Genomic DNA, 72,089 nt, shown 5'->3' with positions numbered 1-72,089 from the left:
GATCAAATGTCTCCTTTGCAATGAGGTGCAGCGTCGGTTACCGCTTATACAACAAAACATTCTGAGACTGAATAATTACATAGGAGTCATTTGGCAATGGTAATTGCTATATGAGGTCTGAAAAGGACGTTTTCGGCGTTCTTGCGAAATATGCACCCACCCTGCCCCCTTATGAGAAAAGAAGGAAGTTCAGAGTCTATAGTATGTACTACAGACAAAAACGCACGTAAGTGCAACTCAAGCAACCCTTTGACCAAATGTTCATTGCTCTCCCATCTGTTGGTTCGCTTTCAAGCCTAATTCCAAGACTATAGCCTTCGAATTAGGCTATGGTAAGCGCTATAGCGCTTACCGCAGACGAATAGGCCTTCAAGGACATGCCTACCATTACATCTCCGATGATTCCCAGTCGCACTGCGGCTACGTAAGGCCAAGTGAAACCAGCAGAATGTTCATAGATTACAGCCTAATATTAATGGATGCGTTTCGGACTGACGTGGAACTAGCCTTAATTTCAAAAAAACAAACAAAAAACAATCCGGTCATTAAAGACCTACCGCCTCTTCGGCTTCCACGCTCCAAAGCAATCTTTCTGCGAAAAACTCCATCTTACCGCTCAAACAGCACTCTGCATCACTCTCATTAAAGCTGGAAAGGCTAGGAGACTGGCGATGACTTTTTGCGCTAGGTTTAATGGTACCATGAAAACGTAAACACAGGCCGCTTATAAATGAAGGAATGACTTTATTCTTTCATAGAGCTGCCGACGAAGCTTTCTTGGTGCACAGGAAACCGAGCTGGTGCGATAGAGCGTATGGGCAGTCACATTAAGACAGGACACAATGTCAGAGCCAATGTTAGCTTTTGTTCACAAGTTTGTCCTGAATAAAAACATTTCGACAGAGATCTGTATGGCTGGGTACTGCCCAGCCAGACAGATGAAGTCTGGAAGCTGAAATGGCTCGAGCAACAACATTCGCGACCAAATGGAAAGAGGAACAGAGGTGAAGGAATTAGAAGTGACGCCGCTTCCACAACCAATACAGCCAGCCCCTGAGAATTAGTTCTTGGACGCGGGTAAATATTATGAATAAAAAAGTAGACACGTCGAAAAACAGAATGGTTTCTTTGCCTTTCGGCTGTGGGACCAGCCTGCGTCAGGTTATTCTGATATATATATATATATGTATGGATAACGGAGAACTTCTTCTGGCTACCGTAATAAAAATTGTGAAAGACTTCGTACTACAATATAGGAAACAAATACTTATTTTACCCTGACAGTTTCGGCTGGAGGACCAGCCTTCTTCAAAGGATGTAAGTGAAATGAAACGGCCATTGCCGAACCCGTTGCACAAGGGCCGCCCACCCAGTTCGGGGGCCAGACAATACTTTCAAAAAAAGAGAGAGAGAAAAAGGAAGCGAGAACTCACGAAGGAAGCAACAGTGACAAAACGAGGGAGGGAAAGAACAGCGGCAAGAGAGGCGGCGGGCTATGCCCGTCTTATCTTCGTACGGTAGATAAGAAGCGGCGTGAGCAAGTGGAAAAGACAAATGCCGCTTCTACACATCACACACGCGGCGTACAAGTTCAGATGGCTCGGCGGTTGGCCCGCGGCGCCGGGCCGTGTACACACATACGACCCGCTCCATCTGTGGGAAGACTCTGGCCACGATACAAAGCTAAATGTGCGCCCCCCCCCCCTCCTTTTCGGAGAAAAAAAAATAAGTGGAGCCGGCTGATACATGTGGTGCCGACTGGGTCTGTTTTCACGCGCTCGATCGTTTCCTTAGCGTCCCGTGCGTCTGGACTAACGTGTGTGTAAATAAATACATTAATTAATTAATTCCCTTTCTGGGCGCTACGATTGGTCACGGAGGCACGTCAATCGCCCAGGGCTCTCGTTGATTCCGTGGGAGAGTGATTTGAATTTGTTTATGAAATATGACTCCCGCTGTTCGCGCTCCCGTGTGTTCTGGAAGCCGGATTGTAGAAGTGTAACACTTATGTGTTCAAAAGAGTGACCAGGCAGATTAATGTGTTTGGAAAACGGCAAATTAGGGAGGCCTTTCACGTGTGCCCTGTGGTTGTTAAAACGTAAACGGAACGCGGTTTCTGTCTGTCCAACATATTCCTGCTTACACACTTCACAGCGAATTTTGTATACCACATTGCACGAGTCGCAATTAAAGTCGTCTTTAATTTTATACTCAAAGTCCGAATAGGAGGCTTCGGCCGCATTTGTGGTCCACAAATACGGCCGATTTGTTTTCAGATTATAGTTTTCAGATTATAGGCCCCTTCAGTTACACGGGAAAAGACGCTTAACTTAAGAAAAATGAATGCATGATGGCCAAAAGTTTCATTAACGTGATCCGCGAAAAGCCGTAGCCTTGCATTACAGATTAAAGATAATCAGACAGTTATTTCGTTTATCCGAATAGTTTCACCTGTTCGATCTCCAGAATATTTGATTTTTTTTTTGATCGGTTGTACACGGTGATGATCGTGACAGGTAGGTTAATTTGAATCAGCAATGTCCGTGTACCAAACGTATGCATCTTCTATAGACATGTCTGAAGCTTTTGTAGTTCGGACGTTCTCGGAAGACAACAGTATGAAAGTAAGGCCGAGGTCAAATGAAAATCCAAACGTGCTATGAATTTAGAAGTGCCGCACAGTGAAAATCAATATATAGTACGGCCACTGGAAAGCCTCGCATATCCTCATGGCTTCAAGATTTTGCCGCGATCTCACGATTTATTATTGTCTCTTGAGCACTGTCAGTGGTTAAGGCAGGCCCATTTCTACCGAATACACCTGGAGGCCCAGCTGCACAGCTCCACAGAAGCGGATCAACCCAAGCGGTTGTTCTGGGAATCCAATCGTTTCGCAAATCAGACAACGAAGTAAAAAAGGCGTTCCGTGCGTGCGTATTACTCTCCCTTAGTCCGTTGTCGTCCTCGCGCCTTGCACTCCAAAATATACTCAACCAACACGCCCAGTTTGCCATTCTTAAAAAAAATAAAGACCACTGACGGGGCGACAAAACTGACGTAATGCGTGATGCCACAAACATGGTCGACTATTCGGTAATAACCTTTGGGAAGAAAAGACCACAAATAAAGCAGATAATGTGCTACAGAAGGACGCAAATACTTCTGAAGGCATCTGACCAAATAAAACGGAAAGGCTTCGAGGCCTATAACGAACGACATGGAACCTCAATCACACGGTCCAATATAAGTGCCCCCGGGGGGCTAAAGGAAACTGCATTTGCCAAAGGGCGCCCAGAAACTGTCTCTTCTCGGGCTTTCGCTTCGATAGTTATGCTGTAAATGGATGAATGCATAAAAATCCCAGTGCAACTGATTCGTGCGATCCGTAAAACCGAGGCACACGTAGGGGATTCAACAACAGAAACGCCACTTCAGCGCTGTGACTTACGTGAACGTGCGCTCCGGGCAATTTCCTGCGATGCAGATATTCCCGCTTCACTTCACGGCCTTTTATCCGGCAACATTGCTGCCTATTCATTTGCATCTTTTGTGCCTGGAGCGACGATCAAATTCCTCTTCCTTCACTGCATCTTCCCGACGGCTACAAAACCAATATCGCCCATGGCGTTCAATATCGTGGATTGTCGGTGCATCTGTATGTCCATATCGGTTCGCTCCCAGGCATCGATATCGCACACCTGCACTTTTGCTTCCGGATTTCGTTGACTCCCGGTGTTCCATGTCGACGTAGATTGTCTTTTTTATTGAAATAAAATAAATAAATAAAGGAGTTGCTTGGCGACGGCTACCCATTTCCACTTGGTTGTTAGGATTTTCTATGTTCCTGTCTGTTCAGCAAAAAATTGTTCTCCTGTTTTCGTCAACACCAATCTCAATGAAGATATTCCTCTGTAAGCTCCGTACTCTGTTGAAACTTATCCGTATCTAGCGTTCTTCCGCAGTGCGCCTTTTATAAAGCGCGACTTCGCCAAGGACATGTTTCAGTAATGTAGAAAGCAGAAAGATTGTTCGAAGGCAAATTCATTGTAGCTACGAAGGCGCCTTCACTTTCCTTAACCCTCTGGTTAGAAACCAATTCGCAGTACAAGCACTTTGATAGAAATTTTTTATTCATTCAGCATGGTCACTACGTCCTCAGTAACTATCGATGCTCTTCTGTGCAATACTTCGAGAGTGGTGCAAAAGCAAAACTGCATCTCAAGAAGCTTCTGGTGTAGACCTAATATGCCTGGTTCGATCACCTCTATATGACAGCCTATTGGTCCGGTGACCGCGGCGGGTATCTATCGGCGGGAAGATGCAACTTGAAGACAGAAAATGTTTTCTGCCCCGTTGCTACGGCAACCGACGCGGTCGCCGGCAACGCCGGCGTCCGCCGCATGTATCTTCTTTCGCTCGCGAAAAATGCCGCATGCGCAACCAACTTCAGTTGTTGGCGTGCAGTAGCCGTGTTCGCTGACTAGGAAATTCAGATTTCCCGCGCATCGCCAGTTGCTACGGGAACGTGTTTTTGTGTTGAAGTTGGATCATTCCGCCGACAGGTATTCGCTGCCATCAGCGGACCGAAGGACGCTCGGCTTTGTTACTTTATCCGGTCGATCGCGTCCCGCGAGTGTGCTCACCTAAAGAGCATATATCTTACACCGTGGCCCTAAAGAGCAGGGAAAAATCTAAGGACTTTACGTGGCCCTATCCGACCGCTCACCAGCCTCTCCCTTCCTATCCTATCCGGCGGCTAGCGTTAGCGCCCGCTTTGCATCCACGGGACAGAGTATCTTTTGTGTGATGCCTCACGAGAGAAGTCAGAGTGGGTAATTATTTGTTCAGTTGTGTTTCAATGCGTGGGTTGGCATCTTGCATACATCATGATTAAAGCGCCTGAATAAACTTAATTCAGGGCAAAATAGAGGAGGCGCTGTACAGTGGCTTTATTCATGATCACTATGTGGGTTGTCACACTGGCGCTCTCAGAGACACGGTGTTTTGAAATGGCACGCTACCACTGGGAACGGGTCACTGCAACGCTGGTGTATGCCCGGGCTTTAAAGTGCGCAACATGAGCGCTTTGAGACGGCGGAGGTATTGCTTCAAGCCACGAAGGAAGAAGCTCGAAGGAACGAATGTGACAGGCGCATGATACAGGAGAAGGACGGCGCGCCTACCGTATCTCCCCGGGAACGCGCTCAGAAGCACATACGACCCATGTAGTCGTAGCCTTTACGTGGCATCACACCACGACAACTAGCTGAACTAAGGCGGACCAACCGTGGCCTCAGAAATACGCACCGACAGCACCCTTTCGGTGCCGATCGCGGAGGCCACGGATCAATGATTCCCATTGAGGAGTGATCGCTTGCACTGGCATTGACGACTATAGGGTAGGTGTTGGAGCGGCAAACAAAAAGGGCCGGAGCAATATGCTGCGATAAATCTAGATATCGTATCAAGAGCAAGAGATGAAAAACTTCGAGAGATAGAAGCAGCAAATTCTCAGTGATATGATATTCAGGAATACCTGGCTTCGAAAGGCTGTCACTGTCTTTCAGCTAAATGACACGTACGAAAAGAGGCCCCTTAATGGATGACTGCTCTGCGGTATTTTTTTAACGCCATAAACGTTTGTTTTTTTGCTGTAGCGATGTGTTTTGGAGGCAAAAGTGATGAGCAGAAGTTGCTCTATGCCTTACTAACACTTGTCCAACTGCCGGTAGATAACTGATGGAACGTCATGTAGTTTTTGCATGCATTGTATGTATGCATTCTAGCTCAATGCCATGGAACTAGCGGGTTTGCTTGGTTGCATGTTAAAGACGATAGTCTTTCTTAGGATATTTCAACGCAGACATTTGGTCTGTCTGTCTGTTTGTCTGTCACACGATTCAGTAACCCGACCATTTAAGCACTTGCCATCTTGAACTGGTAGCTGCGTTCATACATGTGAACATTGTCGATCAAAAAGCAAATATTACGCATATGTGAGGCGCAACATCAATACGTAATTGTTAGGTCGTGTGTCCCTCTGCTAGAAAATACATAGATACGTAATTCTAAAGAGCCTAATGTATCTTAGGCTGCGCATAAAATGTGACGCTATGCACGAAAAAGCCCTCTGCCGACGATATGGTGCTGCCACCTGGCAGTGGCGCTAGGTTCTGCACAAGCTCATGTTTCCCGACGCCACTGCCAGATGGCGTCCATATCTCACGCAGCGCCTCCTCTATTTCATCAATGCCAGCCAGATGCGGCCGTTTCAACATAGTGGAGGTGCTGTCTGAGGCAAGGCAAAAGACAAATGGCCGTTTGATGAAATACAACCCACTCTACAAGATATGCCCATACAACGCAGGGAAAAGACCGACGACCAAATTGCAGCGGAGAACCGCCTGCGTGCCGACGCCCGTCGTCTCAAGCGTGCCCAGGAAACGACTCATGCCAGGACGGAAATGGTACGAGAACAGCATCACAGGTGGCCGCGGATGAGACCAGGGCTCATGTAGTACGGCCGGCAGAAGACTATCGTCTTTCGACGACATTTGCAGCGAAGCACGCAGATACGCGGCGAATTTTTTTTTTCATGTTAAACGGCAAAAAGAACACAAAGAAATGTAAGTCATTCTACGTGCTTTTACATTATGTACTATTGTTACGAATATGAGCTGGAACAGTGAATTCGTGTTTATTCAACAATTAATTGTAATGTACATCTATGAATGTGTCGCATCGGATTGCCAGATATACATTTCCCCTTGGCCATTTAGTGTCATGAATATTTTTGTGCTTGCGAATTTTAGTGTTGCAGCTCCTATTGCTCGCGACTATAAGCACCCGGACATTCCGAAAAGTACAGCCACCTCTGAGCGACCACTGCCCGGCATCGTAGGAGGTAACGTAACCATAAAGATCTTGCGATATTTTACAGAGTCGTTCTGATAACGGCATCGATTACAGTACGAAGATTCGAACGAAAGTGTTGCCGCGCACAGCATCTACGTTCTGCTGTTTTCAAAGGTGCGTTAGAAGGCTGACACATTGTGCAGTGAAAGCGTCAACTTAGACGTGGCAATACCAGATTTATGTATCAATTGGTAGGACTTAGCCATGAAGGCAAAATTCACTGCAAATGGTCTGTCTCTTCCAAAGGTATGTGCTGTGACCGGAAAAAAAGTACGCGTTTTTTTGCGCCTCAGAATCTTGAAGAAGACAAATTCGCTTCTTTTCGAAGGACGTGACACAACGGCTACCGATGACCAACGCGCTCTGACCGCACACTTGCTCCATCGATGTATGACGACTCGCTTGGGCGTTCAGAGTTCGTGGTGTCTGCCGAGGGTCAAAGTTCCTGTAAGTGGCTGCGCAATCAGTCTCTCTTTCAAAACTTTCTCAGGCCAAGCGCCAACGAAGTGCCCGGCTCGCCGTCATTATGTTAGTGGGCACGTCTTAAAGCGGAAGAAAGTTGGATAACGAGCAAATCAATAATGCAGCTTATTGGCCGCTCAATTCCCATAGAACACCTCTTTGAGTTAATTTTACTTCAGTGAGACGGTGCTGGGGGGCTCGTAGGTTAATAGCTTTTAGACGTTATTAAACTGGGCGAAAAGACGAGGACACCAGTAAGAAACACACAGAACACCACGAACGCCACAAATATACAAAACACCAGTACGCTCATACAGAACACCACTGCACTCGTGGTGTTCTGTATGTTCCTCCCTCGAGTCCTCGTCTTTTCGTGCAATTTAATAACGTCTAAAATGAGTTAATTGGTCATGTGCCTGTGCGGCACCCGTCGCGTTGCTGTCTATTTGTCTTTTATAGCTCTCTCCGATGTAGAATCCCCTGGCCCGGACATGATGAGTTTGCCCTACAGCTTTGTTTCTGCGCAAGCAGACATATTCCTTCTGAGTTATCTAAAGAAAAAGAAGAGAGAAGCTCACTACAATCAATTTATAAGGGAAACGTGGCATCGCTACTTGTGCAAGCCTCTGGACTTAAGGGCGAGCTATCAAGAGGAAGTTCTAGAGTTCCCATTAGAAGAAGAGGTCTGTTCATGCAATTCTGCCGAGTGCCTACAAATTCCCCAGACGGTCACCACATGTTCCACGCTGGCTTGCGCGTATTTTGTCTTCCTAATGAGTCCGAAGTTTCTCATTGAAAGTCTGAGCGGCGTAATCAGTTTAATGTCGACATTATCCTCCTCCACTTAACCGAAGAAAGTGCAGCATCTCAAAGGTGTACCCTGAGTACAGCAGGGTCAGTGACAGTTCCCATTCCAAGTCACTGGCCGATTAGTTTCCCTTGGGCGCTGTATTGCTAAAGCCCTTAAAGGGCGCCTCACCAGGCCACATAGCAAATTGTAGTTAGACGCTGGAAGTTCTTGTGTGCCGAATGAAGAGCAGTATGCCGCAAGAATTTTTCAAATCGGTTCATTACGAGCTGAGAAAAACAATCATTTGTAGCGGCGCGAAACCATGATGCGAGGAGGCGAGTTTGAAACCCTTGCCACTCGCCCCGTGTAGCCTTCGCAAGCCAAATCCCTTCCCTGCCCTCTTCACTTGACACATACGCACGAACACGTCATGCGTATGCATGGTCACGTGCGCATGACGTGCCCGAGCCAGCCCGAGCACGCGAGCAGCGTTGCACGGCCGCTACCTTTTTTTTTATGTAGCGGCCGTGGGCGTTTTGTCGGCGTTCTCTGTGGTGTACTGCCTCTTTCTGCGGGACGGGTATGAAAGTTGAGACATTTCTACGGGCACGAGAGTGGCGGTATCATGACCCAGTTCCGCATTAACGTTTACTTGGACGCGGTAGATTAAATGAGAATAATGAGTGCTCGAACACGCCGGAACATTACTTTCGTTTCCAGGGCTGGCGTCTGCTCGATGCGCTAACCGCGGGGACACGAACGCATGGGAAACGGAGGCACATTAGCCCCGCATCTCGCTGAAATTCACGAAAAAAAAATTAAAAAAGACGCACACATTCCCTTTGTGCGTCTCATTATTTCTCTCAAGTTTTATTAATCTATTCAAGCAACAAATTACACAAACTACACATGTGTCAAATAATTATCGCAGTGTCACGTGCTACTGTTGGCGGCGTCAGAGCACAGTCGTCTACGTAGAGGAGCGACGTCACAGCACTACCATCTACGTAGGGCCATTTTCTCATGTACGTCATCCCCTCATTCTCTAAAGCGCGCGCCCGCGAGAGGAAGGGCAAGCAGCGTTCACCTTGAAATTTGACCCATTTCCGCGGCGCGTAGCGTTGCAAGTTTTGGCAGACGTGATCGTGAACGCCTAGTGTATGCATTGCGCTTTTTAGCTCAAAATTGTCAAACCTGGTGAGGGGCCCTTTAATACTTGTCAAAGAAACCGCTGGGAACACATCTTGAAGCGCGTGAATTCAGCAAACAAGCCCTTCAAACTTACGGAAACCCTTTTCTAAGCAGGACGTCCTGATTTTTCCCCAAGAATGAAAAGGCATTCTTATGTAAAAATGCATTCTTGCATAGTGAACTGCTATGCATCGCAAAATATTTCGTATTGTTCCCGTATTATTTCACTTCTCAAAGGTCAGTGAGCTTTGGCTGCTGAGAGGTCACCAGTCTACGAAGATAACACTGACAAAGCTCTCATTTCAATTTGCAATACACTGCAACACCTTAAAACATTGCGAGTCAATTTGCCTGTCTGCAGAGTGTTATAGTGACACCAAAGATACGATATTGTGAAGCTACTCTGTGGCGATGCTTGCACAATGCCTGAAGAACGAAGTCTATCGCTACAAACATTTCCTTCGGGTGTAAATAAAGCGCGTTTTTTTTTATCAACCACTATTTCGTTTGCCTATTCAATGCGCGCAGGCACTCACTGCGCAGTGGCTGGTGATGAGTCGAGCTTGCCGTGATGAGACTCTCTTATGTCCTTCCTCCAAGCAATTGTTGACAGCGGGAACAATAAAATGGGATTCTGCGCAAAGCGAATGTAGATATGGCGAAAAAAAAACTGCTTGCACGCGCATGCCTGCAATGGAAATCGTGCATAAAAATTGGTGTCTATTTTCACGGTAAGCAAAATCGAAAGCGGCACTCAAAATATTTTTGTATAATTTATGACGGAAAAGGAGTCGCCTGCATTCAATCATACACGAAGAAAACACAAAAGAGGTTTTTACTTTTTCAGGAACCATTCTCCTATTTGCGGTTTCCCGCGCAACCTATTTGCAAATTGGACAGATTCCATTCTCGCTCCTTCATGATGTTTATAAGTAGCTTTCTGTAGCGTAGCTCTTTTTTGTTTGGCCTTCGTGTACGCAATCAATATTGCCGCACATTATAATGTTCCTTTTTCTAATACGGCAGTAAGCCAAGCCTAAAAAATTGATGAATGGCCACTTTCAAATGTTTTCATTGATGTGATGATGAAATGTTGCATATAACATGGAGAAATGTGAAACAAGTCTTTCATGTATATAGAGAGCTGCTGTGACATTTTCTTATAGATCACGTGGTAGTGCGACACGCCATTTCTGTAATCACTACGCCACCGTTTACCATGTCATGAAAAATCAAACCTCGAACGCACTGTTTTGCGATACTACGCTGAATCGTTGCCTCGCTGGTATTGTGGAGATAAGCTTTGCACGAAGCTTACCCTACGAGGCAACCGGGAAGGGACGCGACGTAGGAAAGCATTAAAACAAGATGATATTACTATTTTAAACACCTGCGTGACGTAAAATAGAGGATTTTCATGTCTTGCAGATCAAGCGACGGAACGCTTACGCATTGCTCGCCCCTGGTGTATAATAAAGGCGTCGAAGATCTCACACGCGTGGTTTTGGCGATAACGTTTTAAGAGGGTGACATCAGACAGGCTGGAGGTACACCCATTCCGGGCACAATGCGTGGTAAGATTACTTCATACGCCAGTCTTTAATGAATTCGCGTGTTACCGAAGCCTATCGTTGATGTACCTCCCAGTCTGTCCAACGTGCACCCTGCCGCATGAACATGGGTTTTTGTATACATGTGACGCACTCTATGAAATGCTTGGCGTGTTTCCTCGAACATGTTGCCCTGCTTTCCTTTTAGCTAACACGGCGACCCATGGCACCAGCTTCAAAGGCGCTGAAAACACGATACGGACGCCAGCACGTCCAGCCACCTTCTTGACCCGATGCAATACCCCGTGTAGAGCCGAACCGCAATGCAGCAGTCCTTCCCTGCGTACACGGGGTGTCACATCTGGTCAAGAAGGCAGCTGTACGTGCTGGTGTCCGGGCAGTGTTTTCAGCGAAAGAAAGATAGAAAGTTGTACGCCTACGGCGCACCTATTCGGTGAAATTTGGTCAATATGTTTCCACGCAATACGTTTTTCGTGATGATACGTTACCTTTTTTGTCTTGTGCAGGTTCTACAGCTGTAATGTAGATAAATTGCCAACGGTAGAGACAGCAAAAGAGGCACTGCTGCACTGCCGACGCAAAACACCACGCAATGCCTTTGCTACCGTGTTTACCACCGACTACGCCTACTTCATCATTTTTCGAGCTTACTTTTGATAATACGATTTTCGAATGATAAGTTAACTGAGAAGCCGTTGCAGCTCGCCGTAGTTTGTGTGGTGCCACCAGAAAAAAATCACCATGAACCGACTCGCGCTCTCTTCGTCCTCTTCTTCATAGTCGTCTTCATCTTCTGCTTCGTTCCCAAAGCACACGCGCCAATTCCTCCGGCGTGGGATGCAATAACTCTGATGGGTGAGAAAGAAATTGAGTACAGAGGGAGAGAAAGGAAGAAAGAGAGGGCGAGAGAGAAAGAAAGAGAAATAAAGGTCGAGGAAGAGATAAACACTAGGCGGAAAATATTTCTTCGCGAGGCGAGATTCGGATCTGCGTACACACCTTCCGAAGGCGAGCACCTAGACGAGCACAAATACCAAGGGGATGGGAAAGGGAAGTGAGAGAGACGAGGACAGATGTGAGGGTGAGGAGGAGGGAAAAGAGGAGAGGAGAGAGTGACACACACTATGGAAAGAAAAAAGAACGAGAGCAACAGACAGAACAAAAGGCAGAAAGAAAAAGTTGGAGAGAAATAGAGAACCATACAGAGAGCGAGAGAAAGAGTTAGAAAGAGGAAGGGAGCAATACAGAGATAGAAAGAAATGGAACATCTACGGAGGCTCAGTGGGGTCCTCGCGTGGAACAAGCAGAACGATACGTAGTGGTGTTGCCCGAGGCTTACTGTGTAGCGTCTAGCGAAGCAGAGGTACTCGGGTCCCCCGCAACGCAGGCCCATTTCTCGAATGTGGACGCATTCTGAGCTCCACATTCTTTGCGATGTCAAGAAAAGAATCTTATTTTCTTGTTTTTTTGGGGGGGGAGGGGAGTCGAGATTCTACTGTTTTTATAAGCTCTTTATTGTGTTGAAATTTACCCGTGTGTTGTATTCTCCCGGCAGCAGGCCTCCTATGCAGCTCGACGACACCCGAGACATGTTTCAGCAATGCATTAAAATGGTTCGAAGGCAAATGCATCGCAGCTACAACGGTCCATCCAGTTTTCTTGGCAGACTGGTTCACGAATTCGCAGTACGGGTCCTTTAAAGAAAAAAAAATAGGGCATCGTCACTTCTTTCTCTGCAACTATCGATATGCTCTTCTGTGTAGTGTTGCCACAGTGATACGGAGGAAATAACTAGATCACAAAAAGGTTTTGATGTTCGCTCAATATGAGTGTTTCCAACATCTCTCTGTTGAAGCTATTGACAAAATAGACTACAAGAGCGGGTATCGCCTGGCAGCTCCACTCGAGCGCTTGAAAAGACACTTTTTTTTTCATGTTTCCAAACCGTCTTCCGCATTATAGGCTTAACGTTTAGAACTGAAAGAGACAGAATGTCAAAAACGTTCTTATGACGCGAATACTCCCAGGAAGAACGAAATACAGGTGCGTCTTCTTTCTCGGAAGCGACATGGACCGTGTATAGAAGAAACCTCACAACTTAAGACTTTCAAATAGAAAAAAAAAGAAGAACTCGGGACGAATGATTCAATGCTTTATGTACCCATGGATCCTTTGCTGAGCGGAAGATGTCGGCCAATATGTTACTCGGAGAAGGAAATGCAGTGTGTCGCAGCTAACCCTGGGCCAACTACATTTTTTTTTAATTTTTCTAAATAAACCACTTTTTTTAAAAGACCAGCGACATGCGAACATGCGACCGGTGGTGTTTTCTTAGTGCTGGCCTTGTTGGTACTGGTCAGTATTGTTGTCAGCGTGTACTTAATTACTAAAAAAATAGTTCCCTAAATGCATATACACTTGCATTTTTGCCATAATTAGGACGAGTACTTATGCAGCAAATGCGGCGCACCACATACTAAGAGAGTTCCCCGCACATCATTCTCAATTAAAATTTAAAAGGGAATGGGAATGAGCCTGTTGGTTTGGTTTCATGACTGCAAAACAGCGCGAGAACGCAGCCTCCGGAAAAACAGACAGGACCAAGCGCTGAACACGAATGATCAATTTATTTGTGCGAACAAGAATGTAACCGCTTTTCACAGGAAATGAAGAAAGGGGTTTCTTGGAAACGCGAATGTCTCCCATCCTATCTACAACGTGAGGAGCTTAACAGCGCAGATAGTTTATCTCTTTGTCGGTTAACGCTATTGACAGTGAAGTGATACAAGCTGACTCAATGCTACGCATGGCGTAAGCTTCATATATCTGTCTAGGCCGTGCATCACGGTAGCCGCAAACGGTGTGCGTCTGGTGCAAATGGGGGCTGCAATTGCACCTAGCGCAATGGATCGCCAAATTTATGCCGGTCTTCGCTCCAAGAAAAGCGTTTATATTCTTGTTCGTACAAATAAAAGCATTATTGGTAGTCAACGCTTAGTCCTCTATGTTCTTCCTGCGTCTTAGTTTTTCGCGCTGTTTTGAAGTCATTTTTAATTACTTTTTCGGTGTTTCAAATTTTGTGGCGCCAAAGTCGCAGATGCGAGGCGAGCGAGCGTTTCTTTCGCCTTTTGCTCAACGAGTTTAAAACACAGGAAAAGTGATTCGAAGACAGTGTCCCAGCAGCGGATGAAGCAATTCCGACCCAGGCCAAGGCATAACTTCGAGACTTCCAATGTAAGCGCTACCAAGACGAGAAGGTCAAGAGGAAAAGACACCTCAAACATTACTTGTCCGCGGCAGTGGCACAGTTGCTATGGTGCTCGGCTGTTGACCCGTAAGCCGCGGGTTCGATCCCTGTCGCGACTGTCGCTTTTTTGATGGCGGCAAAATGGTAGAGGCCCGTGTGCTTAGATTAGGGTGCGTCTTTAAGTTCCCCAGGCGGTCGAAATTTCCGGAGCCCACCGCTACGGCATGACTCGTAACCATATCGTGGTTTTCGCCAGTAAAACCCGAGCACTAATTATTATTAATTGACGAGCGAGGCGAACTTCTCACATTACACTTACATTCGTTAAAGTGCAGAAGTACACTCGGTAGCTCTAGCAAGCGCGAGCTGACATGTAATCGACAGGAACCCGGTAGGAAGTGCATGGATATTCGGCGCACGAAACGCGGAACGATACACTCATCTAGAAGACCTAAATGAGATGGACGTGGAGTTGCGGCGGACGTGGCACGAGGTGAGGCAAACAAAAAAGAAGTGGCGTAACATCATCGGTCACGTGTTTGCGCACGACTGGTATATCCTGTTCCCTGTGCATGATTTCGTGTCGTCACATCAATCGTGAAATGTACATTTACAACACGTAGCCGAACATACGCACCGATTATAGAATGGACATATCGTTTTCGCTTAATGGTATCGCCCTTCCTCCTAAGTTACTCATCTTTCAGTGTTCATCCATTAAGTTTAGTCCATTGGGACCATAACTGCCCCTTAAGGACGCTAATAGCTGTAGCAATTTTGTTGTGTACTCGTAGATGATACTATTAAGAAGGCTAGATGGTTCACCCTTTCGGCGCTCGTGTGTGGTGTGTGTTCTTCGCCCCTTGTCTTAATGGCGCTGTGCTTTCCTATTGCTATAGATGGCTGAGCTTACAAGAAACAATGCGGTCGCGTGCTGAGTGAAGCCCAAAGCTCACGTGTTTTGCTCTGTCTGTGAGATATAAAGTTCAACCGTCATGGTGGTCTGGTGGTTGTGGTGCTCGACCGCTTACTCGAAGGTCGCGGGATCAAATCCCGGCCACGGTCACGGTATTTTCGATGGAGCCGAAATTCCTTAAGGCCCGTGTGCTTAGATTTAGGCGAACCTCAAAGAAACCCAGATGGCCGAAATTTCCGGAGCCCTTCACTACGGTGTTTCTCATAATTATGTCGTGGTTTTGGGGCGTTAAACCCCAACAATCGTTATTGCAAGAAAAGCTCCATTCACTCACAGAGAACAGCAACCGAAGTACACATTTCATGCGAACACACGCACTACAGCTACTCCAGTGTCTGCTGGCGCCCTTTCCACTCTGGGATCAGCCGAATGAAAATCTCTTCGTTAGCTCATTTATTTCAAAAACCCACCCATGCGACACGATAATGTTAGTCTTCAAGCGCTTCGTTACCTGCCCACCCTGACACGAAAAGTATTGCCAAAGCCATTCAGGGTGCCGCATAGTGGTGGGCTCGCGAGATTGTAATCTCACTCGGTGGTTCCTCGCTTGTGCCGAGACAAACACGCGTGCGTTCGTGAACATGATTTGTCTTCTGTTTTCTAAAATTTCTTAATTCCTCTTCTGTTAACGGCAAATGTCTCCTTTGTAATGAGGTGCAGCGTCGGTTACCGGCTAAACAACAAAGCATTCTGGGACTGAATATTTACGTAAGAGTCATTTGTCAATGGTAATTGCTATAGGAGGCCTGAAAAGGACGTTTTCGGTATTCTTGCGAAATATGCATCCACCCTGCCCCCTTATGAGAAGAGAAGGAAGTTCAGAGTCTATAGTACGTACTACAGATAAAAAGGCACGGCAGTGCAACTCAAGCAATTCTTCGACCAAACGTTCATTGCTCTCCCATCTGTTGGTTCGCTTTCAAGCCTAATTCCAAGGCTAAAGCCTTGGAATTAGGCTTGAAGGTTGTGGTAAGCGCTATAACGCTTACCACAGCCTAATTCCAAGGCTAAAGCCTTGGAATTAGGCTGTGGTAAGCGTTATAGCGCTTACCACAACCTAATTCCTCGAAGGCCTACCATTGCATTTCCGATGATTCCCAGTCGCACTGCGGCTACGTAAGGCCAAGTGAAACCAGCAGAATGTTCATATATTGCAGCCTAATAATAATGGATGCGTTTTGGACTGATGTGGAACCAGTCTAAATTTCAAACAAAAAACAAACCGGTCAATAAAGAGCTACCGCCTCTTCGGCTTCCACGCTCCAAAGCAATCTTTCTGCGAAGAACTACATCTTACCGCTCAAACAGCCCTAAAAAGCGAAAACTGCATCAATCTCATCAAAGTTGGAAAGGCTAGGAAACTGGCGATGACTTTTTGCGCTAGGTTTAATGGTACTATGAAAACGTAAACGCAGGCCCCTTATAAATGAAGGAATGACTTTATTCCTTCATAGAGCTGCCGGCGAATCTATCTATCTATCTATCTATCTATCTATCTATCTATCTATCTATCTATCTATCTATCTATCTATCTATCTATCTATCTATCTATCTATCTATCTATCTATCTATCTATCTATCTATCTATCTATCTATCTATCTATCTATCTATCTATCTATCTATCTATCTATCTCAGAAATAAAGCCGCCTAGTCACCGACACATACGTCCTCGTCCGAGGATCAAACCGTACCAGCACGCGCCCTGCAGCGCGCGCTCGCGCCATGAAGTCTTCTTCCTCTTGTTCTTCGAGCGTTTGATGATGATAAGTGTAGAAAAAGAAAGAAAGAGGGGAGGAAAGAAAGAGAAAACAGAAGAGAAACAAATAAGGCTGCCCAGCTCCCCACTTCCTTCAGGCATGGCACCCCTACTGCGAAGCTTCCTTAATTTCTTTTTTCTTTCTCAAGCTGGTGTACCGAACTAATAAACGCGTGTGTTTGGCCTCACCAGTGGCTTGGCTTCCCCAGCCTCTCCTCAAAACACCGCAGATATCCTGAACCGCATGAACAGTTCATCTTGAACGAAGTGGCCCAAATGAAGATGACGCTAAAGAATTAATTACAACACAGGCAGCTGTACTTTTGTTAAAGCTCGTGTTTTTTCAACTATTTCAGCTCTTTTATCTTGTACCTTTCAGACAGGATAGATACATGATGCTTGATATTTAGCGGCTTCCTGAACTGAATGCACAGGTGTCATACTTCAAGGCCATATCGAGAGAGTCCTACGTGATGCTAATGCCCCGGTAAAACAGGGTACTTCGCAGTGACCCGGACAGGCGCTGGGGAATCTAGTTAATAACACTTAGAGGCTGTAGGGAGATATGCCTCTTCAATATCCCACGAACGTCGTGCGCGACGGCGGGGGCGAAGAGGCCGTGAAGAAGGGAGAAGCTATGACTCTTGCATAATGCAAGAACTTCCTACGACCGTCCCCGCACCCACTTCCGGAACTTGCCTGAGGCGCTCCGTCCCACAGAGCGGCACGTGCATATTGTGCGCAGCCGCCCGCTGCGACTAAGATGGAGTGGGGAGATGTCTACACCAAAGAAGAGAGGGTGATATTAACCACGGGTTACGAAGAGCTGCTAAGAATTGAAATCGCGATGACCGGTCGATTCACCAACAACTGGGCGTAATAGAGAGATACTAATTAGGTGACGCAGACTCCTTCAAAGCACCACCAACCGTTACAGCCATGTCTTCTAACGAAAATAAATTAGGATTCTAACAATAGTCTTTACACTCAATGCCGCTAATACTAGTACGCCATCCTACTTATGTAGTTGCGGAATTAGGCCACTGAAGTTCTTGCCTGGGAGGGAAACATTATGCAGTGAAGAAACTCTTACATGTGGTCCACGCATGCAATAGCAGAGAAACACGTGGTTTGTTGAATGAGTATAGTTTGCTGTCTATAATCTAGTCTGCCGCATAAGGTATGCATTTTTGTCGTATTTCAGCATGTTTTTTGTGGTTCTTACACTTATTAAAACGACTATTGTTTTCATTTTATTAAAGCTAATTATCGTGATGTTCTTTCTTAATGTTTCAAGGAGATAATATGGTTGCTCCAATTTTGTTATTCGGTTGCATAAGACTTCCTCCGTTAATACCGTACGCATATGCGAAGCTGTTATGAGGGAGCTAGTTCGCAAAGCACAGTGGGAGCTGCATGGACGCTGTTGTGAGTGGAAGCATGCTTAGCGCATATGAATATAGTTGCACTGTTTTAAAAGAAAATACACCTAACATTTTTTTTACTCTTTTTTTTTGCAAGAAAATGTCCATATACAGCAAAGGAGAAAACTTGTGGTGTCATATTCAAAACTGCGATAAGACTGTTGACGTGTGCCGTCTATTGGGCAACTTCGGTAGAATTTTTATCTGCGTGGGTTTCTTTAACGTGCACCCAAATATAAGCGCGAAACGTTTCAGAATTCCACGCCTCATTGGAATGTGGCGCACCCACAGTAACCTAATAATGCCTACTTGGGTATTACGTGGCGAAACCACGACATTATTATAAGGCACGCCGCAGTGGAGGACTACGCAAATTTCGACTAACCGGCATTCTTTAACGTGCACCTAAATCCAAACACAGGGGCCTCTGCGTTTCGCTTCCACTGAAATGCGACTTTCCATGGTCGAGATCGAACCAGCGACTTACGGGCCGTGGTGTACCGAGTCCGCGATTTGAACTATAGTGACCTCTTACTTTGCAGGGCTGCAAGAATACTGAAAGAATACTGAGGCATATTACGTCAAACACATTCCCACTACTGTTGAATAAATTGGGCCAATACAGCTTATAAATTACGAAGTGGATTAAGCATCCATTAGTGAATGCTCAGAGACAAGTGATGCTCAACACTCTACGGTTCACCAATGAAGTGCGTTCACACGCTTAGAAGTAGGTATTTGATTAAACGAGGAAAAAACTTTGCACCGTTGCTAAAAAAACTGCAGCACGAAAAAAAAAAAAAAGACACAGGGACGAATCATGACGACAAGGACGACCGCTGATATGACGTCTTGTTTTGTTCCTGCGTCTTTTTACCGCTGCCGCTTTTTTTAGCAGAGATATACCAACACGCCTAACTGGCACTTAATGAAATTGCATACCTCAGATTGTAGGAAAACTCAACGTACCCACGTACACTGAATTAGTCAGGACCTTTTTATTTTCATGGCAAGGAAAAGACCCTTATCACTTTGTACAGCGTCAAAGCGAGTAGAGTTTTCAGCAAGTATGCGGTGACACCGCCACGGTGTAATCAATACAACGAAACCATACCGACCGATATCTTTCTATACCTTTCTTGACACGAGCACCAACAACGAAAAAGAAGGAACGGTTCTTTCTTGCTCCAACAGAGCCCAAGGCTTCTAAGATGGTGAAGTTACGCAAGTGTGGAAACTTCTTTTCCCCCGAAATTTAGTGAGATCATCAGACGGTAAACTTTGAGCTTATGCCTCAGGGAGTCATCGGAGGCATAGCCTGAAAAATATATCGTAGCTCAGATTTCTTTTCATTTCTTTTTCTTTTAAACCTCACTAGGATGTTATCTCAGAAATAGTATGAGCGCTCCCCGCTGCGAAGGCTGTTGAACTCAATAACAAGATTAACGCAGTATCTGTAGACGTCAAAACGAAAGTTCAAGGCTCTATCAGTTATGCAAGATTACAAGGGACACCTTCTAACTCTTCGTTACTTTTTTTCTTCAGGTGTATCCAGTAGCACATTACAGGTAGCAGAAGACCTTCTGAGATAATGCAAAGATAGTGTGTGCAAAAGAATAACTTATGCCTGCTTTTATGAATATTGCATTAGAAGACACACTGCAGATTCACTTTGGTGACATCAGAAGCCGCCTGGAAGCGCACGTCACTCGTGAAAAGAGTGATGACGTATTACAGGTCTGCGATAGTCTCGCTATCGTATTAAGAGATCCACGGCTGACGAAGAAACTTGATTTGAGTTAGGCAATAGATTGATGAACTGCTGGCACGCTATATTGCAAAAGCCGAGGCACCGGCGAATAGTGAAGTTATTCAGAACAACGCCGGCATTTTGATGCACGCTGTTTGTGTGCATCGGGCCTGTTGCCACATACCAACAACCTAAATTGAAGCCTGTAAAGACACACGCCCATGATAAGGCATGCTGTGCGTAATCATGTAAGTGTAAAGTACGTCGAATGCATTGCTCGTGCTTGTTCGTGCTTTGTGTTATTATATAACGTGTTAATATACATAATAAGAAACTTAGGCAATTCGCTTATGTCCTAAATATAAATTGTGATAGCTCATCTACTACCTGCTCTTCGTAACGGCTGTGTTAAATTAAGAAATGAAATCAGTCTGCCTTGCACTCTTACATGTCGAGTTCCTTACTTTTATATCTGGCGATGAACTCGAACAAAAAATTAAGTACACTTGCGTGAAGACGATGAGCGCTGGAATTTCTTTGAGTAATAAGACGAGTGTAGCCGTTATACCTCGCGGACTACCGTGTGAATAATTTGGCCGATTAAGAGAGAAAGAATTTTGGTGATCATTAAAAGCCGTGGTCTCCAAGTATATGTTTTGTTCTTGGCAGCCCGGTGGTCTCAAAGGAGCCGACACCACTGCATGCATAGGTAATTTTCTTCTTCCACTCTGCATTAAGATTTCATTAGCGTTGATCTACGAGTTATTATATACACTTGTTTGCGTCAAATAACGCGGGACGTACCTGACGCTGCTAATTTTATCGGTGGTTACGGGCAGTTTTCTGCTTCGCATACGTTGGTTGTGTTCATACGTCATAAGGAAAGAAATATTCCTGGAACATTGGGTATTGTACGTAATAGTGCGGTTAAAAACGGCAGCAGCCACCGTGTTCTTTATAAGGAACAAACAATTTCAGATTATGCTTGCCATGTAAAAATAAACTTTTGCTTCGTACGAATTATTGGCATGAGAAAACATTATTTATGCATGAAATAAAAATTAAATTTTTTTATGAATATCACGGTTTCATTAATTAAGTCTTACACTCATTACTTCAGGACACGCATACTGAAATTCGAAAATTCTTTAGCCGATGACTTCGAAATTAATACCCACTTGAAAGGCATTTTGAAATTGAGAGTATATTTGCGACGGGCGTTCCGCGTTTCCGATACGACGCGCTGGCGTTCTGTAAGCCTTGAGCTTCAATGCATGAACATGATGATTTGTTAATTAATATTAAGGTATGAGGCCGAGTGAAAAATGCTATTTTTGTATCTCATTGTCTGGTTTTGGGTCATATTAAATGAGCAATTTATCGTCCATCATTTTGCGGCATGAAGTTTTTGTCTACGCAGTTTCTTTCCAAAAGATGAAAGCTAAAATGTTTTATCACCCATCATCTTCAGAACCGAAACTGAAAGTGCCAGTTTTCTGTGCATCATAAAATTAGGTGGATATATGTAGCATTTTGTTGCTTATTTAACGCTCATATGATGTTCGGGCATGTAACAATGCTCTAATAGCATTGTCAACACATTATTTTGTAGCTTAACAGTCATACAATTAATTGTCTCCAGTTGGATGCGCAACGTCGTGCATGTGTTGTTTACGCCCAAGGACAAATACGTGAGCCTGCAAATCATCAAATTTGCATCGTATGACGCTGCGTGTCACGCCAATAATGGCAAGAGAGGCACACGTGACATATTGAGGCAACTTGGCACCGAGTCTTGCTTCTACACTGCAAAAGCTTGCCTCACAAATAACGAGCGCCACATCGCGGAAAAATCCTGTCCTTGCACTGATGCTGCAAAGCAAGCTAGATAAAAATGTCGACGTGCCGCTCGAACAAAGGCGGGCGAAAGCAATACCCAAAATGGAACAAGCTACAAATATGGAGCATTTCGGCACTCCTGACCTCCTTGTGTAAGCGCTGCGCCTGTTTCTAATCATTTCTGTTGATTTTCTCAGACCTTTTAATGTCGGTATTTTTCCGTACGCAAAAAGGCATAACTTTTTTGCTAATAAAGATTTTTCGTTAAAATTTGAAGGAATGAAGATGACATTTAAGTTCACGTTTTTTTTCTTATGCACAATATTAATGGAACTAACAGGCAATGGAAGGAATACAAAATGGAGAAGGCAGGGAGGTTAACAACACAGCAGTCCGGTTGGCTACCCTACGCCGGGGGAAAGGGAACTGACAGTAATGCCAAGGAAAGTATAGGATACGTTATTTCTAGTAATTAGGATATTTATGTATAATCTTTAATAAATCACTGCAGTTATGCACTGTCCCCGCAGTATGGAAGACCGCCAAAATTATTCCAATACATAAAGCAGGCAGCAAAACCGTGGTTTCAAATTACAGACCAATATCACTAACTTGTTCTGTGTGTAAATTATTAGAACATTTGGTATTGAAACACATCAATATTTACCTAGAAAAAAACATATCCTGTCTCCTATACAACATGGTTTCCTAAAGGGACTCTCAACAATTACTCAACTTTTAGAATTAATACATGATGCAGCCCAGTCTATTGATAACCATAAACAAATTGATCTAATCTTTTTAGATTTCTCGAAAGCATTTGACCGGGTTTCAGATACCAAATTAATAAGTAAATTAGAAGTTACTCTTGGAGATAGTACCATTGTTCACTGGATTAAGGATTACTTAACCAATCGCTCACAATTTGTACAGTTACAGGACACCGCCTCTAGAACAACAGCAGCCTCGTCAGGCATGACACAGGGCAGCGTCCTAGCCCCAATATTGTTCACAATATTCATTAATGATCTTCCCCTCTCAACCAAAGTAAAACTCAGGCTCTTTGCAGACGATGCGTACTTTACCAAGAAATTAATACTCCTTCCGATCACCTAATCCTTAACAGAGCTCTAGAATATGTACACAAGTGGTGCAAAAAATGACAAATGTCCCTTAATATTGGTAAATGTGTTTCCTTGGCAATAACCCGCAAAAAACACAGGTCCAACTTCTCTTACACTATTGACAACTGTGCCTTAATCACAGTCTCTAACCACAAATATCTAGGAATAACGATTTCAAACTATTTGAGATGGGATGCTCACATTGATAACATTACTGGCACAGCCCTTAAAAGACTATTTTTACTGAAAAGACGCCTTAAGCACGCACCACCGAATACCAAACTAATAGCATATACAACCCTCGTCCGATCTGTACTGGAATACGCCAGCCCTGTCTGGTTCCCGTTTACCCAGCAACAAATTAATAAAATAGAAGCGGTTCAAAGAAAAGCAATAAGGCTTATTTTTAACAAGTATAGACAGACAGACTCACCGACACATCTACTTAGTAATGCTGGCATCTTAACACTACAAAACCGAACGAAACTAACAAGACTAAAATTAATGTTTCAACTACTACACAACATAATAAAAATAGACACTTCATGGTATAAATCTTATTTTCAAGGCAGACCAACCCGTCATAACCATTCCCATACTCTTGCCGAATACTCTTCCAACACTAATTGCTTCAAATATTCATTTTTCCCTCTAACCATTAAAGATTGGAACTCACTGAAACCTACCCTAACGACCAAATCATCCATAAATATGTTCACAACTGCGATTGAAAGCGAATTGATTGCCTCACAAAGAGCACTAACGACATTACAACATCAGTAAACCCGCTAACGATGAGTCTGTGTCATGTTACTAATACATAGTTTTTCTCTGCTGCCTATATGAAGGTAATATTTTAAGTGACATGTTCTTCGATTATTTTGTTGTTCATAAAATTGTTTGAACATTGTAATCAATAGTAATGCGTACTCACTGATCCTACGCTATGTTTACAAATGTATACTTTATCCTTTTGCACTTGTTATTGGCGATAATCTCGCCCATGTTTTTGTTACTAAACTTGTTTTATTGTGTGTTCTTCTATCGTAATGTATAGTGTATAATTTTGTATGTAAGTCTGACCTTTTTTGTGTTTTTAACCATATATGATCTTGTGCAAACATATAGTATTTTTCATATGCCTTCCCTGCTATAATCTCTGAAGAGATTGGCAGTATTGTTAAATAAATAAATAAATTAATAAATAAATAAATAAATAAATAAATAAATAAATTTGAAGAAAGTTAAATGGACGAAAAGATAACTTACCGCCGGCAAAGACAGAACTTGCGACCTTCGAATAACGTGCCCCATGTTCTACCACTGAGCTACGGCGACTGTCACACCCCGTCGACTTTATGAGGTATATATTGTAACGTATTGCAAGAGGGGTCACACAAATACTGGTTTTATTATGGGCGAACTTGTGCCCAGAAAAGTAGGTGATATAAATGAAAGAGTCCGCTAAAGTGTTCCACACAAGTGTCTCTTCCCGAACACACTTCTTCTTCGCCTCGCAGGTCAGCCGCACTGTCTCGAGCCCGTGCACGAGGAGCGCCGCGGTGCCACAAGAAGCGCGCGCCGGCGCGAGACATTGTAGACGCTTACATAGCGGCTCGCTGATCCTCTTGTTGAAAAGCAGTCTTTGCGGCATTAGTCCCCCTCCGAAATACGCATCGTCCCGATGCGCGATTGGGGGTGGTAACCAAAGGGGGGTGCTATGTTTCATTATCTCTCGTAATAGGGCTTCATGCGGACAACGTGTACGACTTCTGCATGGTTTTGCCGTCTTGAGCGCCCTTGTCCTTCGGGGATTACTTGATAAGTTAAGTCACTTAGTCGGCGGAGAACCTTATATGGACCAAAGTAGCGTCGAAGGAGTTTTTCTGACAGCCCGCGGCGTCGTATTGGTGTCCATACCCATACTTGATCGCCTGGCTGGTACTTCACTTCTCTGCGGCGCAGTTTGTAGTAGCTCGCGTCCTTGGATTGTTGTTGACGTATTCGGTGACGCGCCAACTGGCGTGCTTCTTCAGCTCTTTGTAGGAAGTCGTCAATGTCGGATGGCTCATAATTGTCGTTGTCGACTGGTAGCATGGCGTCGAGTGTTGTAGTGACCGTACGGCCATAGACCAGCTGAAATGGTGTGACGCGAGTGGTCTCCTGTAGAGCCGAATTGTAGGCGAAAGTTGCGTAAGGCAGGATTTCGTCCCACGTCTTATGCTCCATGTCCACGTACATCGACAACATGTCAGCAATGGTGCGGTTTAGACGTTCCGTCAACCCGTTCGTTTGGGGGTGGTATGCAGTGCTTTTTCTATGACTGGTGTTAGTCATCATCATCAAGCACTGCATCAACTCAGATGTGAAGGCTGCTCCTCAATAGGTAATGACTACCGTTGGGGCGCCATGTCGGAGAACTATGTTGTGAACGAAGAACTTGGCAACTTCTGCTGCTGTTCCTCTCTCAAGGCAGCCAGTTTCAGCATACCGTGTTAAATAGTCGGTCGCGACGACAATCCACCTCTTCCCTGAGGATGTCATTGGAAACGGCCCAAGAAGATCCATTCCAATTTGCCGGAATGGAGCCTCAGGTGGGTCTATGGGCTGGAGAAGGCCGGCCGTCTTTAGCGGTGGCGTTTTGCGCCTTTGACATTCGCGACATGTCTTCACATAATGCTGCACCGATGCTAACAGCTTGGGCCAGTAATATTTCAGGTGAATTCTGGCGAATGTCCGGCTGACGCCCAAGTGGCCCGACGACGGTTCATCATGGCAAGCTTCTAATATTTCATGCCTCATGGCTAACGGCACAACGAGTACGAACTTTTCCTTGTTGCGTCCGAAGTTCCTCTTGTAGAGAACATTATCACGCAGACAGAATGAGGATAATGCCCTCTTAAATACACTTGGAACTTGGGAGTCATGCCCTTCGAGGTACTTTATCAATGGGAGCAGTTCTGTGTCAGCTCGTTGATGCTCGGCGATATCCGAAGCTTCCACCAGACAAAGGAATGGGAAATCGTCCTCTTCTGAACGAGTAGAGTCCAGTGGCGAGCGCGATAAGCAGTCAGCATCGTTATGCTTCCTTCCAGACCTGTATACAACGGTAATGTCGTACTCTTGGAGTCTGAGGCTCCATCTTGCAAGTCGTCCCGACGGGTCTTTTAAGCTTGCCAGCCAGCAAAGTGAGGGGTGGTCGGTGACGGCGCGGAACGGCCTTCCGTAGAGGTATGGCCTGAACTTGCTGATGGCTCATATTACTGCCAAGCACTCCTTTTCTGTCGCGGAGTAGTTTTTTTCAGCTTTTGAGAGGGTGCGGCTGGGATAAGCTATTACTTTCTCTTCTCCATTTTGCCATTGAACCAACACCGCGCCGAGACCAAGATTGCTTGCATCTGTATGGACTTCGGTATCCGCGGTCTCGTCGAAGTGAGCGAGGATCGGCGGGGCTTGTAAACGTTTCTTTAATTCATTGAAAGCTGCTTCTTGTTCCGTATGCCAAATGAATGGTTGCTCCTCTTTTGTGAGTCTGGTTAGAGGTTCGGCAATTTTCGAAAAATTTTCCACAAATCGCCTGTAGTAAGCGCATAGGCCCAGAAATCGACGCACCTCCTTCTTGTCTCTCGGCTTGGGGAATTGTGCGACGGCCGCAGTCTTGTCGGGGTCCGGACCGACACCTTCAGCACTGATTACATGACCCAGGAAAAGCAGCTTTTCAAATCCAAACTGGCACTTTTCCGGCTTAATAGTCAGGCCGGCCGATTGGATAGCCTGAAGCACTAAACGTAGTCTCTCTACGTGCTGGTCAAACGTTGCAGAAAATACTACAACATCGTATAAGTAGACTAAGCATGACTGCCATTTGTGGCCCGAGAGGACACTGTCCATCATGCGCTGGAATGTCGCCGGCGCACAACAGAGGCCGAATGGGAGTGCTTTAAATTCATACAGGCCGTCCGGGGTTACGAAAGCAGTCTTTTCGCGGTCTCTTTCATCCACCTCAATTTGCCAATACCCGCTTTTTAAATCCAATGACGAGAAATATCTCGCGTGCCGTAGCCGATCTAATGTGTCATCAATACGCGGCAAGGGGTATACATCCCGCTTCGTCACGCTGTTCAGTTTCCGGTAATCAACACAGAATCTCAACGTGTTGTCCTTTTTCCTGACAAGAACTACTGGTGATGCCCACGGACTGTTGGACGGCTGTATGACATCGTCCTCCAGCATCTCTTGCACATGACCCTTTATGACCTCTCGTTCTTTTGGTGAAACTCTGTACGGGTGTTGATATACTGGCCTTGTTGCGTCGTCTGTTATTATTCGGTGCTTAACGATCTGCGTGCGACGTACTTTTGACGAGGTGGAAAAACACTGTGAGAAATTTCTTATAAGGTCTTCTATGACTTTCCTTTCGGCTGGCGATAGATTTCGGCTGATCGAAACTGCTGCTCCCACATCATGCGTAGTTTCCGAAGCATGTGGCGCTGACACCAGGCTACATAAATCTGTGGCTGCAGTAAAACTGTGTAGAAAGGCGATGGCAGTGCCCTTTGCAACATGCTGAATTTCATTTCCGAAATTTGTGAGCAAAACATTGGCACACCCACCACGTAAGTGAATAATGCCCCGAGCTATGCAAATGCCTTTCTTTAGCAGTAGTTCGACGTTGCCATCCGCTATACCTTCGGAATCGACGAATGCGTCATTTCTTACGCCAACCAGCACACTGCATCGTGGTGGCACGGTTACGTCCCTATCGATAACCCGCAATGCAGTGCTCTCTACCTCCTTCTTGTCTATCGCCAGTTTCGTCGAGAAAGAAACGCTAGAATTCTGAAGGTTGATTATGGCACCGTTCGCTAGCAGGAAATCCATCCCGAGTATTAAGTCTCTCGAGCATTCTGGAAGCACGATGAAATCAGCGACGTAAGTAGCACCCTGAATTTCGATTCTCGCAGTGCATCTTCCCAGAGGTGTTATAAGGTGGCCCCCAGCTGTACGTATTTGTGGTCCACTCCATGGCGTCAAAACTTTCTTTAGATCCCTTGCGAACGCATAGCTTATGACTGAATAATCGGCACCAGTATCTACCAAAACGCTCAATTCACGCCCGTCCACCGTAACGCGCAAGTCTGAAGAAATTTTTTCTTTACTTATCGTGGGCGTCGTTTTCTGCTCATCGCTGCTGCGTTGGGGCCTTGACGGAGGATCTTCGCTTTGTCGAACATCAGCGGCCTTGCCTCCCCAGGTCGCTGGCTTAGTTTTCCTGCCGCGGACTCATCGAACGACGCCTTGGTGAACTTGAAGATGGGGAACTTGAACGCCGGGGGCTTGGCGATCGATAACGAGTAGGTGCTGGTGACCTTGGCTGGTGCTGAAAACTAGCCGTTGGGAATTGATGCCTCGACAGGTAATCTTGTATTTCAATGGGTCTTTCACCATTACGCAGGCATGGCGCATTTACAGAAAACCCACGCAGACCGACTCTTCGATATGGGCACATTCGGTAAAGATGTCCAGCTTCTCCGCAATGAAAACAGAGCGGCGTCCTGTCAGGTGTGCGCCACACGTCGCTTTTTCGTGGCCTCAGTTCTCCTTGAAAGGACGAGCCGTGCGAAGCCGATGGGTGGCCACTGGGGGCTGCGAAAGAAGCATTGTGCACGGTGGGTTGGCGTAGAGCGTTCGCGTACGTTGGTACACGACGTTCCTGCAGCGGTTGTTCGAGCCGGATAGGTTGCGCCTCAGGTTCCGGTTGAAGAAGTGCGTGCCGAACTTCATCACGAATGATGGTGGCGAGGGTAGAAACTGTGGGCGTGACTTGTGGTTGCAGAAGCTTCTAAAGCTCTTCCTTTACAATGGATCGCACCCGTTCCCGCAGCGCTTCACTGTTGCTGCCTTGGCTGACCGAAAGGACGTCCACTGGTGCATTACTGGCATCACGGTTGTAGTGACGGGCACGCTGCTGTAGCGCCCTCTCTATGGTCGTGGCTTCAGCACGGAACTCGGCAACGGTGCGTGGGGGGTTGCGAACCAACCCTGCAAACAAGTCCTGCTTGACTCCACGCATCAGGTGGCGCAGTTTCTTCTCTTCCGTCATGTTCGCATCGGCGCGTTTGAAGAGCCGGGACATGTCTTCGATATACATGCTGACGCTCTCGTTAGTGCGCTGGTTCCTGGATTGGAGAGCGGTTTCTGCCTTCTCTCGGCGATCGGTGCTGGCATACGCAGCGAGCAAGTGTTGTCGAAAATCTTCCCATGTTGCTATCACTGCTTCGTGATTCTCAAACCATACCCTCGCTGCATCTTCCAACGCGAAGTACACGCGGCCCAGTTTCCTTGCCTCGTCCCAGCCGTTGATCTTTGCGACCCGCTCGAAATGCTCCAACCAGTCTTCTACATCTTCGAACGCATCGCCGTGGAAGGGTTCAGGCATGCACGGTGGGGACACGATGAGTTCCGATGATGCCGCCGGGCTGGCCATCGCTCTGGAGTTGACGGCGAACGCTGCCTGTGTTGCCAGAGCAGTGGGAAGCGGTCCGAATTCAGGCGGGTCTCCTCGGAGGCGGCGGCTTGAACGCTGGTGTACTGGAGTCAGTTCGCCAGGTTCCAATCGTTGAGGATCAGGGCTCCGTTCTCTTGCGCCAAGGGGACTTCCAATCATACCCAGCACCTCCACCAGAATGTAACGTATTGCAAGAGGGGTCACACAAATACTGGTTTTATTATGGGCGAACTTGTGCCCAGAAAAGTAGGTGAAATAAATGAAAGAGTCCGCTAAAGCGTTCCACACAAGTGTCTCTTCCCGAACACACTTCTTCGTCGCCTCGCAGGTCAGCCGCACTGTCTCGAGCCCGTGCACGAGGAGCGCCGCGGTGCCACAAGAAGCACGCGCCGGCGCGAGACATTGTAGACGCTTACATAGCGGCTCGCTGATCCTCTTGTTGAAAAGCAGTCTTTGCGGCAATATATGTGCGTTTAAACATAGCAGTGTTAATCAGTGGCGATCGCAGCCAATCGGCTGCGATCGGCGCTGACGATCGCACTTGTTTCAATGCACGAGTCATTGAAACAAAAAAATTCGGCAGATCCAACGTACCGTGGGAATCTATGTTATGCGAAGCATACGCGGGATGGTGACTGTGGCTTAATTTCTCATATCGAGCGAAACGTTACGGAATACACGCTAGAGAAATGTGGAAGTGGTATACGCACACTCATATGCTGAAGAGTCGCATATGTATTATATAACCAGTTGTTTACAGTTGCGTAACGATGTCAACAGCAACATAGGTGTTACCAACACCAGACGCGTCAAGCTGATATGTATAGTGTTTATATTCTTCAATACTGGATAGCGCGAATCCGAACAGCAAAAAGAAGAAACACAAATGCACGGACAGGCGTTACTCGCAACTAAGCTTCAATCAGGAAAGTTCCCCTGGACATACAAACAACCGAGCGGCAAGCGCATGCGCACTGCACGTACGTTACAGTCACAGTTGCGTTACAGTTGTTATGGATATACTTGTCCGTTATGACGGAGAACACACGCACGTTTCACGAACCCGTGTGTATGTGTAAAAGGGGTTCTTGACCGTTCTTGAGCAAGGTCATCATCACCGTGATCAGTGAGCACCAGCAGCTGGACCGGACTTGTTCATCGGATCCGTTCGTGATCGCGGCTACGAGGGGTCTAAGTGTAGTGAAGTGCGAGGTAAAGCGCAGCTGTTGGAAATCCTGGATGCCTCTTACGATGAAGTGATCTATGATGCCTCCTGTCCTGGACGTGACAGCGAGGTCTTTTGATGCCTAGTCGACATTCAAGCCGTCTTTCACGCAGTGTAAAGACCAGGCGTTGTTGAGTCTTGATAAATCAATGCTGAAATCACCGGTAATGATGAGACGCCTGGTTGTCTCGGCAAATTTATTGTAGGAAGCATTGACCCCGGTTTTTGCGTAATCGACGTGGTCCACGTTGCGGACCACGTGAACGAGTGCACAGTAGTTGAGCGTCTTCCAGGGGTGTTCTGTTTTCAGCTTCCTCCCTTTCCTTGTATCCGCCGCGGTGGTGTAGCGGTTACGGTGTAGGGCTGCTGACCCGAAGGTCGCGGGTTCGGTTCCGGCCGCGGCGGTCGCATCTCAATGGAGGCAAAATGTTAGATGCCCGTGTGCTGTTCGATCTCGGTGCACGTTAAAAAATTCCAGATGGTCAAAATTCCGGAGCCCTTCGCTACGGCGTCTCTCATAATCATATCGTGGTTTTGCGACATAAAACCCCAACAATTATTATTATCACTTTCCTTACGTGTGAATGTGCGTTCGAGTGTACTGTGTTGGTTGAGACATTGTATCACCTGTGGCACATACCCGCAAAACATGAACTCTGGTATGCGGGTATGTGCCACACGTGACTGAGAGAGAGGGTTTCATGATGTACGCGACAGATATTTTGCGTTATTCATGCCATGACCAGTGAACCGTGTTCGCCATACACAGATCCCCTGTTATGATAAGTTTGGTATATTACAAGTTATGGAGACGACCAGGAGAGCATCCAGACGTAGGCGGCTAGATAGATAGATAGATAGATAGATACGTAGATAGAAACGCCCAAAGTGCCTGAGGTTCGCTAAGAAATGCTTCGCATTTAATAATAAGCAAAATGTCCAACTCCGCCCCATCAACTCATCACCCGTCCACTCTGATAATAACGCCAGCATCGCGGCGACAGTGCGACCTGTACTTTATGCATGCGAGAGTTCACTGATTCCGGAAAGGCGTTGGCGTTGTTTCGATGTGCGCTCTGGTTGTCGCTCTCGACAGCGTTGTATAAGCGGCGACCGCATGCTGTGACATGTGCTATGTAGAAAACTACGTCAACGGCATTAAGCGCTGCCGTCATGGCTAATGCATGACTCGGGTGACCCGTAATGCTCCCTATATGTTTCGTGAAGTAATCCCACGTGCTCACGCACTATCATACCAGAGAATTATTTTCATGGTGCTTCACTGCACTAAATTTTTTTATTGCTTACGAAGTAGTAGCAACGGCAATGTTTTTGGTTTTGAGACTTCAATTCATGCGCAGTAAACCAGCAGTTGCGAGTAGTTTTCATCTCTGAATGTCCACTGGAGTCAACACTGATGATACCACTCCAGTCTCGATCAACTTCAAAGCAGCGATCAAGCACCTTCACATTCAACATATTGTATTAGCCCACCCATAAAGTGAAACCCCTTCACTGGGACGTCTTATATATTGTAAATAAATAAACAAATAAACTCATAAATAAATAAATAAATAAATAAATAAATAAATAAATAAATAAATAAATAAATAAATACCAGTGGCACGATCCATGCCCTCTGTGCCTTCATTCTTTACCCTTTCTAGGTGTCATTAAACAAGGAGAATATATTCTGGCGCATGTGACCATCACTTACGCTTACATGAAAGTGCTATTTCGGAGCAGCACGCCAAGTTAACCACCACAGCTAAGTGACTCGGTGGGTTTATCCTGTAAAAGCAATAATAATGATGTCAGTCTCTGAATAACTTTCATGAATTCAAACATTTTCTTTTCTGGTCGAAACAGTTATACACACTAATATACAGGGTGTCCCAGCTATGACGTAGCACGATTTAAAAAAAGAGGAACGGCGTTACGCGAAGCAAACGTAATGCGTATTGCTCCTAGTACACCGGAGTAGCCACTGCTATTTTTTTCTTTAATGAGGTTTAATTAATTAGTCATAACTATACTTGTAACTCGATGAGTACTCACCTAATTGTCAAAATGTCAATGAGGCGTATGTAGGCATGTTCAAAGGACACCTAATTGCGCAATTTTTAACAACGTACTAATTACGTGCTCATTTTTTCCTGCTGATAAAGAAAGCCCGCGAAATATGAAAAATAACACGTCACTACGTTCCCACCCGCAAAGGAAACCAGCGCCCTCAAATACGCTTACTGCAAACAACCGCTTTGCCTGTTGTCCGTTGCGCGAGACAGCGTTCCGCATTTTGGCAAGGGTACAGGTCGGGCGCCAACGATATGCGTGCAATTTCGCTGGGATTCATTCCGTTCGACAGTACGCCGCAATCATCCATATCTCACGGCCGACTGTTCTCATTGATAACGCGGCAGGTGTTCTTATTATCGGCAGGTGTTCTTATTGCCCTATCTGCCACTCTGTAAAGTGGCAGATAGGGCGATGCGTTTTTTTCTGCATTTATTCTTAGATACTGTCTACCTCAGATGGAGCCTGTTTGAGGGCGCTGGTTCCCGACGCGCGCAACTGTCTTGTCACGTGTCACTTTTCATATTTCGCGGGCTTTCTTGATCAAGCGGAAAAAATTAATGCGCAATTAGCACGTTGTTGAAAGTAGTGCAGTTAGATGCCTTTTGAACATGCCTACATACGCCTCATTGATATTTTGGCAATCAGGTGAGTACTAGTCGACTTACAAGTATAATTATGACTAATTAATTAAACCTCATTAACGAAAACAATAGCAGTGGCTACTCCAGTGTACTAGGAACAATATGCAATAGGTTTGCTTCGCGTAGCGCCGTTCCTCTTTTTTTTTAATCGTGCTGCATGATAGCTGGGACACTCTGTATATTCAAAGAAGAAAGGTGCCACACCGGAGTATTGTGTGTTCTGTGCAGCATCAAAAGGTGCTTGCGTTACATATTCTTAATCATGTTTCAGGGAAACCCCGCAAGAGGCCGTCGAGGCAAGAACCTGACACCATTTTTGCAGTTTCCTTTATCAAGTCCGTCCTCTACTTGTAACGCAGCAAGTGGCTCTCAACATTTATGAGCTGTATAAGTTGCTCCACACTGTTGAAGTGCACAGCTTTATTTCTATATTTAAATGCCATAAACATGCATAGTTGCTTGTTATTACATATTCATGAATTTTCATACAATTAAATATTGGTATGAAACCTGTCATCTGAAAAACAATGTTGGGATGGAGAAATTTGCGGTGACAAATCCTGGAAATGTGTTCTGAAATAGGCTTGAACGCTTCTTTTAAAAACTCAACGGGGTGCAGATATAAGTGCGAGTTATATGTAGCATGAAATGGTGTGATGGATGAGTCAGTGACACGTAAAAAAATTATTCACTTAGTTTGCTGACAAATTATGTTTATCAGCCTTTTCGCAGATAAGAGTTTCAGAATAGCGTTTCCGCAGCGCATTATTTATTTAATGAGTCTAATAAAATCATTAGAAAGTTGCGCTTGAAGCAACCAATGGCTTTCACAAACAGGTCATTTTGATGATGCGACACTGCCATATCAATAACGCGGAGTTGAATTTATTTGACAATAAATACACCAAAACGTTAAGTTAAACGTATAATCTCATGACACCAAATATATAGCGGGACGTTTTCATAAGTTACTGCATTGAAGGAGAGGGCGAGCTTTTAACAGACGCCGGCCGTAAAATTCCGACACCGCCGCAAAACTATCACCACCATGAACAGGTGTGTGCCACAGTATTTGGACAAAACCCAGTACTCACAGCTACGGCCTTGCCTTTAATAACCCTGACGGGTGAGAGAACCAGTACAGAGAGACAGAGAAAGAGAGAGAAATAAAGAGAGAAAGAAACAGAGGGACAGAAAAAAGATACAAAGAAAGAGAAAGAGAAAAATTCTTGCAGAAGAAAATGATTCTCGAGGCGGGATTCGAACTCATGTACCCTCGACCCGAAGGCGAGCGTCCTAGCCACTCGGCTATCCAGGCAGTCTAGCAGAGTATAGCACAACCTTGTATAGTCATCATCATCATCGTCATCATCATCATGATCATCAGCCTGTATACGCCCACTGCAGGGCAAAGGCCTCTCCCATGTTCCGCCAATCAACCTGGTCATGTGCTTTCTGCTGCCACGTTATGCCTACAAACTTATTAATCTTATCTACCCACCTAATTTTCTGTCTCCCCCTCACGCGTTTGCCATCTCTTGGAATCCAGTCAGTTACCCTTAATGACCACCGGTTATCCTGCCGACGTGCTACGTGCCGGGCCCATAGCCATTTCTTCTTGATTTCAGCTATGATATCCTTAACCCCCGTTTGCTCCCTGACCCACTCTGCTCACTTCCTCTCTTAAGGTTACACCTATCATTTTCCTTCCCATCGCTCGCTGCGTCGTCCTCAATTTAAGCTGAACCGTCTCCAGGTTTCTGCTCCGTAGGTAAGTACCGGCAAGATGCAGCTGTTATATACCTTCCTCTTAAGGGATAGTGGTAGACTACCATTCATGATTTGATAATGCTTGTTGAATGAGCCCCATCTGAATCCTTATTTTTCTAGTTATTTCACTCTCATGGTTCGGCTCCGCGGTTATTACCTGTCCTATGTAGACGTACTCCTTTACAACTTCCAGTGCCTCGCCACCTATCGCAAAGCGCTGTTCTCTGCCAAGATTGTTCCACATTACTTTAGTTTTATGCATATTAATTGTAAGACCTACTCTTCTACTTTCCGTATCCAGTTCAGAAATCATGAGCTGTAATTCGTCTCCCGCGTTACTCATCAATGCAATGTCATCAGCGAATCGCAGGTTACTGAGATTACTCGTATAGTATTGTGTAGCAATGCGGTCGGAAAGGGAAGTGAGCGTAAGGAGGAGAGATGTGAGGTGAGGCGGAGGGAAAGAAAGAAGGGAGAGAGTAAAGCTTAGCATAGAAAGAATGAGAAAGAGAGAAATAGAGAGAAAGAAACGCAGAAAGAAAAAAAAAGAGACAGAGTGTGAATGTCGAAGAAACAAAGAGAAATAAGCAGAGAGAGAGAGAGAAAAACAATGATTGGAAGTAAGATGACGAGAAATCTTCTTGCCGAAGCAGATTCTTCCTGAGGCGCCCGATCGTGTCCAGAGAGTCATAGGGCGTCCTGATAAAGTGCGTGCTCCCGAGGAGGAAGCCGCGCATCTCTAACCTAGACGTGTCGGTCGACGCGAAGTACGAGAGCCCACAGGGCCGTACTTGGCTGTGCCAAGCTTCGCGCGACTTAGTGCAAACATCATTTTTTTTCCTTTGCTGGCATTCTCAACGATCATTGCCATTTTCAAACAATGCACACGCAGGTTTCCCATTGTTGTGTATTTTCCGGCAAAATCTCCAGATAAAATTATGAAAATTCCCTGTTTATCGAAAGTAAAGTTAAGACAGTCTCGCACTAGTGGTGCCAAATCTGTTGGAACAGCGAAACTGGGGTGCTATGCAGGATGGCCCGAGCTTCTGGGGAACACGGGTTTGCTCCGAGCTCGCACTACGGCGGTCATGATAGGAAGACAGCGCGAAGCGCGCGATAGCAGCGTTGATAAAAACGGCTGCAAGAACGAGCATGGCGTACCAAACGCATGTGCGGCATTTGCGGAGGTTTTCAAAGGAACACCGCGTGAGAACGCGTCAGCGCCCCGCTCAGTCAACATTTCAACAGTGCAGCGACGTCAGCGTGATTGTCGCTTTGTCTTTTTGTGAACTCAACATCGCGCCTCGCACAGGCGTGTTCGTGTGTGTTTGTCCTCTTTCGGGCAAGTTCTTTCGTTCCACCTACAGCATGGAAATTTCCACTCTCAAAGGCAACAAAGGCGCACACGCAGCACTTTTGTCCAGCTCGTTTCGCTTCTTTCGAGTATTGCAAATAAATAAATGGACAGGTTACTGCTACTTAAATTAGACGGCTGAAGTTTTTTCTGCCGTAACGAATCGGTAGAAACACTGTCTCCACAAACAAGTAAATAGTAACATTTCTCGACGCAAGCGCCACCAGGGGCGTTTGTTTCATGACTGTGAGTGGTACGTCGTGAGCGCGGTGCAACTGACCTTTAATGCAAATAACCTTTAGTTCCTCGTGTATGTGTGTGTGCATAGTTTGTGCGATTAAGCTCATAGAAAAATCTTGCCGCTCGCTGGCGCTGTGGCGTGAGCACTGCTCCTAGGCAAGAGCAAACGCAGTGGGCGGACCCGATCTTTGCCGCGGGCGTCTGTCAATCAAACTGATTGACGCGCGAACTCGGGTACAAACTCGTTCATTCTGAAAAGGCCCCAGTTCAACTCGGGACTCATAGCACCGCTTTGCCTGTCAAGCGTTTCATGCGGTGGACGCTAAGCAGCAGCTTCTTTGCATTAAAATAAGTTAGTCAGCTTGCACTACTTTTGCAAGGCTGGGGCCATCGGAGGAGCTTGTGATCACCTAGCTTTTTCCAGCTTTTTGCGTGGCTCGTCTACTCAGTCTCCTCGGTCGGCCTCGGAGTGAAGACCACGTCAGTTCGGTCTTAATTTTGATGTTAATAATTAGCTAGGTCTTAATGAACATGACATCGAATAATTATGTCTCCATTCGTAATGTTTTAATTAACACGACCATAAACACTGATGCATAAAAACAATGTTTTAATTACAATGACACTAATGCTCATAATACTAATCAGCATGGTAACTAATCAATTAGGTGCTAATTAACATTGGGTTTTTTTAGGTAACTTCTAATTAGTGTCGTGCTAATTAGCGTGTTGATAATTAGCTTGGTGTTAGCTTTACACGGCTTTGTTAGCATATTCTTAGTAAGATGTGGCCTAACTAGCTCGGTCTTAGTATGGCTTGGCTTAATCAGCTTGGCCATAGCATGTTCTGACTTAATGAGCTAGGTATGCCTCCCAGCCATCACTAGATAATCAGCCGGGCGCACGTGCTCGGGGAGCCAGCAGACGATTAATAAGAAGATGAAGAGGGCGCGCGCCGGCCGAGCAACGCGCTAGAAGGTACAGGCCGGCCCTGATGATTACACACGTGGCCACCGCGATTAGCTCCGGCCGCGGCGTTGTAAGGCGCTAGGCCGGAGCTTATCTCAGAGGACGTGGTGCTGATTATTCTAAAGGATACTTAGTGCAGACATTAAGCGCTTGCACTAGAATTTAAACAGCCCGTACCTCTAAACATATCGTTAGTAAACGCTCCTGACACTTTTCTTGCATGGACTCAGGGGAACGACTTCTGCACTCAGGGAAACGACCAACAAATGAGAGAAGATGCCTCTGGTTTGAAGACACCACCCAACTTTGTCGACCGCCCTTGCCGTGACGCCGCGTTCCATCGTAACCAACGGAAAGCAGCGCGCGCTGAGGGATGGATTTGACCTTTTCGTACTGTTAGCTCGTTCAAAAGGGGTTGTCGCCAGAGCTCGGAAAGATATCGAGTTTCGCCAAACTCGGGCAATCCTGCATAGCACCCCTGGGCGGCCTTCCAATTGTTTCTGTTTATATTCCTCTTTCGTCCCTCGTTTCTTCCTTTCTCTTGCTCTGTTTACCAATCTCTTTTACAGCGAGAGCTGTTATGAGATCATTTCAGCGGCCGTTTTTGGCGCCGTAGATGTCCGCCGCCGCCGCCGCCGCCGGTGTCCGTAACCACTATCGATCGAAATAGGAAAAAAAGAACGAAATAAGAAAAAAAGGGACCGTGAGGCGATGCGAAGCCGGAGCACTTGCACGATCGCGTTCCGTTGGCGATCGTTGGGCATGCTACCGACCTCGCGTCGTGGAACGCGAAGAAGGACGCTACGCGTGTCGTATCTTCCATCTAGCCTGGCCGTTAATTCTCACAGGGCGAGCGGGGAGCGCGGTCGACAGGCGGGCGAGAGGGGGGCAGCGTAGGAGAGGAGAGAGAAGGGGAGGGACGCGGATGCGCTCGTGCTCACCGCGGCGTTGCGCAGGAGAGAATTTCGGCATGTCTAGCCCGCGTTTCAGAGGAAGAGTGGAAAGGGGGAGGGGAGAGGGAAAGTGGAGAGGGGAAGGGGAGAGGGGAAGCGTAGAGGGAAAAGGGGAGATGGGAAGTGTAGAGGGAAAGGGGAGATGGTGAGTGGAGAGGAGGTGTGTGGAGAGGGTATGCGCATGCGCAGTAAGGGTGGTCACGCCGCACACCACCACCACCGGATTGAGCTCCGCCTTAAGATACTTCGCATCTAAAAATTCCAGGATCGAACGAGGTTCGAACCTGGGCCCTCTGCGTGGGAGCCCAGTATTCAACCTCTGATCTATGCCGGTGCTTGAAACTGCTTTGCAAAAAGGTCCTATACAGGCTTCATGTCGGGAAGGAACCACATTAGCGTGGTAGAAGAGTAAAATAAGCACCAAGCGTCGCACAACTCTAATTCTGTAACCAGGCGCCACACAATGCGAATTGCGCAACGAGTAGGTTGTTGAATGCTTCCAACCCAAAGGGCTCCGCCATAATTCTTCATCGTCATCAGGCACAACATCAACAAAGTGCACATAATGCCTTACATGCGTTGAGCAGTTACCATCGCTCTCCGTAGAATGACGAAAAATGGCATAGTGCCTGCTTCCCTACTTCTAAAAAATCACAGTGATTTATGGCGCAGTGGGTCCCTCACAAGTGCATTTGTATTGGCTGCCAAGGATAAGCGCATGATCCATTTCCTCGGGGTCTCCAACGCCCCCCCCCCCCTCTCTCTCCAACGTCAACGTATGTTATACAGCATGTCGGGAGAGGGAAAAAGCGACCGGGCGTCACCTAATGCAAATTGCCCAACTGGTGGGCCTTTTAAAGCTTCCAACCCATTACAAAGGGCTGAGACATGATTCTTCGTCATCAGTCGTCGCGTCAACAAAGTGCACATAATGCCTTACAGACGTGTAGCTGGTGCATCGCTTCTACGAAGAATCACGAATAATGGCTTAGTAGGTGCTTCCTAACTTCACAAAAATTGTGATTTATGGCGTAGTGGGTACCTTGCTAGTGTACTTGTATTAGTAGCCCCAAGAGAGCTTACAACGGGCTTTAGAAACGCCGCTCTTCCAGCTTTCGCTGTGACTGTGCTGCGGTTTCAGCGCAGGCCTGGCATTTTTTGTCTCTATTTTTGCTATTTCTTTGTCTCTCTTTCTCGCTCTTTACATCTTTCTAGTTGCGAAGCACCTCATGCGCTCGTGCTGTCGGCGTCCCTGTCGCCGTAGCCCGTCACGGTGTCCCCTGGCGTCGCCCGTCACGGTAAAGCAAGTGGCATATAAGACGGCGCCACCTGTGCCGTCTTATTGGCGAGACAACGCCACGTGCACTTCTCCGAGTGGCAAATAAGACGGCGCGTTGGCTCAGCAAAAGCTCTTTTTCTGCAATGGACGCTGTCTGCGATGGGCGCTGGACGCTGTCTGTACCAATAAGAAAACAGGGCCTCTCATTGCTATTGACGTGTCGCAATGGGAAGCACCGATGCGTCGCACCTCCCTGGTTTTCACGTTAGTGGAGCTGTCTTGTATAGTATAGCAAGATGTGGAAAAGGAAAATGTGGAGTAGGAATAAGAGGAGGGCAACGCCACCAGCTCCGCCGCTTCCTTAGTCTTCGCACTAATAATGCGCCCCTACCCCAACTTTTTCACTTCATCATCAGCTTGTCTACGCCCACTGCTGGGCAAAGGCCTCTCCCATGTTCCGCCAATCAACCCGGTCCTGTGCTTCCTGCTGCCACGTTATACATACAAACTTCTTAATCTCATCTACCCACCTAATTTTCTGTCTCCCCCTCACGCGTTTGCCATTTCTTGGAATCCAGTCAGTTACCCTTAATGACCACCGGTTATCCTGCCGACGTGCTACGTACCCGGCCCATATCAATTTCTTCTTGATTTCAACTATGATATCCTTAACCCCCGCTTGTTCCCTGACCCACTCTGCTCTCTTCCTGTCTATTAAGGTTACACCTATCATTTTCCTTTCCATCGCTCGCTGCGTCGTCCTCAATTTAAGTTGAACCCTCATTGTAAGTCTTCGGGTTTCTGCTCCGTAGTTAAGTACCGGTAAGATGCAGCTGTTATATACCTTCCTCTTGAGGGATAGTGGTAGATTACCATTCATGATTTGATAATGCTTGCCGAATGAGCCCCATCCCATCCTTATTCTTCTAGTTATTTCACTCTCATGGTTCGGCTCCGCGGTTACTCCCTGCCCTAAGTAGACGTACTGCTTCACAACTTCCAGTGTCTCGCCACCTATCGCAAAGCGCTGTTCCCTGCCAAGATTGTTCCACATTACTTTAGTTTTATGCATTTTAATTTTGAGACCTACTCTTCTACTTTACGTATTCAGTTCAGTACTCATGAGCTGTATTTCGTCTCCCGTGTTACTCACCAATGCAATGTCAGCAGTGAATCGGAGGTTACTGAGATACTCTCCATTAACTCTTATCCCTAATTCTTCCCAATCTAGGGCCCTGAAAACCTCCTGTAAACACGCGGTGAATAGAATTGAAGAGATCGTGTCTCCCTGCCGTACGCCCTTCTTTATTGGGATTCTGTTGCTTTCTTTATGGAGGACTATAGTGGCTGTGGCTCCGCTGTAGATTTCTTGCATTATGTTTATATAGGCTTCGTCGATGTCCTGATTATGCAGTGCCTGCATGACTGCTGATGTTTCCACCGAATCAAATGACTTCTCGTAGTCTATGAAGGCTATGTATAGGGGTTGGTTGTATTCCGCGCATTTCTCTATCACCTGATTGATAGTATGAGTATGGTCCATTGTTTAGAAGCCTGTACGAAATCCTGCCTGGTCCTTTGGTTGATTGAACTCTAATGTCGTATTAATTCTGTTTGCAATTACTTTTGTAAATAGCTTGTAGAAAACGGACAGTAAGCTGATGGGCCTGTAATTTTTCAGGTCTTGGACATCCCCTTTCTTATGGATCAAGATGATGTTGGCATTCTTCCAAGATTCTGGTATCCTCCCCATCGAGAGACACTTCGTATACAGGGTGGCCAGTTTTTCTAACATAATCTGTCCACCGTCTTTCAACAGGTCTGATGTCACCTGATTCACCAGCGGCATTGCCCCTTTGCATTCTCTTTAGCGCTTTCTTTACTTCTCCTGTCAATTTTTTCCCTCGCCCATCCCTAAATTCATATTGTCCAACCCAAAACATGCTTAGAAGGCGAATCCCCGACGGACTTGGTATGTCGTGCTTTCACATCGTTATTTCTTATATACACTTTAGACTTGCCATGGATTTTTACGGAGACGTAACGTGCTACTATGCGCTATAAACACTAATTTGTTGAAACACTAGCCATACGCTTCAAAGTACTATGCACCCTGCATGGTAGAGCAGTAAGCTATTCCTGTATCGAAGCAAAGGTGAATGTTTGGAAGAAAACGTTCACGATTTAGAGCGTGTAAGCACTGCATTTAGAATAAGTGGTTAACGATTTCGAGCACGTTATATTCCACGACGGGAGAGCAGTAAGCCGTCCCAGAAACAACGTACCAACAGTGAGCAACGTCAAGGATAGTTGCGCCGATGGAAGCAATGCAATAACGCACCTCAATATTATCTGATTCTGAAAAGCCTCCATGTCTGTTCTGGTTAGGTCATTGAGTGGTTAGGTCATTTCTTGTTGTGATTTGTAGAAAACTTGACAATAAATTCGAAAATTGAAACACTATAAAGTTGCCCTCTGTCCTTCATGTCAACGTCTCCGATCTTTAGACAGACAGGCATAGAACTTTATTTGGGTCTGAGAAACGCTACTCTTAGAGCATTGCCGCGGGCCACTCCCACGTGAGGACGGGGAGACCTAGCCTCACCGCCGCATCATGGGCTCTCTAGACAGCCCGTAGTTGTGGTAAAAACTCTGAAGTTCGTAAGGCAGCGCCCCAATCCTGTTCTGTGAGCCGACTTAGGCGCCGTAACGAGGGGCTCCGCCAGAGCATATGTTCAATGTTACTGACCTCCCCGCACTCAGGGCAGGTAGACTCAAAAGCCCCCGAAGAGACGATGCTGCGGAAAAATTACACCAACTCCCGCTAAAGGGGACCATGAGGCGATCCGAAGCCGGAGCAATTGCACGATCGCGTTCCGCTGGCGTTCGTTGGGCATGCTACCGACCTCGCGTCGTGGAACGCGAAGAGGGACGCTACGCGCGTCGTATCTTCCATCTAGCCTGGCCGTTAATTCTCACAGGGCGAGCGGGGAACGCGGTCGACAGGCGGGCGAGAGGGGGGCAGCGTAGGAGAGGAGGGAGAAGGGGAGCGGACGCGCATGCGCTCGAGCTCATCGCGGCGTTGCGCAGGAGAGAATTTCGGCATATCTAGCCCGCGTTTCAGAGGAAGAGTGGAAAGGGGGAGGGGAGACGGGTATGGGAGAGGGGGAGGGGGAGAGGGAAAGTGGAGAGGGGAAGGGGAGAGAGAGAGTAGAGAGGGGTATGGGAGACGGGGAGGGGAGAGGGGGAAGTGGAGAGGGGAAGGGGAGAGGGAAAGTGGAGAGGGGAAGGAGAGAGGGTATGCGCATGCGCAGTAAGGGTGGTCACGCCGCACACCACCACCACCGGATTGAGCTCCGCCTTAAGATACTTCGCATCTAAAAATCGACTAGGATAAGACCGAGTATGTAGCATTCTAAACGTGATGGCCTGAGGTCTAGACAACCTACTGTGCGGTGAAGGAAAAGACCGCCTGCTCAACGGTGTTTAGGGACGGTTTACCTACTTTGAATGAAGTCCCATCTTCAGATAGCATACCGAATCTTAGCGTGGAAACGACCAAAAATTTCAAAAAACGAGCACTAGATGTGTCTTTCTTCCCTTCCTGTCTTTCTTTCTCAATGCAGGATATATATAATATATATATAATATATATATATATATATATATATATATATATATATATATATATATATATATATATATATATATATATATATATATATATATATATATATATATATTAGGGGTGCGCGAATAGTGAAATTTACTCTCGAATCAAATAGTGCCGAATAGTGGCCGAAAATATCGAATATCGAATCGAATATCGAATAGTATATTTATACGAAATGTATACCGCCAGTTACGGCAAGACAAAGGAAAAATCAGGGACGCTACGGCGTACTGACAGCTTCATTACGCACTAGTTCGGGAGTGGATTTTGTTTCAGCTTTTATGGGCGCGCAGGCGTGTTGATAGACGAGCCGCCATTCCAGTCAGCAGCGGAACTCCTCACCTCCTAACTGAGGGGGGTAGGGTAATTAGTTTTCTTTCCCCATGGTCAAGCAATAAAGTTCTTCTGACAACGGTAATGTTGTGCTTCATCGCCATGGGTGCTCCGGGACCAAAAGGCTTCGGGCGCCCGCTCACAGTTGCGTTTTAACTGCGCGCCGGAACGATGGGAGTTTCTGAACGACTGATGCGGTGTGGCAGGGGTGAATGCCCAGCGTGAACAAATTTTAACATGCAAAGCCAATCACCGAGGGTTTCGTAGGCCAAAGTGAGGTCGTTTTACGGCGCTAGCGGCATATGCGACCGAACTACGCAAGTCCGTGCTTTCGTTTTGGGAGCGAAGTTGTGAAGGACGTGACAGTTTACTCATTTGTTTTTCTACGTGCGGAAATGATATAATCTGGTTTAAGATCAACATTCGCTCGCTTTTGAACCAGGATGTCAGTGAAAGTTTAACTAATGGCGACGTTAGCGTTAGGTTTAGCCACCCTACCCTAACAAAGTTGCACCATTGACCTTTGTCGCGTTTTAGATATTCGTCCTGTCGAATTATTCGAAATTCGAATACTACCTATTCGAAAGTCGAATCGAATTATTCGATTAGGAACTATTCGATTCGAATTCGAAACTCGAATATTCGCACACCACTAATATAATATAATATATATATATATATATATATATATATATATATATATATAAATATATATAGTTCCTCTTTTTTCAATATCTCTCTTCACTTCTCCTTTGCCCCCTCCTCCCCTTCAAGACTATTATCCTCACCCTTACTTTTATTTCCAACCCGCTTGCTTATACAATGCTATAAAAGGCTATGTTAGGCTCTACTAGCGTGCCTGGATAGCCGAGTGGTTACGGTGTTCGCAATCGGATCGTCGCTACGAGGGTTCGAATCCCGCCTCGCCCCAGAAATTTTTAACACGAAAGCGTTTTATGCCACGGTCCGCCAAGACATTAGTGACGTATTTCCATCACGAAGTGGACGACAACGTATGAGAAATAAAAGTCTATATGAAAAAGTACATAAATGCAAAGACAGCGATGTGCTGTACATGTATTGTTGCTAATACAAATACACTGAACTCAAGGCCATTTGAATCAAGAAAACTAATATTTTGAATATGTTCAGTAAACGAATCCCACGAGACAGAGCTAACTGCTTCTTCAGATAACGTACTCCCACAAAAAAAAAAACTGCGCACAGAAAGAAAAATTCGGCAGATCCCACGTACCATGATAGTCGATGATATGCGAAGCACGCGGCGTGAAATTGACTGTGGCGTAATTTTTTTACTGAGCGCAACGTTACAAGGTGACGCTAAAGATTTCTATAAATGTTATACGCACACATATACGTTGAAGAGCCACATATGTGTTATATAACCAGTTGTTTCAGCTGGGTAACGCTGCCAACGCAAACGTGGGTATTACCAAACCAGAAGCAGTAAGCTGATATGTAATGCTTGTCCTTATGATGGAGAACGTACGCACGTTTCACGAACTCCTGTGCACGTGTGGAAGAGGTTCCTGACAGTTCTTGAACAAGGTCATCATCACCGTGGTCAGTGAGCACCAACAGCTGGTCATGACTTGTTATTGGATCCGGTCGTGATCGCGGTGACGAAGGTTCCATGTTTAGTGAAGTATGAGGTGTAGTGCAGCTATTGGAAATCGTGGATGCCTCGGTCATTTTGTCGACAAATTGTCTGTAGATAGAGCCGGCGACATGCCGGAACCTGAAGTTACCCTTCGCGTTGGTGAGGTATAGACCGTCGAGGCTGGTAGGCCTGGATAGTGTTACGTAGACCAACATCAGTGGATGGTGCTTGTCGTATTCGTAGACTACCTGGGCGTATGTAGCCTACGTAGCCTAGTCTACAAAGCTGCTGTCAGTCAATCTGGCATCATCCTCGGTCAGCATGAGGCCATCGCCCAGCCTCGTAAGAAATGAAGAGGACACTGCGCCATTCTGGTGGACAAAGTGCACTTGACGGTGCAGTGATGTAGATATCATATGTAACTTTCGTTAATGTATTCCTCCGGGGTCGAGCAATTCTTCATTATAGATTGCTGAATCATAGGAATACAAACGTAATGTTTATTAGAGTGCTATGAAAGCGGAGCCAACACTGGAGCTACAGACGTTAATCTCATATGACGCCTGTATCGTAGGAGTACACATCGTAGGAGTATCATGTAGTGTTTATTGCTTTCTTGTAAAATTAGATAGCCAGCACCACAACCACAATTGACGTTGTTCCGATATTACGCCTGCGTAGTCTGTTTTTCCAAACCAGCTTATAGACCTGGCGTAGCTCAGTGGTAGAATATCTGATGGCCACGCAGAATGCTTGGGTTCGATTCCTGCTGGGATAATAATTTTCATTCTTTCAATTCGTTGAGTCAACGCTGCCGATGTTTGTTTTCCTTAACGCTCTAGCATTTAAGTTACCAATGTCTGTTCGCGCCGTTCCTGGGTAGATATAAACTGTCAATCACCTGTGGCGCATACCCGTACACAGCGGCCCGTGGTAAACGGGTATGTGCCACACGTGTCTAGTGGAAAGGGTTTGACGACGTACGCGACAGGATTTTCGCGTTATTCACCTCATGACCCGACGGTCATATTCGTCAAATCTTCTTACCCTCCCATGCTAATTTTGGTCTACACCAAGTTAAGGAGGCGATCATGAGAGCACCCAGACGTAGGCGGCTAGGTAGATAGATAGATAGATACGTAGATAGAAACGCTCAAAGCGCCAAAGGTTCGCTAAGAAATGCTTCGCATTTAAAAAAAAATGCACGCATCTCCACGAAGTGAATCATGATGAGTGGGCGAAGCTCCGGGTATCGTATTGGTGAGTAACCATACGCTACCTGAGCGTCGCTCCATATAATGTAAATTGAGTGACATAAAGTGGCATAAAGAGGTCTTTAATGTGTACGTTGAAGTCGCCGACTAGTATAAAGGGCTTGTGCTTACAGGTGTTGTATATTGTTTCGTCGCAATTATGATTGATATTAGTCTATTATTAAACCTGATATTTTGATTTTGCACTGCCCTGTGCAAGCACCGACAAGGACACCACACGGATGGACGGACAAGCCTCCGCCCTAAGGTGCTTCGCTCCTAAAAAATTGGGGAGGAGGGAAGCATGTAGGGAAGGGTTTTTCAGCTCCACTAACGTGAAACCTGTGGATGGGCGAAGCATGCAGTGCGCGCCGGTTTCTCCCACAGCAAGATCCCTGCTAACGGGCAATGAGAGGCAGAAGAAAGATTAGACCCAGAGACTCACAGTCCCCTTTTTCTTGACATGCTGGCTGCGAACCTTTGTTGTTCAACTACCCACAAAAGAATTCTCCTAGCGGCCCTAGATTGCAGGTCAAGATCCAGTGCCTATATATACGGCGTGGCCGGTAAACGGTTGTGCAGCGCGAGCAGTCGGTTTTTGCAATCAAGAAACTCGCTAGCAGACGCTGCCTGCGTCGGCGTTCTCTCTCGCGGCCAAGGGTGCGTTCTCGTTCCTTGCGAGGTGATAGTTCAACGTTCATCGCAGGAAGAGCGTTTCGATAGTCAACGCGCGCCGTTCGCTCTCTCTCGCCACACGGCGAGCGCTGAGGCGGTGGCGCCCTCTCTTGCGCTCAAACAAATCAACAGGACACGACGATGCCCGCCGACACGCCGAGACCCTAAGGTGCTTCGCCCCTAAATGTTCAGCCGCCGGGAATCGAGCCTGTGAACTCTCAGTTGGCGACGATGAGCACCCGGCACACTACCGGCTAAGCTACCGAGGCACGCGCACGACACTTCACAAACGCTCCACATATTTCTCACGCAGTCTCTCGCACGGTACTCTCTGTTGGCGGGCAAGGCGATGCGGTGCGGTGCAGTGCGGTGCGATGCTAGCGTCTGTGAACCGTCTTCGAGCGTCTGTAAGAAGTAATGCGTGATTATCCTTACTAGCGCCGATACGGAACGATTCGGCATTTACCACGGAGGAAGAAATATTTAGGAGATGAAAATCCTGTTAGAACAGGTGTTGGCGGGCGTCCAGATAACGTCACAAGACTACATTGGTGCGATCTTGTACGCATTCCAAATAAGCACGGAGGCGTGGTGTTACAACCAGCCGCACGCGAATGGCCAATGTGAACCGCGACAGACGTCACGGCCCTGCATTGACCAATCGCGTGCGGCTGGATGTAACACCACGCCTCCGTGCTTGTTTTGGAACACGTACAAGATCGCACCACATGCGTCGACGGAAGCACTTCAATTGGCGGCGCCTTGGGGCATGAAGCCGCTACCGCTCAAAAAAATTCACCATCTCCCACTAAAGAGAACCACGTGGGGAAGCGAAGGAGTGCATGGGTCGATTTAAAGTTCCGTTCATCACGGGCACCTTGCCCGATGTTAACGCGTCCTTGCCTGCGGAGCACGCCGTGAATTCACTGTAGTTGCTGTTGCTGTTACTCGTCCTGAACTCTTGTTGGAGCACACCACGCGGGTTCATCACGCGTCTGCAGAATCTCGTTCCCCGACGCCATCACGTGATTGCTGAGAGAGTGTAAGGGGGAGAGGCCACAGCGTCTTACCCAGCCCCTTACACAGGCCCGAACGCGCTAGCGCGTGCCAGCGTGTTCTGTCTAGGATAATACGCGTTGGTTCATCGCGCGTCTGCAGAATCTCGTTCGCCGACGCCATCACATTATTGCTGAGAGAGCGTAAGGGGGAGAGGCCACAGCGTCTTACTCAGCCCCTTACACAGGCCCGAACGCGCTAGCGCGTGCCAGCACACGTGGTTTTGTCTGCGTTACGCCAAGCTAGGACAGCATACGGCAGCCCGGGCCCCTAAAGTGCTCTGCACGTATCATCATCAAGGCGGTCGAAGAACAAGGCGAAGACTTCTCCTTGGTGCAAGCGCACGCTCTGCACGTATCATCATCAAGGCGGTCGAAGAACAATACGAAGAAGACTTCTCCTTGGCGCGAGCACGCTCTCAGTATGTTACAGATGGCTATGGTAGGTTTTAGAAAGCGGACGATCGCTAGTGGAACTACGGACAAAGCCCAACGCAAAAGCTGCTTCGCATCAGAAATAAAAAGAAGCGCTACCGGCCGGGCGAGCGTTTTCTTTAGCAGCGTTCGTGAGCAGACGACAGCGGCGTTTGCTTCAGCAGGCATGCAAATATTTTTGTGTGTGTGTGGATTGCCTTCTCAGTAACTTTTCTTTTTATGTTGCGGCCATGGTTGTAATAACGCTGCCACGCGCAGTATGTCTTCTTCGGCATTTGCTACCCTAAGATGGGACGCAGGTATTTTGTTGAAACCTGCAAAAACGGGCACAAGTCTTGCAGGGCAAAGTTTAGCAAGAAACGAACGCCGCCGAACGCGCTCCACGTCCACGCTCCGTGACTGCGGCGGAGATACACCTCCTAAATGTTTCTTCCTCCGTGGCATTGATACAGTTTAAGCATGGTTTCCGAGACTGCGCGCAATCTCAGAGGCCATCAACTATGACCTCCGAGATTGCGCGCAAACTCGGTGGTCATGATCAAGGAGCCTCGATACCAGCCAGCGTAGACTTTCCTCGACATCGCTTTGGCTATGTTGTCACAACCGTTCCACGCACAGGTCTTGGCGCTGTCCCTCCTCAAGGCTTCCTTCAATGGCTTCGCGGTGCCGGGCATCCCCTTACCACTGGTATCGCCTTCTTCAAGCTTCGCCAATGAAGGTGTGCCGGTGGTTATTCATCGATTGTGTTAGAAATATTTCGGTCAAACAAGTGGTGATCATCTATGCATACGAGTTCTCCTGAAGCAGAGCCGAGATTGAGCCACGAGACAGAGATCCGTTGGACATACCGCAATACCACTTTCATACTAATTATTTCAGGGATGCTCCTAATTCGACTGACAGCCCCACTTTCGCAGTCATTGCCTCCGGATGTAGGTACAATATGAAACAATCAAGCAAGAAAGAAAGATTTAGCCTGACGTAACCACTAACATCTAGCCTAATGAAACGAGCAGTCACTTCCAATCTGTCAGGGTGTGCGCTGTTTGGGCGTTGTGATCATGTTTCGTTGATGCCGTTCAAGGCTTCCCGTCTCTTTCTGGATCTGTATGGCGGCTTCTCGCATTGCCCACGACCACCTGTTCGCCCATCAACAGCAGCACAGATTGGAAATATATATCATGAGGAGAAATAAGAAATGAATGGACGCAGGCATTCCTTAGGAGGAAATATTGCTTCCGACAAGATAGTTGGGCGTCGTCTCGTGTCACTGCGCAAAAAGACATGGAGATGTCGCGTAAGTTTTATCAATAATTGAGGTCCTGAATATCACGCAGATTCCCCCTGGGCTTTTGTTTACTTAATGGTAAGCCTACTGTGACATGAATTATCCAGAAAGGAAGCAAAAGAGAGCATGGGATAGAACGAAGTGCAGATGGCAGACAAAACGCTGTGTCGGCCGTCTTCACTTCGTCCTGTCGCAAGCCCTGTTTTGTTCCTTATCCTAATTCACAAACCAGTCCAGTCAAACACATTGCTGAAGTATTCATAGAGCTTTAACGCGTCATTTTGCAGCTCATGAAGCACCAAGTTGTCAAAGATATGGACAGATAAGAAGGATGAGAACGTATTTTCTGATCAAAGAAGCATACCATTATGTCGTACTGAAGCTATGAATCAGAGCTATTCTGTCATGAAGAACCAAATTGGCAGAGACATGGACATATTATGAAGATGATAACGTATTTTCTTATATATAAAGTATGTTATATGATCGTACTGATGCTGTGAATTGCAGCTAGTCTAGTTTTCGCAAAACTGCATTGACAATAGATACCATTACGGTGTTCTATAGCGACTACTGCATTTTATAATGTACAAGAATAACGAATGCATTTCGTGCGGAAGTTGCCCTGAAGTAACTTGAATACGATGACACTTTTTTTGGTGAAAGTGCAAGCTTCGGGGTCCCCGCAAAGGAGCATAAAACGGAAAACCGCACATTTTCTAAGCAAATCAGCAGCTACTACAGCAAATAATCGGCATGAAAACGTTTAGGTATTTCGTGCCTCGTTCTTACGTCATTTATTGCGGCGTGATTAAGTCTAAATGTACTACTCTTTCCATGGCGTGATGGTCGACTTACGAAAACCCCAGCGCTCTTATTCCAACTTTGGTTTTTTAGCGTTAGCTACACTGGCCTAGCCGAGCCAGTTTCGCGTGGATCCTGAAGAGCCGTGCTGCGCATGCACGAGGATCAGTGATGTCACGCACCGGAGCCGGCGCCTCCCGCGCACTCCGCCGCCGCCGGACTCCGCTTTCCAGAGGAGTGACGTCGTAGCCTTGGCAGACGTAATGGCGCCGGTGCGCGCGCAGCTGTTCGCCTTCGCTGTGCACTCGCCGTCTGACACTGCGCTGGAGCCGCTTGATAGCGCCTCTGACTGGCGTTTGCCAGTGTGGTATAGCCATGGAGAAGGAGAGCGCAAATGCTGCTCAACGGCGCTGAAGAGCGGAGAAGCTTAACTCATCGGATCCCGAAGTAGTTGCCTGGCAAAATAAATATACATGTGCCACATAATGCGTATACCGTGTGTGTGTCATTAGAGCAGCAGTAAGCATGATAATCAAGCTAATCCTAGACAATCAGGAAAGCTAATAATAATTAGTTGAACCTTTGCCAACGCTACGTTATCCTGGCATAGCCGAGCTAAGCCACTGCAATATTTTTTTTTGTACAATGTTTTGGCGACCCCAAAGGATGCAAGGGAATGTGGCCGTCTCAGTTTCCAGCTACAGGCTAACCCAGCCAATTGCGATATCACAACCACTACTACCTACACCACCAGTTTCTCGTTCACTAAAATAGAGTGGTCTGCCCTCAGCCGATGGGAAGTCATGCTGCTACAAAGCAGATTGACGTACATATAAAAGTGGCCGTTTTTATTGTGTTACTTATTAAACCCGCGAGAAGAGATTCCTTGCCGATTTACATGCGGCATTTGATTGTAAAAGATCACCGTGTTCGGAAGACGCAATAAGAAGGTCGTTCAAGGCTCCGTGCACTACATGCGAACAATGTGTACATTCATGTGAGGAAGGTGCAACAAGTGAGTGACAGCTCGAAGTTTCTGTAAATGGTTACTCCATATTACGCAGCGCATATTACGAAACAAAACCTGCAAAAAAAAACCTCCTCAGTTTTGCCTGCGGTTGCACTAACTTGCAGTTCCATTTCTCGGCAGTCACAGACTCTAGCAACAAATTCGTAATGTTGTACACACATACATGTCAGATGAAACTAGTGCATGAGCAAAACGGCGCAACTCAAAGTTCGCGCGCCGCAAGAGATAAATTATTTTCTTCGAAATGTAGTGCTGTATGAATTCGTTTTTAAAAACGTAATAGGTTACTAAGACTTCATTTTTATACATCCATGTCTAGATCTCTAAAATATATCTTTAGGCTTCTTTGTGATCACGCGCAACGCTTTCTTTTTTGGTACTAAAAATAACGTCCCGTTCGGCTTCAAATGGGAGTGTTGTGCCGAATAGCGGAGCAATAATCTTAACAAAAGGCCTTGATCGAACCGTCGCTCAAAAAAGATGACCCGGTATAAGATATTGGGCTATGCGTTGAGGGAAATGTGTGACCTAGTTGTGACGTGTCAACCAGAGAACAAAAGAACAAGTTTGATGGAAAGAGGCGTATGTGAAAGATATCCATAAAGGCCCCTGATAGTAAGAGTGATTATGCGGAAGTGATGGATCGCCAGCGAGCGCATTTTTATCCCCTCAAACACAACCCGCGATGTTGGGCTGTGGAAACGAATATGTTTTGGTGATGTCAGGTTTGCCTGATAGCGTCACATTTAGTATGCAGCAGCAAGGCGTCGCATATATGTGCGATCACGTAACATTATTGTTTTTTCTCTGTATAAAATGGTCGTTGAGGGAATAAATTTCGGAGACGTAAAGTGAACGCTGTTTGCAGCGAGAAACTTGCTGCAGCGGCCCATTGTGTAAGGCGTGCTGCCAATCTAGAACGAAGTGAATGGACTGATTTCCGCGTTTGCAGTAACCTGGGAAGTTAGAAAGGGGAGACGCTCATGGGGCCAGCTTTGGCTTTGGCATTGGAGAAAAGAAAATCCCCTTCTTTCGTTCAGCCTTGGCTTTGTGATACTTAGGCTGCAGTGGTCCAAAGTAATCAGGTGACCTGTTCTCATACACAGTCCTTTTCTCTGGCCAATAACGCCAATCAATCAATCAATCAATCAATCAATCATCAATCAATCATCAATCAATCAATCAATCAATCAATCAGGCAATCAATCAATCAGCATTCATTATTACTTGCGGCATATTAGATTTGGATTACATGTGGTACGGCGTATACAATATCAAATATTGCAAAGACTTGTCTAGGAAATTGAGTCTTGTCACTTCCGACACCTGTAAAACGTCACCACAACACATTAGGCTAATCATTATATCAATGTGCAGCATTTTCGACATAGAGTTAATCGTATCCGCTGATTTTAAGAAGCCGTAATTGGCACCTCCTATATATGCTTCTGCGACCTACTAGTAACGCACGCATCGATGGGTCTTTGAGATAATTGCCAGGTTGTGTTAAAGCGCTCTTTCGGTGAGGACCGGCTTATCTCAGCGGTCTACGGTTCCGCTAAAAAGAGAATAAATGAGTCGGATACGCCTAATTATGGCAACATACCCAGCACATACATTTATTAAACGAACGTAGGGTTTCTCGAAACCATAACTTGGAGTTTCGCTCATCAGCCAATTTCTACAGGGCGCGTCATTCTCAATATTTGGTAGGAACTAGTAATCGCAAAATGTGACATCTCTTGTCATATTAAAAGGCATCAAAAGGAAATGTTCTAGTGAACTGTTACAAGGAAAAAAAATTGTACGCTTGAAACGCCATTACATCAAGCTGCCTGGTCTCTAAAACGACGAAAGGGGATTGTCTAGATAACGTATGAGTCATAATGTTTAAGCGAAAGAAGTAAGAACGAAAGAAAGAAAGAAAGAAAGAGAGAGAGAAAGAAAGAAAGAAAGAAAGAAAGAAAGAAAGAAAGAATAAAGAAAGAAAGAAAGAAAGAAAGAAAGAAAGAAAGAAAGAAAGAAAGAAAGAAAGAAAGAAAGAAAGAAGAAAGAAAGAAAAAGCACGAAAGAAAGACTACAAACTGTTACAGGGTAGCTCAGGTAAACTAAGGCACACGTACTCTACCATGTTACACTGCGGCAAAGCAAAGTGGGCAGAGAAAAAACGTGCAATAAAAGGGTGTCGGTCGTTACTAAAAAGTTCGGCGATGCTCTTGCGGTCCATAGTATTGAGACGACGCACAAGATCACAAGCGGCACGGTAAGGTTGTGTCGTATCAGGACAGACTTAATGCTATAGATAACAGCGTAATAGAACTGAAGGAATCACATTTGCTAGTTGCCGCAATCTGGTAAAATCAGACATTCCAAAACTACTGCGAACAGCTGGCAAACGAAGCTGCCGCCCTGCTTCAACCCTAGCCAATGGCCTGGGTAACCGCCAGCCTTGTTAGCAGGCAGAAGGGGCTCCTTCGCGTAGGCTGTTTCTTTGGTGATTATGCTGCAATTACCTGGCGTCGTTAACGACATACATGAAGGGCAGACCACGCTAAGGCATTCAAAAGCGAGCTTGCAAACTATGCAGTCAAGTTATACTCAACGGGCCTCATGAAACGCTGGTACAAGTAATACAAGAATTTCCCCACCACAGTGTTGAAAACAGGCCTATACTTATGTATTTTGAATAGACAAGATTGACCGCCGCAACAGCTTGATTGTGCCCATACGAAGGATATTTGAAAAAAAATAAAAAAAGCACCTCTCACACAAGAACACCAGCAGAAGAAAGCGAACAAGTACACTTAACATACCACGAATTGCTGCAACACTATGGGCTTGAACGGAGGTTCTACTCTTCCCCCCCCCCCCCCCCCATCCCAAACTTTCAAGAGACGAAGGCACGGACTACAGACGACTTCAAAGCAACACATTTACGCACGGCGTTCTATTGCATCACCTAAAACCAACGTCATACGACTACATCTGCCCACACTGTAATGTGACAGACACCCTAGCACACCTTCTGCTGCAATGCAAAGGCAGCAACCCAGCCACACAAGAAGCAGCAACAGATGCAGACCCAAACATATCCTTAGTGAAGCGTGGGAGGCTGCGATCTCCAAGCCGGACCTGGTCGACCAGCGCCAACTCGTCGCGCGGGCCCGACAGGCGGCCCAGGCCAGAGGGTTCCTGGAGTAAGGGACCATCCCACATTCACTTACTGGCCACCCAATAAACGTTTTCCTCTCTCTCTCTCAACCTAGATCACTGTTTTTCAGACGAAATTCCTTGCAGGAAAACGAGCAGAATAAAATGAACACTATCGCGTGTTCTTAACCTGTCGGCATGCAGTAAAGATCGCTTTTCATCTGGCCTCGTCAAAGCGCGCAGATGCAGCCACGAACTTTCGGTTCTTGAGTCCTTCTGAACAGATAAGAGCTCAACTGGCATGCAACGTGAACGCTATGTTTTCTCTGAACTTACACTCCACAAACTCAACTGGATCCAGCGTATAACGCCCACTAAGGATCGCCAGCAGGCTACCTCAGGCGTAAATAAGTGCAAGGAACTTCAATAATAAAACGTTGCTGGAGAGAGCGGCATTTGATGGAGTCAGTCCTCATGAGCATGTCTATATGTCGTGCACAATCGTTTCTCCCCGGAGTGTAGAGGTCAGTAAGCGTAGAGAGTTATGAATCTTAATTGCTCTAATGAGCAGCACTTTCAACGCCAGATAGTGTCATTCACTGTTATAGTCTATGCAGGGCTACTATAGAGCGCTCACCAGTAATTACACCGTTTTTCGTCGCCAAGCGCATTCGCGCACGTCGTCTGAATGCCCTGCCGCGTTCCCTAAACAGCCTCAGTTCGCCCGAACTCTCGCTAAACTGTGTAGACACTCCAAACTACAGCTGAGCGTTTACCGTATTATGTTGCCGGGCACTACGTGGTCATTACAATCTCGGTGGCGACAGCAGTATCACAATGTGTTGGCTCCCATAATATAGGATTGACTGTTACTATAATATTTCTGCCACCATTTCAATCAGCCGTTTCCTTACAACGTCCAATACAACAAATTTAATACAGTGATATGTCACGCCATGGTAGAGGGAAGTACCTAGAGCCTTGGATAATATACGTAACGTTCTATCATATATGGGCGCTGTGCTACAATCGCTTCTGGAGGTTATTCGGCCATGACTAAGCAGTTTAGTTCCATCCATCCATTATTTTGTGCGTCTACCAAGATAACCTTTTGCTTGCGCATTCAGGGGTACTGCTTAATGCCTATACTTTAGTGATTGCGTAAAGAAAATCAATGGGAGCAGCAGAGCGAGGCGGTCCAGTTGCGGTACATGATACACATGGCTTCTATCAATGCCTATGTATACCTTGGAGGTCAAAGACCGATCAAATAACAGGTTTAAAGCCGCGCAGACGTTCCATGTATAAAACTCCAACTAGGGTAACCTATGTTTGAGCATTGAGCAGTATACTGCTAACTCCTCATGTTTTGGTGTTAGAAAGAAAAGAAATCGATCGCAGAAGCAGAGCGACAAGCCACAGTTGCGGATGTGATACGCATGGTGTCCCTAATTCTGTTGGAGATTAAATAGCGATCAAGTAACAATTTCACTGCCGCACAACCATTCTAAGAATGCTTTGTTCATCATAGTTACATCGAAGAGATACAAAGAATGGCAAACCGAGGATTACTGTGGGGGTTGCTTCCATGGTGCTGTTAAGTCCCGCGTATACAGATGTTGTCTTGTTTCTATATATCGGTTTGGGACTGCTGCTACTTCCTAGAATAGTCCTGGAGCCAGTCGTTTTATCGAAACATTTTCTTTCTTTCTGGCTGACTGGAGCTCTGGAACAAGCGAAGCGGAAACCGCCGGGGAAGCGCTTCCGCTAACCCGATCCCTGTTCGCGAGCTCTGATAAAGTTTTTCGGCGTGGCGAAGTTGGATAGGCGGAAACGTGAATAATACGGTTCACTGCGATCACCTTTCTCTCTGTCAATCGAACCGTTTTCAGCGCTTTCCTTTACATCAGGGGAAGCCAATGAGCTGGATGTCGCTGCCAACGAAAGATCAACAGCGAGCACGCTTCATCTCGCGACAGATTTTATATTTATTTGCTGTTATTAAAACAAATGAGTTTTACGGCAAGGCCGAAGCAATGAATGCGATAGCAACAAATGGTAATGTTATACGAAGCAAGGCTGACAGCTAACTCTTTTAAATCGTGCTTCCCGGAACTCTACAAAACGCTGATGTAAGAGAATGCGGCCGTTCCCGGGAGAAATGCGGTTTGCGCAGTCTCTTTGCCTTGAGAGCACAGCACGTAGAAGGGTGTACGAGCCGTCCACTGATGCCTGCCGATATAGCGCGCGCGCTAGCAATCGCGACGGCGCCCTTATAGACGATTTTCCGCAGGAGCGCACGGGCGCTGCCATATTTGATCACGTGATCGTAACTGGCCTGTCCCTAGCCAACGCAATGGGCCAGTGAAGCGGCCGTGGCCGTACCATACGAGCTGGTCGCAGCAGGGTGTAAGCAAGTCACATGCTTGCGCAGCAAAACATAGTTCTACATGTAATCGCCTCAAAGATGACAACGTTGAAATATTTACGTTTGTTTGGTATGTACTACGCCACAGCGATAAGTGATACGTTTAATCTAGTTTGCATTTATGGCGCACGCCTTTAATTTCTGTATTAGCAACCGCCAGTAGCTGGGGTTACAAGCGAACATGGCAGCATCCATGCAGACGCGACTGCCCGCTTCGATCCGAACTCGCGCTTGCTACTCGCCCACTGTCCTCACAACAATAAATAAATGGCAAAATCAGCCATCGCTTTGTGTCAGCTCACGCTGGAGAAAAAGTGTCAGGTATGCTTTGTCTTTATTATTGCGATCAGCTGTGTTTATTTAGCCAAGCCTGCTAAGCCTTGTCTCCGAGAATATGAGAATGAATCTTGGAAACACTGGAAAATACCGACGAGTACATCGCTCTCGAAGCTTCAGGACGCGAATATAAAGCAAATAAATGCGTAGGTTTTGAACTTACAGCCACACAGCGCAGGACAACGACGTGATAAATTCGAGGCGGAAGGAAGCTGCATCCACAGGTGCCGCCATGTTTACTTTTCCGCCGCTGCCGTCTGCTCGCTTTTACTTGCGCTTGCGTCGACGATATGGGAACGCCGGGCAGACGACGCGATGCGGACGGAGACATATTGAGCAACGCTGCCAAAGGCCACGGCAGGGGGATGGTCATCGGGTCGGCCACGGTAGGAGGACGGCCACGGTCGGTGGCGCCATCTACTTTTGCTTTGACAAACCAGCTGCAGAAAATCATCTATATTCAAAGTGCAGAGTTGCTGTTCAAGCGACACATCCCCCCCACTCCGCCCTTCCCTCACCCCGCGCTTCATCATGCTCCTTCAAGACGGGTGGGGCGTTTCCTCTCTGCTTGAGCAGCAATCGAAGGCAGGCCCCTCAAGCGGGTGATGTTATCGCATGCGCGCTTCATGCGACGGAGATGCGTCGGCTCGTTTCATCTATGCTGCAGCCGCGTTCGTGACCCCGCTCGCACGCTTTTACGCACGGGTATAACATAAGATAGGCGGGAGGGGGATGTTATCGATTTGGCCTTATACGGAACCTAAGGTTGACGGCGACGGCAAGAACCCGTCGAGAGTGTCCATATCCTTTTCGGCGACGGTGTGTACAATTTTACACATCAAGTGCTGTGGCGCGTCGCGCACCGCGTGCTTCTTCAAATGGCTTTAAACGTAGTCTGTTGATTTGTACAGGCTTCCTGAATGTACAACTAGCGCTCATTTATATTTATTGGGCTGTGCAATGCTGCAGAGGGTCGATTTGCTGGAGACACTACCATGTTCGACGATCGTTCGACGTGCCGCATTCCATGAGCGACGTCAAGAGTATTATTTTTTTTGTTCGAAACAAATACAACAAAAAAACGAACTGGACATTCATTTTGAGCATAACATTTTAATCTCTTTATGCAAGAATTGAACCTTACTGATTTCAGAATAATCAGATATTGGCATTCTAATTACGTTTAATTACTGAAACTCACACAGAACGACATATTATCTGATTTTCTGTTTCGCGATCTAATATCGAGTGCCTTGAAATTATGTTGCGCGGGTGTGACGCATTTTCAGACAGTCCGTCATAATTCGCGCCTGAAGGGGATATAATAGCTATCGCAATAAACGCTTTTTTTAAAATGCACGATGGGATTGCGGGCAGCATGTGTTTACGCGTCATATCCTTGCCATCACTGTAATTGAGCCAGAAGGGTCATATGGAAGCTTGACGAGGTTAAATTTCCTTGAACAGTGAGTGTCGCTGGCGCTTACGTTTCGACAAGCAGACTTCTACTCTTTCAGGGTTGCTAGATGACAAATGCAGGTGTGCTTGTGGTAACGCTGTTTCCAGCGACAGGCTCTCTTCAAGGAATTTTCATTACTATCGTAATACCTGTAAGGTTTCGGAATTCGAAGTCAGCGTTACGAGGCAGCGGTGGAGGCAGCGGCTACGTCGACAGACATCAGTAGACGGCTGTACGTGCTATCCTCTCATCGCTTACTTCGCGTTTGGAGAACTGACAGCACGAAAACTGCTTCACTCCATGGACCGGCCGTGTTCCCTTACACCAGCATTTTGTAGAGTTAAGCGAGAACGGATAATAAAAGAGTTAGCTGCTGTCCTTACTTCGAATAACATTTCAATTTGTTGCTATCGCATTCATTGCTTAGAGCTTGCAGTGAAATAGCCATTTTTCTAAGAAAATATTTACAAAGTAAACGACCAGCGATGAATAGTAATATTGTTTCTTCCCACGGTAGAGTGCGTAAAAGATGTGGGCTATTCAATAGGGTGTCGCACTAGTTGAATGTCTACTGTTCGCCGGTTGGCTGTGCTGTACAAAGCAACAGAGGAGTTAGTTCCGCCTTTCTAGCCTCACGAAATGCTACGATTAGCGCATTTCTAGCGTTGCCACGTCATGTTTGCCTCTTACACAACAGCGACCTTTTCAGTCGCAGCCTTTCTGTACAACGTAGCGTAAAAAACACGAAAGAGAAATCGACTTGCCCAATATTCTTGTATTGTGCGGCACGGATTGCAGCTTGAGGCTAAGTCATGCGGCTAATTAGAAACCGGTGCTCCTCGCTCCTTCCCTTCTCTAGCACGGTTAGCTTGCTTGCAGCTTAGTACAGCCGTGCTCCTGGAACTCGTGCTATCAGTGCCCGAGGGTCTAATTAGAGCGGCGTCTGGAGCTTCGTCATGGGCGGCAACACAGCGTTACGTAGTAGGCCTCGATTCTAATTCAATTATTGTAACCGCTCTACATGCTGCGTTTACGTAAAGGAATGGCGAATATAGGAAATTAAATCTTACGAAGGCTACTTCTTTGCGTGTGAGCCCAGTATTCTATCTCAGAGCCATTTTGAAATAAAGTTCTCCGTACCGTAAGGTTACTTCTTTTTGTGCCTCCTGTTAAGGAAATAGGAGGCAGATTATCAATTTTCTCCCGTTTACTTATGGTAAAAGAGCATTTGGGCTATCACCCCAAGAGCGAACAGTACTTTACCCTCGCGTGGTCGTCGCCAGGCCTTCATCGATCACGGTGCACGGATGCTGACTCCGAGGTTCCGGGCTCGATTCTGGCCGCGGTAGTCGTCTTTCGATGGAGGCGAAATGGTAGAGGCCCGTGTAGTGTGTGATGTAAGTGCATGCTAAGAAAACAAGTCGCAGGAAATTCTCGGAAACTACAGCGTACCCCATAATCATATCGTGGTTCTGGCACAGTAAAGCCCCAGGTAGTATTATTATTTTTGAAGCGATCATCGTTGTTTGACGACCACAGCGTTCATATCCGCGTGCATAAGTTAGATAGAAAGGCTCCGTTACTTTAAGAACTTTCTAGAACACACAGGCGTAATTCTACTTAGTTTCTCTACTATTCTATGCGAGGAACCAGCGTTATAAATTAGAAGTCATGAAGTACCGAAAAATATTTAAAAAAATTGCAGCAAAAGCCAGGTCACGTTGACTTTAACAGTCATTACGCATAGCAGCGTCGCTTGATGACGTGCGATCTGCACCTACGTTGGAATGAAAGGCGACTGACGAAACTTTTTCAACGTTGCGAAAACGCGAAGGTGTGCCAATGCGTGCACGTTCGGGTAATTTATCAACGTTGTGGAAAACGCGCCTGCTTTCGCGCCGGACATTTATAAAGATGTTTTGTTCAGCTCAACCAGACATGCGCTGTGTCGTAGTGGTTATACAGCAACGCATTCCGGCACTATCGGCCCTGTGTTCAAATCCAACGATGTGAAACATATAGTCAATAATTTATTTCATGTTTATTCGGTGCACACATGCGTTGCGCTGACGTCACTCTGTAATGCACGCGCATGTGCCCTTCCGCGTAGCGCCGGGTGCGTGAGTGTTTGTGCGTGTGTATGTGTGTGTTTGTGTCAGTGTGCGCGAGTGCGCGTCACTCACAGCCAGATACCCAGATGGTCGGTGCAAATGTTAGGTATGTAGCTTAAAAAATGTTATGTGCATTTAGAAGCACCGAAGTACTTCCAGCTGGCTACAGAATAGAGATTGAACGCGCTGCCGAAGATAGCGAATATTTTATCACCCTGAGAACTACTTGAAGACTACAGCCAAAATTACCATGAAAGGTGCCGTAATAAAAGTCCACATAGCGTAAACCAAAAACAAAAAAACAGAGAAATATTATAGTGGAAATGCCTGCTTCCAGTCAGAAGACACGTTGCATGCACATAAAACTACAAGCAATGTAGTGCTCACCGCACAAGTGTGAAAAGCACAACCAATGGTTTTGAAAGTTCAGCAATGAATTAAAATAACAACACTGTGTCAGAATTGGGATGTGGACACATTATTGGAAAACATATGCATCGAATGTTTCACAATATTTACTCAGGCAAAGGCTAGGAAACACTCGCGCAATTTATCTGGCTTTGCGCCACACCATGTGCAAAGGAGTTGAAAGATGAATTCCCATCTCTCGCCGTGTATCATCAGGGTACTCCTGTTATGGGCAAGATGATCTTACCGCCGTAAAAGCTACGCGCAACTAACCCATAGAAGAGTAGCGATTGCTCGAAATCATGTACTGTTTTTAACACAAACGCTGTTACTCAACAAACTTTCCTGCGTTGCAGCCTTGGAATATTCAGGGACAGCTTACTGCTCTCCCATAGTAGATTAGACAGAACTCTGAACCGTTCGCCTTTTGTAGTAAACACATCCATGCTGGTGTTCCTTCATCGCATGTATTTGTCATGAACAGCTCGCATACAACACTCCCATAGTAGAGCAGAAGTTGCTCTTAATCGTTTCTATTTTAACACGAAAGTGATTTATGCCGGGGTCCACCAAGACTCTCATGACACAGTTCCGTCACGGAAATACCTCAGCAAAATGAAAGCCATCAGTTGGCAGAAAAAAAAAAAACTCTGAGAAAAAGTTCCGTTGACAGGAGTCGAACCAATGACCTCACGGTCCGCGGCGATGGCTGTAGTCAGAAGACACGTTGACCAGTGAAAAAACCGTTGTGGTGGCTGACGGTGTGAACATATATTTGGACACAGCGAATCGTGAATCCCGCGTAAGGATGATATCAAAAAGCTCATAATCAACACTGGTACCCGGTATGCACTTCTTCAAAGCGTCGTCAATTAAGGAGAGAAAGGGCACGGTGTGCGCTTTCTAGTAATGGGTAGCCGACGCCTGTGCTCATGCATACATAACACGCCCTGCGCTTCAGCAACACGGGAGGTAGAGGTTCGTAGCCTGAGCCGCAAACGCGTGCGTCCCGCTGGCCTCTGTCTCGCAGGCGCTGCTCTCGCTCCACCAAAGCACGACATTCGCCCGTCGAAATCGCGTCCTTTCTGCAACGCATTGTGCAGCAGTTTTGTTAGTCGGTGCTCTCGCAATTGAAGCAGTCGGCGGCGGAGAAATACCGTTGGTGCACGTGGAAGATGCATTACTCCGATGAGCCGACGCACGCTAACACGAAGCCAAAGGCAAAGAACGTAACTGCGTCAAGGGTGCCTCGGCGACGCCAGCGCGGCCACTCTACCTCTCTGGTATCGAGACGCTTTAACCATGACCTCAGATATCACGTGCAATCTCGGAGTAAGCGCTAGTAAGTGTCAATCGTGAAGTATTACTTCTTTTCACCTCTCACAGACGGCGGCACCGCCCCGCTCCGCCCGCCGCGAAAGAGAATGTGTGAAAGATATAAGGCGCGTTCGCGCCGTGCTTAGCATCTCCCGAGATGGCTTAGTGGGTAGCGCGTCGGCCGCTTGCCGTCGCGGCCGCAACGTCGTGGGTTCGATTCCCAGCAGGGTATCTTTTTCTTGGTTTTTTTTCTTTCTCACCCGTTGATGTCCATTTTATCAACGTCATATCCGTGACGGATGTACTTGGTGGACCCCGGCATAAAACACTTTCGTGTTAAAAAAAAAAGAAACACGCCGTTGTTACGACCGTCCCATTCGGCGCGTTTCCAATAGAAGTGTAATTTCGTCAACGTTTTAACACCGCAAGTTGGCAGCTTTAGCCTAAGCCTCGCTCATAGCGCCCATCCATATCGAAAAATAGCTCTCCGACGCTCGCCTGGCTGTCGAACCGCGTTCCCCGCTCGCCCTAGGAGAATTAACGGCCAGGCTAGAGGGTGCACACGACGCGCGTAGCGTTTGTGTTCGCGTTTCACGACGCTTTAAAGGAGTGTATAACGATTACCAGTGTTTGTTATGTGCTTGTTGATGCAAACTTTGCGCGGGATTCACCATATGCGGTGTCCAGGTATACCTTGACAACCTCAGCTATCGCAAGGGTTAAATCGGGATCATGGGCGTTAAACGTCGGTACGGTGATGTACCACTAGGCGTCAACGTGGGTGCGTCCACACGATGGAGTGCTATATCTGCCAAACAGCAGTAGACGTTGTACAAGCTCTCATATAACAATACACTATAAACAGTCAACTACTTTTTTCGGTTTCAGTTTCAGGGTCAGGAATCTCGTTTTAATTCCTGTCCTTGCATCGTTTTTCACTCTTTAATATGATTTGCATTTTGTTTTGTGTTGACAATCACCATTGTATGAAAAGAATGAATCATTGTACCTTAACAGTGCTTTAACACGATCGCTGAAAAAAGATTGCTAAATAAACTGAAACTGAAACTGAAAATACTTCTGTGACGACGCGTTTCACTTTCGTGTTATATCAATTTCTATGACGGAGGGATCAACCATTTTTTTATAAATACCAAAGGCGTGTGTTGGTATGGCTTTCTCTCCGGAACGGCTCATCGAATCCCGCCCGCGGCGGCCTTATTTTCGGTGGAGGCGAAAATGTTGAGGCCCGTGTATTTAGATTTATGAACACGTTAAAGAATCTCAGGTGTTCGAAATTTCCGGAGCCTTCCATTAGGGCGTCCGTCATAATCATATCGTTATTTTGGGACATAAAACCGCAACATTATTGCTCTGGAACAGTAGGGTACGTAATCATCATTGTCATCATCAGCCTGACTACGCCCTATTCAGGGCAAAGACCTCTCCCATGTGTGGCCAGTTGTGTATGGAGATGCGTATGGAGCGCTATACTTTTCTTCTGGTTAATTGTGCTGCCTTTCACTTAACCTTTCTCTCTCTCTCTCTCTCACTTTATGGAGTGTGTATTCCGCACATATAGTACCCTAACTCGTTCACCCTACTTTCCTAAACACAGCGCTTATAGTAAAGAATTCGAACAATTCAAGGACAGTTGATACAGACCTCCTGTTGTAGATTGTGCAGTGTTCTGAATTTTTGGAACTCTTTCCTAAGCCCACAGTTGCCCCAGATACAATGTTGCAATATCACGACATTTTGGGACGATGACACTAATGCAGCTTAGGTTTTTATGACAATTTAAAAGTAGTTCGATGATATAAGGACTTGCCTTTGATTTTGCTTGACATCTGGAACATAGGCTTATAATACATTTCTTTTGAATATATTTAGTTTGAACGATTTCTTTATTTCTATTAAGACCTATCTTAACCTTATTGCTGATTTTCTTCATCCTACTGAATCTCAACGGACGATGACGCTTCTAGCGCTAACGACCACTGAAACCATTTTTTTTTCTTTTTCTGAATGTTCTTCATATGGTTTTTGAATTTTTTTACCTCTTTTACTTTTCATTTACACCGAGTTTCGTTTCTCTCTCTTTATTTTTGATGTTGCATAGCGTTTACATTTCGCTCTACAGTCGACAGTGTTGCCAATCCCCCTCGTGTGAATGATTTAGTTTGCCCTTGGCGACAAAACAAAATAAAATCGGTATCGCAGGCCTGGATGCCAATATTTTAACGGGAAACAGGAGTTCACATCACCCGCACATGGAGTAATGTTCGTTGCGCGGAGAAGGAAAAAATCTCGCTTAACGTATCGTGTGACCTTGTGTCCTTGTCTGTGTCTTTGTCTGCTTTCTTTCTTCGTCCCTGTCTAGTCGCGCTTTCTCACTCTTCATGGACAGAAGCACACGGCCGTCCTGCCGTTCGAATTCTTTCAGCACACGTCTAAATGCGAAGAGTTGCTGCACCAAGCACCACTTTCATTTGTCTTGCAAATGCGACCCCGAAATTTCATAAGGAAACAAAAAAAAAACATCATTCGTTTGTTCTAGCAATTGGTAAAAATTTCACTCGGAAAAAGCTCTTTTTTATTTTTGTGTCTTGAAAGAGTGAAGCACTAGGTCTTCGCCCATTTCAGAGCCGTTCTTCCGAACAATACCCAGGCAGCTACCTTTGAAGAGTACACGAATGGTCTGTTGTGCCTGAAAGCAGCGAAATTTAGAATTGTGCAAGTCTTAACAGCGAGATCTCAAAGTACGATTTCATCAAATGTGGAGAGTGCCGTTCGTATACTGAGATATGTAAAATGCGAGCGCAACAACTACAAAACTATAGGGGCCACAAAATACGAGTATCAGACTGTTTCTTCTCGATTGTGAAAACGATGGAGTAGCTACTTTTATTCTGACCACAGTGATTCTTCGTTTTCGGTATTCTATCGGGTTTGTTTTCAAAATATTTTATGCTGCTGTCGAAGGAACATAAAGAGAGGTACATAAGACGCACTCTTTAGTTTATTATTAGATATTTCAGGAGGTGCGGGAGTCGCCAGCGAGGAGTATCAGTTATGAGCGGCTAATCGATTTAACATTGTGATTGTTAATCATTTGTAAGAACTTGCGCTTTGGCCTGTGATAGAGTTTGAGATAATGTTAAGGCTTGAAGATGTTTAGAGGGCTTGCCACATTTCGATGTCCACTATTCAAACAAAGTGCAATATAACGAAAGAACTCAGCAAATTCAATTACGTTTCTTGATAAGGGAATTTGCGCTACCTGATTTACGACGTGACGTCTGCATTACCTAGTTTTCTGCCGATCTTGAGAGTGATACAGTCTTCCGTTTCTGCGACAAACTTGTTAACGTGCTTTACTAAGTGCGATGATTATGCGAAGACAGTTCGTACGAGAACGGCCCTTTTAAGCGTAGTGTGATCGATGGCATTGCGAAAATTACTGATTGCATCTACCGTACGGTACAACCAATACTTTTAGTTACCTATTACTACAAAGATGAACAAACATATTACCAAAGTTTTCAAGTGTCGCCTCTGAATATCGTTACAGGCGCGTCGTCACCAGTTAGGCTTCCGCTGACAGCACAAACACTTCTAATACTGTCAGTTTATAAGTGTTCCTTTATCAGCTTCCATTCTTGTTCCTCTATTTCTTGATCGTGTAAACGCGACCGCATATTTATAATAAAATAATACAGGCGTCATATTTTGGACGATTAGAGACGGTAGTATGTGTAGGTGGAATTTGACGTGCTAGTATTACCGTCGCGATTCGCATAACAGATGACTGTGACGCCATTTGCGCGGCAGCTAGCACGCATTCCATTTCTTCTTCTGCACATTGAAAAGAATTGTGCTTTTAAAGCCGAAATGATGTAGGAGAGAAAAGAAATGTAGCGTAAACGCGAAAAAAAAAACACCGACCAAAAGAGGAGCACAGTTTACTTGCCGTTCCGGCCCCCCACACGGGAGCCCATACAAGGCTCCCGTATGGGGGGCCGAAACGTCAAGTAAACTGTGCTCCTTTTTTGGTTGGTGTATCTTTTCACGTTTACACTATGTACTTCCCCGCCCACAGGGGTTGCATTGAAACTTTGGATAAAGGCAAAAGAAAATACGCAGGTCCTGCATTTTCAGGACTTCTGTCGAATGTATTGACTATTTTACGGATGTGTTTCGGTGCCGCCCTGTTGGGCTGCTGAATTTGCCTTATTGTATATTGAGCAACTGGACAAACAGTTCTACGGTACACGCATGCGCGTGAAAACGGTTGGGTTTGTGCATTCGACGTTTTATAACTTTGCTGTTTTCACGTCCCGACGTACAAAAATAAGGAAACAAAATAGCAGACCAACATGCTAGCGCCTATGTGTCGAAAGTAAAATCGCCTACAGACCATTTTACGCAAGAATATTGTTTAACGAGAATACAGTTCACAAAGCATGATTTGTTGGCGTATAGCCTCCACTTAGTCTCCCTTTAGAGAGAAACACACAAAACAATGACGACAGAAATAGGACAGACAGTTGCGCACTTAAAGCTTGAATTATCCGGTTCGTTGTTTTATAGCGTCGGCAATACAAGTAGGAAATGCGGAACGGCTGTTTTTCAAAACATAGAGATCGCGAGCTCGGTTTCTATTTGTCATGTGACGAATACATATCGCGTCCATAGCATGGTTTGTTAAACGCGCCATACTGCGAAACACGATGGTCCTGCAAGATTTTTCCTAAACCAACACTTCGCATCTTAACTGAAGATACCGCATCGGGCTATGCTGCTAGGACTACCCTAGTTCGAAATCCAACGTAGAGCACAAATATTTCCTTTATAGCGAGCAGCCTAGAAATAAGGTCAGATGGGAACCATGCTATCACGAGTTGCCGTGGTAAGTTGCATGCAATGATTCGCGTTAGAACCACAATCATATGGCTGTGCTTCCACCGTATGGCTGGTGTTAAAATGGTAAAACACCTTCCTTCAAACCACTGACTGAATGGCAGATGGCATCCAGGCAGTGGTTCGATGAAAGGTGTTTTACCATCGAAAAACCTGAAACCCCAAAGCCTATATGTGCTATTAGCAAGGAAAGCTTTCTTGGCCTTGTAAATGATAAGAACTCTGCACCATCACACGACCGATACTAAATACACTTGTCACGGGTATGTGCACACAAAAGATATCGTTAAGCGCGAATCTATGGTGGTAGCAGGTATAGATTGCAGGTTACGCCGTAGTTCAGAGGAGCCCTGTACAAGCCTGCGCTCAACTGCTGCGTTTCGATGGAAGTAAAGTGGCGTCGGAGGCTGCGAGAAAGCACTAATGATTGCGCAGCCACCGTTAACAGCAGCATTACTCGAAGGTGTCCACCGATTATGCTCGTTCGGAGCAGCTGGCTAATGATTGGTGTTAGCCCAGAACGCACCGTTTCCATTGCACGCCGCAGCGATTGAGGATGCAGAAAGAAAACAAAACGGAATTGTCGCGCGCCTTTGTTTGGCAAACGCATCCAAGGTAAAGCGAATGAGGAAAGCTTTATAGGAATCCCGTTAGTAACGTGGTATTGCGCAGAAGAAAAAAATCACAGCATATCCACGGAGTTAATGATGATGAGTGGGCGAAGCTGCGGAGGTTCATCGGTAAACCGTGAATCTTCCGTGAATTCTGCCCAGTACATCATCACCGACGTGAGATCGGGCGCGTTTATACTAAAAGTTCGATGAGTTATGACGACTTGCAGCTCACTTTAATTTTACATGTACGCTGTGAATTTTCATTGTTTAGAAAACTATTGCTTTAGAAAAATCTGGCGTCTTTCGTTAAGCACCTGGCGTCTTTTCGTTTTGCTTTAGAAACATCTGGCGTTCTTTCGTTTTGCTTTTACAAAACATCTGGCGTCTTTCGTTGGTTTATTTCATCAATCAACGGCGTTTTGAACAAAATTTTTATTGTTTAATCACGCACAGGAGAAATCTCACCAGGCACTACCTTGGAGGTAAACAATGGCTGCTAATGGGAATGAGACACAGAAGAAGTCGGCTTTTAGCTAACACTTACACTTCTACTTCTACTAACGTTTCCTACTGGAACATGCCAATGGCTGCTAATGGGGAATGAGAGACAGAAGAATTCGGCTTTTAGTTAACGCGCACGCTGCGAATTTTTTATTGTTCAACAACGCACAGGAAAAATCTCCCACCGGCACCACCTTGGAGGTCAAAGCGTAAGACTTGTTACGGACTACGACTACTACTACTACTACGACGACGACGACTACGAGGGACGAACGGGTGCCGCCTTAAGGAGCTTCGCCCCTAAAAAAGAAACGGGGAGGGGAGGCTATTGAACAGATATCCTGCCATTATTCGTATAACCGTAGGCTTGCGCAGGGTTCTAGATTAGGAGAGTGGGGGCGTAGCGCCACCCTCGATAATCTAGAACCTTTGGTTCTAGATCAGGGGGGAGGGAAGTTCTAAATTAGGGATTACGGGGTTCTAGAACATTTGTAACCATGCGTTGGCATTTTGCGGGTTCGCTGCATTCAGCCATGTATGCTTATCAACTACGCCTCCAGTGAATAGGCATTTCTCTTAAATATCAATTCGTTGACTGATTTGCAGGGGCTATTGGATCTTGTCTCTTGCGTAGAACGTCGACACATTACTCGAAAGACGTGCCGATATCTTTCACGATGAAACAACGAAGTAGAAAGAGTGAAAGGGGTTGCCAAAAGAGATGCATGACAGGGCGCGGACTCCTACGAAATGCAAGAGACAGTAGGATTGGGCGTGTTAGTACAACATGATAAAACATCCCCTCCTGTCTATCCCCTCCTGTCGTGTGCGCTCTTAAGCAATCTTTAAAATGCAAGAGCCGTTGACTGACCGGTCAAGCGATCCTTGGGCAAGCAATCGATCAATCACAGCAAATAGATCCGTCTATGCTCCCTTGACGGCACCGCCAAGACAAATACGCCATTTATTTTCGCGCTCTCAATGTATTTCCTTTTAGGCTATCGCAATGAGTGGTTCGCGCTTGTAGACACTGCATATGCCTTGTTTATTTCCCAAAAAAACACCCACACGCACGCAGACACGCGCGCGCGCGCGCACACACACACACACACACACACACACACACACACACGCACACACACGCACACACACACACACACACACACACACACACACACACACACACAAAACACCAAAGTGTGACTCCTTAGGAGGATGCTTTAGAGTTTGGGCTCTAAGCCCACCTAAACATATGCAAGCAGAATATCAATTAGGTCTGAAACCGCAGCACCAAACTTGTTGAGGGTTACTGTAGTCGACCCTGTAATGCTCAAGCATAGTCCTATAAAAAAAGTGTTTGAACAGATGGTTATGATTAACCATCGATGGTGCAGTTGCACAAAAAAGCAACGCAGTGACATTCAAGGAGGAATCTTATTACTATACGGTAATTAAGTTAACAGAGTGTTATGTTCGTTGAACTGTCAGCAGCTGAAACTTCGCTCTAATGCACTATTAACGCAACCATGGAGCTCGTGCTCAACTTCCGATTATTAAGTCAACGTCATGAGGCACCGAATTCTGTGGAACGTATATGATTCATTGCGAGATGAAGGTAAACATGACTGACATATACTTGTAGCAGCGATTTAACTTCCGATTCGTTTATTGCTTTGTTTCCTAAAAATGGCAACTTCATCTTGTTGTTGAGGCTACGGAAGAAAAATTGTAGAACACAAGGACAGACGAGGAATACGGGACTGGCGCTGATTGAGGCTAGTTTTCAGATAGTTATTATTTTGTGACTTATGTACTTGAACGGGACACTTAGAATTAACTTCGAAATATACGTTTTCTTTTAAAATACCTCAGAACATTAGGGGTGCTAAAGGAAAATGAAGAGAGAGAGAGAGAGAAATGTTTCAATGAAATGCTGGAGATGTTTGCCTGGCTATTCGCCTGACATGCTACTCCAGGTGCTCCAGGGTGATGATTATGATATATACACTGATAACCACACACACATACATCGACTACACTGTTTACAAAGTTTTGCTCAGGCTTGTGGCCCTCAAGAAAGTCAGCAGCGCGTTCGTTGCGCGTAACGCACAGGTGCTGTTTCGCCATGGGCCCAGAATGTGCCGCAGTTCTAAACAAGAGTCCTGTTGAAGGTGCAAAGCCGCCTTCAGAGATCGTCTTTCTGTTGCGTATCGCCTGCATTCGCAGAGAACGTGTTTCAGGTCTTCTAGGACGTTACATATTGGACGCCCAACGGTGAATCCGACAACTTGATTTTGTTCTTGAAGTAATGAGTGTAGGCGACGTTTAGTCTCATGCGGTGCAAGCATGTTTCCTCTTGTCTGTTGAGGTCTCGCGGCATATCAAAGGCACACGACGGACCAATTTTGTAAAGAGGCCCATACTGGTGACTGGCATCTGTCCAGAGGGATCGCTGGAAGCGCCAAGCATGTGCCGATACAAGTGTCGCCGCGTCTTTTCTCGAGAAAGGTATTTCAACCATTTCTCTCGAGGCGTCATGTCCAGCTTTGGCAGCGTCATCAGCCTGGACGTTGCCTTGTATTCCGCAGTGGGCAGGTATCCACTGTAGAA

This window comes from Rhipicephalus sanguineus, chromosome 9 (genome assembly GCF_013339695.2).
Source record: "Rhipicephalus sanguineus isolate Rsan-2018 chromosome 9, BIME_Rsan_1.4, whole genome shotgun sequence".
Classification (NCBI taxonomy): Eukaryota; Metazoa; Arthropoda; class Arachnida; order Ixodida; family Ixodidae; genus Rhipicephalus; species Rhipicephalus sanguineus.
Note: the sequence above shows the minus strand (reverse complement) of the source record.